Genomic DNA, 72,089 nt, shown 5'->3' on the forward strand with positions numbered 1-72,089 from the left:
AAATATTGAAAATAAACCCCTGATCTTTTATGAATCTCTTAGCTAACTTTTAGTTATAGATTTGAATTGATATACCCGTGTTCAAAGGGAAGTTTCTTGCTTTTTTCTCTTGGTCCAAATGAGGAAACCCTCTGACTTTACCTATGTGTAGGTTTAGTTTTAATATAAAAGTGAATTTCAGGGAAAATAAATGTACAAAGTAGAAAAAATTACAGCCAGGCGTATTTGATAAGCCACAGAAATGATTTCTTCCTGTTTGCTTCCTGTATTTTTCTTATGAAGATGAAACGTTCCTTAAATTCTATATTTTATTTTTACAGTTTGAATAATTAGCATATTATCTGTCTCAAAGGAATGTTATAATCAAGGTTAGCCTTACAGAAGAGGTTAGCAAGTGGTATTTCAAAGACAGGATTTGGAGGAGAAAGGCGGCTTGTATATTCAATGCAACTAGGCCATTTTCAGATCTCTAAATTAGTGTTTGACAAACTTTAACATACATGCTAATTATCTGAGGATTTCTCAAAATGCAGATTCCAATTCAGAAGATCTGGGTTCTGCATTTTAAAGAAGTTTCCTGTTACTGTCTGTAGACCACAATTTGTATAGCAATAGTCTTCCCTTTTTTAAATCGTGATACGTGTGGCTCTGACTTAAAATAAAAATTTAGAGCAAAAGATAAGCAGGAGTATAGAACAAAATCATGGCCCTGATCCTGGAAACCTGAGATGCCGACTACAGTGGTTCTTGCTTTTCGTGTGCCATGTTAGATGCCCAGCACTGACCTCATACAGGAGCAGTAATTCTGCAGGCATGGGGTGGTCTGCAATCATTTACATTGTCTAGCTGCAAACCTTCTTTGATTCCACAATGTGTAGGAGATACCATAATGTTATGTTTTAAGAATTTAAATAGCTTAAAATTTTTTCTTCGGTATAGATAAATCCATTTCATAGAGAAGTGTGTGAGATCTAGGGAAACAACATGGCATAGCAAACAAAACTTTGATATGGAATCAAGATTCATCTGGATTCTGACTCCAGCTCTGCCACTCATTTATTTATGTAACCTTAAGAATTTTATTTAACATTATTCATTATTGGTAAAATGCAGATAAATATCTACCTCCTAGGTTCGTTGTCTTGCTTAAGTTCTGTCATTTTTGATTTGCTTGGCTTTTATCACTGAGCATCTACAATTTTGGTATATTTTATTTAGAGTAGACTATAAACACCCTAAGATCTGAGACCATATCATATCATATCATATATATTTTAATTCATTATTTTATACCCCTATCACCTTGAACCATGTCATATACACTGGTGATTTTCAAGAAAATATTCTCTGATAAACTACTTTTGAAAGTCGTATGGCATCCATATACACACCTAATAGACTTCTTTACTCTCCCAGCAACACTTCTCTTTAACCCAGCAATCACCAGTCATGTCAAGCATTATACAATTCTTCAAACTCAAGTTTTCCCAGAACAGAGAAAATGTCCTTCTCAAGTCTATTTTCTTCTTGTACCTTAGTTATCCATTCATATGTTCTCTCCTCAGAGAGGCCTTTTCTGATTATCTTATCTAAATTATTTTCCCACCATGAATTATTTGCTATTTTATTTTAGTATCTTGAATATTCTCCTCAAAATGCTAATTTTAATAATTAGTAAATAGCAAGAGTATATACATATTTTTTTTCAATGTCTATTTCTATTTTATATGCCAGTATACCCGTAGAACCCAATATGATGCATCGCACATGCTTGTACTCTATAAATATTTGCCCCATGAACAAATGTGGCTAAGGTTTTTCTAGATTGAATGACTGGGGAATGCTCTTAACTAATGTAGACGTTTGAGAAAACATAGCTTTCTTTAGTTGAAAATAATTAGATTAATTTGAATAGATGTACATTGAGATAAAGTGAGTAATTAAGAAAGATGACTTCTAGACTTCTAAAAAGTTAGAGTCCATAGCACTGGAGAGAAAAAATGGGAATGGAGGTCGCAATCTGGATAACAGAATTTGTGCTTTTATGGAACTATTATTTGAGCAAAACAAGTTGATGTGATTTTTCAACCAGAGTATCTTCTCAGCCTTACACTATTTATTTAGCATTTACTTATTCATTTGACTGCTTGGGTTTCTCAACTTTAATTCTATGAGCTTCATGAGGAGTTACAACGACAAGTTTTTAGGTCATATTGCAAAAGAAGCAGAGAACCGCAGATCTTGACTTTGGGGGCATTGTAATAAAGATGTACAAGTGCTAAAGGAAGATTTTCAAGAGGTCAAAAAGCATGACTTGTGCAAATATAAAGACAGCACGTGGCAAAGATTTTGTTCAACTCATAATTAATGAAGGAACCAGTAAAATGTTGAAACTGGTTCAAAAACTATTTGAGGAGTTAGATATAAAGTAACACTATGATACACTTGCAGATTACATACAAAACTGGCTTATTAATGTCTTCCAGGGAATTATACATTTGGGGTTTCCTGTTCCACCAGACAGGAATTATTTGCATATCTCTAGATAACAATGTACAAGTTGACTTCTGCTCCTAAAGAATTATAAAACAGTCAGTCAATACAAAGTCAAATAATCTGATTTAGAATTCCGTCAAAAAGAATAAAATAATAGGAATAAATTTAACCAAGAAGGTGAAAGACCTGCAAATTGGGAACTACAGACATGAATGGAAGAAATTGAAGAAAACACAAATAAATGGGAAGATATTCCATACTCAGAGATTAGAAGAATTAATATTCTTAAAATGTCTATAGTATCCAAAGCAATCTACAGATTCAATGCAATCCCTATCAAAAAGTCAATGGGACATTTTTCACACAACAAGAAATCTTAAAATTTATATGGAAAAAAAACTTGAGTAGCCAAGGCAGCCTTGAGGAGAAGAAAAAGCTGGAGACATTGTGCTTCCTGATTTCAAAATATATTACAAAGCTATAGTAACTGAAACAGTATGGTGTTGGCATAAATTCAGACACATAGATCAATGGAACAGAATAGAGAACTCAAAAATAAACCCACACATAGATGGGCAGTTAATATACTACAAAGGAGCCAAGAATATATAATGGGGCAAAGACAGTCTCTTCAGTAAATGGTGTTTGGGAACATTGGACAGCCACATGAAAAAGAATGCAACTAGACCACTATCTTACACCATACACAAAAAATTAACTCAAAATGGATTAAAGGCTTGAATGTAAGATTGAAATCATCAAGAAAACTATCAAGAAAATGAAAAGGCAGTCTACTGAATGGGAGAAGATATTTCCAACTCATTTATCTGATAAGCGGCTAATATCTAAAATATATAAAGAACTCATATAACTTAATACAAAAAAAATTCAGTTAACCAATAGGCAGATCTGAATAGACATTTTTCCAAAGAAGATATACAGATGGCTAACAGGTACATGAAAAGATGCTCTACACTATTAATCATCAGGGAAGTGCAAATCAAAACCACATTTAAGATATTACCTCAAACCTGTTAGAATGACTATTATCAAAAAGTCTAGTTATAAGTGTTGGCAAGGATGGGGAGAAAAGGGGATTCTCCTGTACTGTTGGTGGGAATGCAAATTGACAGCCACTATGGATAACAGTATGGAGGTTCCTCAGAAATTGAAAACTGGGCTTCCCTGGTGGCGCAGTGGTTGAGAGTCCACTGCACAGCCTGTGCTCCACAACGGGAGAGGCCACAACAGTGAGAGGCCCGTGTACCGCAAAAAAAAAAAAAAATGGAAAACTAGAACTACTATATGATCCAGAAATCCCACTTCTAGGTATTTATCCAAAGAAAACAAAAACACTAATTCAAAAAAAATATGCATCCCCATGTTCATTGCATCATTATTTACAATAGCCAAGCTATGGAAACAATCTAATTGTCCACCAGTGGGTGAATGGATAAAGAAATTGTGAGATATATATATATATATATATATATATATATATCAATGGAATATATTAATGGAATATTGTTTAACCACAAAAAAAGAATGAAATCTTGCCATTGCAACAACATGGAGGGATTTTAAGGGCATTATGCTAAGTGAAAAGTCAGGCAGAAAACCAAATACTGCATGATCTCTCTTATATGTGGGATCTATATCTGTATCTGTAACTATAGCTATATAAAGTAAGCTCATAGATACAAAGAACAGATTGGTAGTTGTCAAAGGAGAGAAGTGGAGGGTGGGAGAAATGGGTGAGCTGTTTTTGTTTTTGTTAAACTGAGTTTATTTAAAGTGAGATGACTTAGGAACTCATTAGGAATGCAGATCTCAGACTGCACCTCAGACTTACCAAATCCATATTTTGTAAGATCCCCAGGTGATTCATAGGTATATTAAAGTTTGAGACTCACTGATATAGTAAAAAGAAAAAATGACAACAACAAAAAACTTCATTGGATCCTGGTTAGGAAAAAAATTTAAAAAACAGATAAAAGAGACATCACAATCCAAAAAACAAAAAATCCTAGAATGGGTTATGTTTTCCTATATGTTGTACTAGCTAAGATGTTGTTCAAGTAAAAGGCAACAAGCAGATGTTTTCAACAATAAATAACTCCAGGGAGACAATACCCGTGTCTTCTTGAAAAAAGTGGCTTGACAATGAAATCCTGCCAAATAAGAGTTGAATAATAATCAGGGACATGGGAAGAAAGAACTATGTTTAAAAGATGAATGTATACAAATAGAGCAGAGTAAGAGGGTAAGAAATTCTGTGGTGGGGTACTTAATGAAGTCTATGCTGACATGGTGACACATAGAGCAGAAACCTTCATGAACTGAGGGAGTATGCTATAGACATATCTGGGCAATGAGTTTTCAAGTCAGCTTTTAAAGAAAATGTTACAGACATCAGGAAAAGCTTCCATCCTTGCTATCTGTACCTTATGAAAAATAAATGAAATAAAAAGTCAAGCTCAGCACAGCACCAGCATAGCACATAAGGGTATATGTGTGCATATATGTGCATTGCCTATTTTCGATTTGGGGGATAATTTTTCTGACATGGTAAGGAGAAGAGTAAGTGTCACAAATAGAAATAAACTCCGTGGGGCTTCCCTGGTGGCACAGTGGTTGAGAGTCCGCCTGCCGATGCAGGGGACATGGGTTCGTGCCCCAGTGCGGGAAGATCCCACATGCTGCGGAGCGGCTGGGCCCGTGAGCCATGGCCGCTGAGCCTGCACGTCCGGAGCCAGTGCTCCGCAACGGGAGAGGCCACAACAGTGAGAGGCCCGCGTACAGCAAAAAAAGAAAAAAAAAAAAAAGAAACTCCGTGTGTGTGTGTGAAAAAGAGAGATGTTAATAATGATCATTTGCTGCTAACACTACCACCAAACCACTATAGTATGACCTACAATTTAGATTTTTGGAATTCGGTATTTCTATAACTTCAAGAAAATAAGCAAACCAGACATAATGGACCAAAGCACTGGAAAAAAAGAAAATTGAAAGCAAATGGAATGTGTCTTTACACTTAAACTCTAGGTAATAAACATAATGTAGATTTTTCCCCAAATAGACCTAAGATCGAGTATTTATGAAGAAATTTTGTGAAATCTATCTAGAGGCTCCAGCATACCCTTATTTAATTTTCCTTTAAGATGAAAAATACTTCAAAATAGAATCACCTACATTAAAACACTGTTGATAATCCAATGTCTTTTTTGTTGTTATTTCAGTTATTGCTCTTTCGGCAGCTGAACTAGGTTGTTTCTTTAATGAGAAATTGTTGACAGTCTCATAGGGTGATGCAGCATATATTACTTAACATAGTATGTCTAGAATAATAGGTGCCATTTAGTGAGTTCTTGACACAGTGACAGAGTTCTAATGCAGTGTATGTCTAATGTATACAATAAGAACTTTGAGGTAGATAATATTTTACAGATAGAAATCCAAGGTTTATAGAGAATTAAGTAATTGGCAGAAGACCCCATAATCATTAAATGGTGGGACCAGTATCTAGCCCAGTCTAATTGAAGCTGTGGTCCAGTCTTTAACCATGACCTTTTTTATCCTTAAAATGTAGTTGAAAAAAAAAAAAAAAATGTAGTTGACCCTTGAACAAAATGGGCTTGAGCTGCATGGGTTTACTTATAGACAGATTGCTTTCAATAAATATGTATAGTACAACACGATCCAAGGTTGGTTGAATTTGCAGTTGCTGAACTGTGGATACGGAAGGCCATCTTTGGGACTTGAGCATTCTCTGATTTTGGTATCTGCAGCGGGTCCCGGAATGCCCATGTATAATGAGGGAAGGTTTTCTATGGGTACTTTGTCTTCAGGGACTTCTAAGAATCAGTGGGTTTTTTTTACGGACTACGTGATTTTTCCATAGGAATTTAGTAATAGTAATAACAATATTAATATAGCTACTACTTATTAAGCATTAACTGTTATCTAATAGTTTTATCCCATGTAATTTTAAACAAATTTCCCGTGGCAAGCATTATTATTCTAACCTTATGCTTTGGGAAATTGAAGTTCAAACAAATGTCCAGAATTGCCAATTATGTGGCCAGATCAGTCTGACTCTCCAGTCCTAATCTACCTCTGTTGTGAGCACTGCTGTTGCTCAACATTTAAGCGTATCCATTTCAAAGACATAACTCTGGGATAAGTTTCAAAAGAGCCCCTTTCTCTAGATCCCAGAAGCATGCTCTAATTTTTGTCCTTGTCCTTGAGATGGGAATGTAGGGATTGTTACTGACTGCTTGACAATATTTCTGCTCTCCTCCTTGAAGTCACCTTCATGGCCGCTCAGTCTAGCCTAACCATATTTGTAGATATGGATGGTACTCTTGATATAGGAGGGGAACTGATTTTCTCTCCAGCTTTTCTCTATTAGTCTTCTTGTTTATATTCTTCTTATTATTATTTATATTTATCCTATACTTATAATTCCAATTTAGACCATCAATATTCTTATATCCCCTCCTACTAAGAAGAAAATCTTCTAAGATTGGCTCAGAAGACATTTGAACAGTGCACCAAAATATGGTATTCAAAAGTCTGTTTCCAGAAGGATGGATAAATGGATACATACATGGTAAAACGAATACCATAAAGAATCTATATGTTAAATAAAGAATTCTTATGAGTGCATGCTGCAAAAATTTTCAACTTTTCTATGTTTGAATACTTATATCATAAAAAGGCTGGGAAAAAATATCTACCTTCTATGAACTTGCAGCTAATTTATTCTGTGTTGTCATCCTCTCTCTGATAGAATAGAAGCTCCATGAGGGCAGGTGTCTTTGTCTCATTTGTTCAGAGATGTGTCCCAAATGCCTAAAACAGGGCCTGGAACATGGTAGCCCCTTAATAAATATTTGCTTAGTGAAAGGGTTTACTGAGAAAAACTGTAATGAAGACTTAATGATTGTTTGTGGTAAAATGACCACGCACTGGTATTAAAGTCTTTTAACAAGAAGGTAGCACAGAGGGATAAAAGGATAAGCCCATCTCCTAAATTTTCAGCTGAGTATTTATCACCAAATAAAAAACAATCAAATAGATGAAAAATTTATAATTTTTTAAGCTTTGTTTTGGGACACTATGTAATGTAATCATTGCATTGGGGGTGGGGGAGGAAAAGAGTAAAGACTATCCAAAATGTCAAGATCCTTCAAATAGGTCTCCTCTCTGTGCATGGATTTAATAAGAATCTGAGATTCAATCTTATAATTTAATTATTTCTCCTTCTGAGGTTTCCCATAGAGAGAGTGTGCAGAACTGAACCAAACCATTCATAGACCCATAGACCACCAGTGAGTATGGAAAACTTCAGTACTCCCCTACGGTGAAGGAGAAATCCACCATACCAGGAGGGAGCACAGAAGTATTTGAGTTTCCAATGGGAATGCAAATCTAAGAAAGATAGCTAGTAAAGGCAGTTATTGTTTTTTTCTCTTCAATAGATTATCTCACCCCCAGAGGTGAAAATATTCCAGTCTCAGGAAGATGCAGCCTGTAAACTGGGAATTGCTGAGAAGTGAATACCTTTCCTACTTCCATAGAATGTGCAGTGAGAACAACTTCTCATCTGGATCCTCTAACAGGAGCCAGACAACCACCAGGGAGAGATAGATTAGGTCACATTAGCCAGTTTTTTCGGAAGTTGCAAATAAGTGGAAAGAGACATCTTGTATGGACATGTGCGAGGGGTGGTGGTATAGCCCACCTCTTCCTCAGTGTTGCTTTCTTTAGGCATGTCAGCAGTATTCCCAGAAGTGTATGCAGGTTTGTGCTCCCTCTGATACTTTCATTACCATTATTGGTGTCTATTGACTAGACTGCAAACTAGAATAATTTTCAAACATATTATTGTGGAAATTTCCAAGCAAACACAAAAATATTGAGATTGATATAAGAAAATCTCATGGAGAAAAACCATTGTCCATATGTACAGGCTGCTAAGTTAACCATAATTTCCATTTTATTAAATATTAAATAAAATCAGTCACCCATTCTTATCACCTGTCTTTCATCTGAAAATTGAACCAAACTTCTTCTACTTTCCTTTCTCTACATTATTTTCCTTTAATCTACATGTTCATGATCCTGTGCTTTACATCCTGGAATCTGTCCTGATAAGCTGGCCAATTTCATTGTCCTCAAATACTACCTCGGCCTACAAAAACAAAATTCACTGAGTAAATTTGAAGATCTATTTGGCTTTATTCAATGATTCATGAATGGGGCAGCATCCCACCTGACATATAGAAAGGAGCTCCAAGGAGCTGTATAAAATGGCAGACTTTTATAGGCAGAAGGAGGCAGAGCAAGGAAGTTATTTTAGCAAAGAATGGATTGTTTCAGGCAAGGTCACCTTCCTTTGTGGGGAAGGGGGGGTCTGTCAGACAGATTACCTCACTAGTGCTCGCAGGTAATTTCAGATTCACATTCTTGGGAGGGCCCAAAACTGCAAATTAGGTCATGTATTAAGCCTTGGTTTGCTGATGTTGGACTTGGCACAGGTGACTCCATTTTGGCCTGTTATTTATTTTTCTTTTCTTTTTTTTTTAATATAATTAAACCACTTTCTGAATTTCAAAGTCTCTAAACTATCAAACAAGATTTCCTTCTTCACCTGGATTGATTTTCTTACTACCTTATTAACATACTAATATCCATTTATGCTCAGACATGTTTCTGTAACATGAAAATTTCTTTCACTCTCACCTCACATACCCACATTGAAACCATGCAAAAATCCACCCCGCTTCCATGTAGTCCAAGCAGACATTCCTGATCATAGTGACCTCACTCTGAATTCCTAAGTATTGTCTATGCTAAATATGGTAATATAATGTGATACTATAGTTTGTATTTGTCCTAATGTTTTAATATGTGTTCACTTCATATTTTCTGTGGAGGCATCAGGTCTGTGAGTTCATGGCAGATGTCTTATATTTCTTCTAAAACTATGAATCCTAATTATGGCTCCCATCAGACTCACATGGGAACTTTATACAAAACAAAACAAAGAAAAACAGAACTTCCCAATATACTATCAGATTTACTCAACATGGAGCCTGAGAATGTATATATTTCATAGTTTTCCAGGTAATTCATTATACCTATTCCAGTATTGATTCAAGGACCAACATTTGGGATTCTCTGTTGCAGAGAACATGGTTAGACTGGGCATATAAAAATATCTAGTCCAGACATATTATCAATAATTTACTGAATTCACAGGTTTTGTGGTCAAACATTAGCAATCTTTATAATATTACCTGAATGTGCTTATAGGAACTACAGAGTTAAGTTGACTTGTTAAACTAGTGCAAAACACTCAAACATATTTATCTAAATTATAATATCATCATCATCAGTATAATTCTTTGATGATAACTCAGAGAAAGTCATATGATCCAGTTATTTTAAATTCTTCTTCTATTTAATATGTCTTGTTTAGTAAGAATCCATAGAACATACTGTCATTAATTCACTATATAGTTTTTAAACATCATCTATAATCTAGCTCTAAAATTAAATATGTGGATTACAGTTCTGTTTGGCATGCATAGTGTTTATTTTTTAATTTGAATAAGTTCATGTTTGTAAATATGGAATTTTTATATAAAATATGTTGATTTCTAGATTCTCTTAAAAATGAAAAGGTATGAAAATACTTAGCATTTTCACATGACAGCAATTGGCTGAGGCTGAGTAATATGTGTCCTCTTTGAATATGGCAGAAAATTGGCAAGCTTTCCCCAGACCTCTCATTCCCTGTTTTCTTACACACTTATGTTACTTGTCTGGTCATTTGAACATGCACCTCCTGCTCTTATGTATTATAAAATATACAAGGAATTTTAATAAACTGGAGTAATAATAGCTTCACTAGATTTTCAAAATTGACCAGAACGTGAGCAGGAAATCACAATGTATGATTTTTGTATAATTTTGCTATCTAGCAGAATACCAGTTAAAGTATATCTATACCTAAATATATCTCTTTAAAGCAGTAAGAGAAAGAAAGAATTCAACTCCTTTATCCATGCCAGTCCCCAGAGGAGAATGACATTGCAAGATATCAATTAGACCATGGTAACCAGTAGGTAGAATCAATATATTCCAAAGGGTCACACACTTACATGCTGCCCTTTTCTTTCTCTTGCTTCTTTTATGAATTTGGTTAAGTAAATTGAGAGAGGGAGTCTTGTTTGGGTTTTGGGACAATTGGTGAATCATGATCATCAGGCCTTGACCGGGCTAATAATAAAATTAAAATATCTCTATCATTTTGCTATGATTTTTTAAGTGTATAGCCCTAGCAGTAACTTCCATTTAGGAGGATTGATTGGAAGAATAGGGCTTAGGCCTTCTTGCATCATCCATCCAAATGCCATAAAATGTTATCTTAATCTATCATGTTCCTTCCCAACTTGTAGGATTCAGTAAGAAGTACTACCTATCTATATACCCATTCGTGGCACCAAAATCTTGAGTATAATAATCAAAAAGTTGCTTCCGATGAGCCTATAAGGTCATGACAGTTGCTATAAAATGGAACTTTATGAGGTTGACAAAATTATATATTGAAAAAAATGGACCCTAAACTCTCCTTCAATTTATATATATATATATAGAGAGAGAGAGTCATTCATTTTTGTTTTGTTATAAATTCTCACTTTCTCATCACTAAAGATCATCTAAGACAAAAAAAAAGAGTATGTCAGGGTAAAATCTAAGTGATCTTTTGTTTTATGCCATTCCGTGGCATCTGGGCTGCAATACCTGCTTCTTGCATTAAGAACCTTATTACTAATTGAGAAAATGCCCTAGGCTTTGCTTATGCACTTGCTCAAAGAACAATCTTTTATTATTAGGTCTTTAATAGATTGATTTCTATGCCACATTTCCTTTCTTTTAATATTCTGTGCAAAATTGTGACTTCCTCCATTACAAATAAGAGAAAATTGAGAACTGTTTTGGCTCTCTGTCTCTTTTTCTCCCAAGACACATCACTGTTTGCTACTCTATTCTCTTTGCCATTTATCAGAATTCTCCTCTGAGCTGTGGCAAAGGGAGGGTCATTTAAACATCATTCTTTGGGAAGAATGAACTGCTGTTTGGGCACTGTCAGGGCACTGTCCTTGTAAAACATTATAAATCTCATGAGCAGTAATTTAAGAGAGCTCATGGATATTATCACACCCAATGCTGTGAGGGGTAACAGTGTTCAGTAAGTGCTTATTAAATGAATCAGTGAATGCATGAACGTGGTTCCTTGAAATGACAGAGTTTTGTTTACATATCTAAAGTAGGATCTGATTCAATAAGAAAACATTGATGTTCAAACACTGGTATGTATTTAAAACAATACCTTAATTACAAAAAACATAAAATTCCGCATAGAGATTTGTTTAGCAGTGCTAGAATACTCCTTAGTGTTGCTAGAATTTTAGAGTCTGTTTCATTCCTTTCTAGAAATTTGACCTCAGGACAATGTAGGAAAGAGTTTGCTCAAAGTTGTTTGTTTTTACTGTTGTTTCACATTAACTTAAAAAATATAGAATAATAAGATGATTTTAAGAAATATGACTTAATTTATAAGAATTTAGGTTTTATTCTATTTGTATGATAATGTAGGGCCTATCATTAATGACATTTCTCTAAACATTCCCCAGACTTGAGACTAATTTTGGTAGTCAAAGTTAAATAATTTTTTAATTGATATTTAAAGATGGGGGGGGGGAAACTATTTTGTACCTTTACCCATTGATAATCTCTGATAACATTTAATGCATATTCTTATAGAAATTTACTTTTTCCAATTTAAGCTATATTTCAATATTTCTGCTTCTTATTTCACATAAAAAGAAATAGTCTAATGTTTGCATGACATAAAGATGCAGAGCTATAAGGGGTCAAGTTCTTGTGCTATAGATGCATTAGCCTTCCTCAATTTTGTCTGGTTGCAGTCTCTGATAATTTGGGAGCTCTGTTCGATGATCGGTTTGGAGATATGTTCCATTAAGAAGCACCTAGTGTGAGAATCAGAATAAACTTCAAAGTCACTTTCAACCCCGCATTTTACAGAGAATAAATGAGTGTCAGAGAAGTTAAATGATTTGTGCAATATGATCTAACTAGTTAGTTTTAGAGTTGAGAATAGACTAGATCGTAAATGATTTTGATCTTATGATTATCTTATACTTAGAATTGAATTATAAATAATTGTTCCAAAAATCACTCATGTTTAGTTTTTATTTGATAGATGTTTGGCATTTATTGCAACATCAATGAAAATTCTGTGAATAGACAGAGTCAAAAGAGAAATAAATCTAATGCATTTTTTTTTCTTAAGAAGTACAGTTGAATGTTAAAGAAAGATTACTGTCATTAGCTAATTTTGCAACTGTATAGGCCAAAGAAATCTATAACAACAGAACTTTGAAGCATGAATGATGTGGAAGAGTTATGGATATTAATTCAGTCTTTCTATGTGGTGTTCAGTGAAATATTAAGCTTTAGAGTCTGTGTGGGAGTGTATCTAAATATAGTTGTTATTTTGCATTTTTATTCTGCAGTTTCTCAGACATATTCATGGCAGAGAGGAGGGAAAAAACACGTCAGCCATAAAGCCATGATTCTCAGAATGCTGAGAGGTCATTTCTTCACAGCCAAAGCACAGTATAGCTAGAAACAAACACTCTGCTTGGTTCTGTTCTGATTTGGTCTTCCCAGCTCTCCTATCTTTTCTGGGCTGATCTGGGTAGTTTCAAAAGTATATTTTTCCAGAGGTACCAACTTTCATGAAAAGTTCTTACACAGACAGTAACTAATTAGTTTGACTGTAAATTGCGAATTGGTCCATTCTCTATCAGTCCTGTCAACAACCTGAGATGCTGATAGGATGATAGAGATCGATATTAAAAGCTTTAGATTCAACATTGGAAACCTTTGACCCCAAAATTTATGCTTGACCCAAGAGTAAGTTCTGTTTGGCAGATACACTGTTTTAAAGTTTTAAAATTTTTACTGTTTTTAGGCAAATCTGTGTATTCTTTAGTTCATCATTCCTCATTGTCTTTCACAACACATTGGTTTTATTTGCCTGATACAACCACTGCTTAGATGAACCACATCTCTCCAAAGTTGTATAGCATAGAATCATAGAATTTCAAATATGGGAATAATTTGAGGTCATCCAAATTAAGCCTTGCTTTTTTTAGATAAATAAATGGGCCGAGAGCAATGAAGTGGTTTATAGAAGATGAGACATGAGTAAGAGAAAAGAGGAAACTAACATTTGTAGTGAGCCTGAAATATTCCAGATAGAGAGCTGGACACAACTCATATCATCACATTTAATTCTGATATTTATCGATGAAAAAAAATGACACTTATGTTATATTTACACAGTTAAGGAAAAAAAGGAAAAAAAAATGCAGACTTGAGAGTCAAATAGTGGTCAGTCTGACCTAAAACACATAGTCTTCCAAACAGATCCAAACTTCTGCTTCAGTTCTCATTGAGCTTTCAACCATATCCTGTTGCCAATCAGTTAGGCAGATGATTTGGAATAACTAATTATGCTTGCAGTCTTAAAAATGCACCCATCTGGTAAACTTGCCACATGTTTGCCTTGGATATTTTTGCTTAAAATGCAGGAACATTCCAGAAGGAATCCCAAACTGAAATGTATCTCCTTTCCTGTGTTCTTATCCTGTTTTCAAATATGCCATCTAAAGGTAGTAAAATATAATGATAAAAAGGTAGATATATCATTTTCATCTGGATTAGATTTCTCTGTGGCACTTATTAGCTTCTGGATTCAGGAGGTTATAGGGCTCCACTATTTGAAGGCTACATGGGAAGTTCCTCATTGCCTCATCTTCTTGATCATCTCAGCACATCTGGCTTCCTGGTGTACTTGGGTCCTATCGACCTAAGATAAGTCTGAAGAATACCAACGTCACTTGCTAACTCACAGCAGCTACAGTTTATGCTTATACAAGTTTTCTCAGCGTTCATACAGAACCATAACAATTCCTGAGGCTTTTTTTACCTAGGCCTCACACCATTTGATGATAGACAGCTTAACACAAAAAGAGGAGAGCAAATTTTAAAGACCTCTCTCTCTTTGTGTGTCTATGTATGTTAGGAGGTTGTCAGGCAGAATGCTTAGCAAATGATTTATTGAACTTAAGACAAAAATGAAAGTCTACCAGCCAGTCATACTAGTCACCTTTGGAATGGATATTAGACTGACTTGTAATTTCCCTAAAGATATGTCTAGAAGGTTCATCAGAATCACTTATGAATCATACTTATTATTTAATACAATGGAGGAAAGATTTATTATCTATTGGGTTTTGAAATATATCCAGTAAAAATTGATGCTAGTTGGACTAGACTTGTGAAAGGAGCTATTAATGGGAGACGAACTGGTCAGTAGAACCACACATACGAAGTGTATTATGAGGGTCTCAGGAGACAGATCAACCTGGATCACAGAACTCAAATATACAGCAGGAAATGTTTTTTAAATAAAAAGCACTGGGGAGCTTGTTAGCTTAAATATAAATTTAAAACTCTTGACTGAAACTACTGAACATTCATAAATCCTTTTGGAAATGATAGCTTCACATCATTCTTTTCAGCTACACAGATGCAGAAGAGGGATACTTGTTCACAGATATGCATAATTATTTTGACATGTCATTGGTATTTTACTTCATGTAGTGTATATATATTTAATCCATAATGATGTATAAATCAAACTGTGATTTTAGTACAAGGAGTTTTAGAATACTTATTTTTGTAATATAAATAAGTGCACATACATACACACACACACACACACACACACACACACACACACACACACACACCCCCCAAGTGATCCAAGCTGCTTTGTAAATTAAGGCTTTTAATGAGAGGCATTGATATCAGCCTCATTAGTAGGTAAATGTGGCACCTATGTAGTACCAGGTTGGCCTATATCCTTTGTCCTATTCTGGCATTCATCTGATCTCTCTTATTCATAGTCATTAGCAACTGAGTTAGTGTTTTTCCTCTGGAGTCTGTGTCAGGCTTGGTGGAAAGCTGCTACTTGCTTCTGTTCTATAGAGTAAGAAGCTAAAGGAGAAATCCAAGAGGTGGGCTTGAGGAAACGTCAAATTTGTATCTGGGTAGATTTTCTAGGTGATTTCTCCTTCTCATGGAATTGGCAGAAAAGGCAATCTGGGTAAAGCTTAATTGGTTAGAAAACTGTGACACTGGGTAAATTAGATGATTAAAAGTGAATGGTGGAAGAGAGAGCTTAGAAAAATTTTTGAATTCATAAAGGGGTAGGCATGCAGCTTTTGGAGAAATATCTCCATCCTCAGAGTATCATGGAGGGAGCTGTTAAAGCCACTGGCTTGGCATGATGATTTATTCACAGTAGGGTAGGTCATTAGAAAGGTGAAGCATGCCACTAGATTAAGAATGGCAGATAGGTTTTGTCTTAGCTGCCAAGTTTAGTTGATTTGTAGTGGCTGCCTGGAGAGATGTGGACAAAAGGACTCTAAGACCTTATCTAAACCCAGCAGTTGAGTGTCCTGTGATTGATTAGTGATGTCTGCATGGGCACAGAAATGTGAGTTATTGACATAGACCAGGTAATGTTTCTTTCATCCTTGTACCATGTATACTTCTGGAATTGGATAGTTGAATTGGATCCACATCTGAGTAATGGAAGTTTAGCTCATCATTCAAACACCTCAATCAGTGACTGATAAAACTCCAGAATTTTTACAACTCTAACAATTGGTCGGTCCAAATATTTCAAGATGATACAATAGGTTTCTTAAACATGAATTGGTGGTACAGGTGTGTGGTATTTAAGAGCACCAGGAACCTGATATTCAGCATTTTTCTTTAGTATGTACACAAAACCCAAGTTTGAAAATGTGGGCCTGGAATTTAGGGTCAGATTCAGATCAAAGAATACTAACATGAGGCAGATGTGTATTCTTTGAAAAGAATATATCAGTTATGAGAACATGAATATGCTGTGGGTAATAGTCCTATGAACTGGGCTTCAGCACATAGGCACAGATAGCTCCTCAGCAGAATTCCAAAAAGGCAAATGAGTATGATTTGTCGATTGTCAGTTTAGAGCACTAGGTAGGACAGCAAAGGTCTGCAATGGGGCATCACAGTAGGGTCAGCCTAACAGGAAGGAGGACAAAACAATAAGCCTTGCTGTATTGGGGATTAAGCATGAGGAATGGACTTTGTGTCTGCTCTAAACAGTAGCACCAAAGCCTGGATTGGCCTGATGACTGGGATATAAATGAACCACTGAATAGGGAAATCAGGAGGCCTTGATATAAGAATATTTGATAAAGTCAGGACAGGGGAATAAAGCGAGAGCGTGGCGAACTTGATTTTCTTATATGTGAAGTTAGATAGTTGGCGTTTCAGTGTTTATCCATGTAACAGGTTTTCCCTCTTAAAATTCAGTGTTTGCTGGGAAATGTATTAGATTGTGAGCAGACATACCTTACTATGAATGAGTCTGTTAGATGCTTTCCTATGTATAGACTTTTTGCAAATGGCAAGAAAGCTCCTAGAAGCTGGGAAGAAAGACATAAAAGGACAAGCTTGGGCAAAATGAAAGCTGGAAGTAGGAGGATCCACGAAGACAGGGAAATAGATCTTTTATTTTTTTAATTTATATTTTTTTTTTTTTTTTTTTTTTACTATTTTTTTCTTTTTTTTTTTTTTTTTTTTTACTATTTTTTAACACCTTTATTGGAATGTAATTGCTTTACATTGTTGTGTTAGTTTCTGCTGTATAACCAAGTGGATATATAACCATATATAACCATATATCCTCATATCCCCTCCCTGTTGCGTCTCCCTCCCACCCTCCCTATCCCACCCCCTAGGTGGCCACAAAGCTCCGAGCTGGTCTCCCTGTGCTATGCAGCTGCTTCCCACTAGCTATCTATTTTACATTTGGTAGTGTATATATGTCCATGCCACTCTCTCACTTCATCCCAGCTTACCCATCCCCCTCCCTGTGCCCTCAAGTCCCTTCTCTACTTCTGTGTCTTTATTCCTGTCCTGCCCCTAGGTTCTTCAGAACCATTTTTTTTTTTAGATTCCATATATATGTGTTAGCATATGGTGTTTTTTTCTCTTTCTGACTTACTTTACTCTGTATGACAGACTCTAGGTCCATCCACCTCACTACAAATAATTCAGTTTCGTTTGATTTTATGGCTGAGTAATATTCCATTGTATATATGTGCCACATCTTCTTTATCCATTCATCTGTCAATGGACACTTAGGTTGCTTCCATGTCCCGGCTATTGTAAATAGAGCTGCAATGAACATTGTGGTACATGACTCTTTTTGAATTATGGTTTTCTCAGGGTATATGCCCAGTAGTGGGACTGCTGGGTCGTATGGTAGTTCTATTTTAGTTTTTTAAGGAACCTCCATACTGTTCTCCATAGTGGCTGAACCAATTTACATTCCCACCAACAGTGCAAGAGGGTTCCCTTTTCTCCACACCCTCTCCAGCATTTATTGTTTGTAGAGTTTTTGATGATGGCCATTCTGACTGGTGTGAAGTGATACCTCATTTTAGTTTTGATTTGCATCTCTCTAATGATTAGTGATGTTGAACATCCTTTCATGTGTTTGTTGGTGATCTGTATATCTTATTTGGAGAAATGTCTATTTAGGTTTTCTGCCCATTTTTGGATTGGGTTGTTTGCTTTTTTGATATTGAGCTGCATGAGCTGCTTGATACTTTGGAGATTAATCCATTGTCAGTTGCTTCATTTGCAAATATTTTTTCCCATTCTGAGGGTTGTCTTTTCATCTTGTTTATGGCTTCCTTTACTGTGCAAAAGCTTTTAAGTTTCGTTAAGTCCTATTTGTTTATTTTTGTGTTTATTTCCACTTCCCTAGGAGGTGGGTTAAAAAGGGTCTTGCTGTGATTTATGTCATAGAATGTTCTGCCTATGTTTTCCTCTAAGAGTTTGATAGTGTCTGGCCTTACATTTAGGTCTTTAATCCATTTTGAGTTTATCTTTGTGTATGGTATTAGAGAGTGTTCTATTTTCATTCTTTTATATGTAGCTGTCCAGTTTTCCCAGCACCACTTATTGAAGAGGGTGTCTTTTCTCCATTGTATAGTCTTGCCTTCTTACCAAAGATAAGATGACCATATGTGCATGGGTTAATCTCTGGGCTTTCTGTCATGTCCCATTGATCTATATGTTTATTTTTGTGCCAGTACCGTACTGTCTTGATTACTGTAGCCTTGTAATATACTCTGAAGTCAGAGAGTCTGATTCCTCCAGCTCTGTTTTTCTTAAGATTGCTTTGGATATTCAGGGTCTTTTGTGTTTCCATACAAACTGAAAATTTTTTTTCTAGTTCTGTGAAGATGCCATTGGTAGTTTGATATGGATTGCATTGAATCTGTAGATTGCTTGGGTAGTAGAGTCATTTTCACGTTGTTGATTCTTCCAATCCAAGAACATGGTATATCTCTCCATCTGTATGTATCATCTTTAATTTCTTTCATCACTGTCTTTTGGTTTTCTGCACACAGGTCTTTTGTCTCCTTAGGTAGTTTTATTCCTAGGTATTTTATTCTTTTTGTTGCAATGTTAAATGGAATTTTTTCCTTAATTTCTCTTTCAGATTTTTCATCATTAGTGTATAGGAATGCAAGAGATTTCTGTGCATTAATTTTGTATCCTTCTACTTTACCAAATTGATTGATTAGCTCTAGTAGTTTTCTGGTAGCGTCTTTAGGATTCTCTATGTATAGTATCATGTCATCTGCAAACAGTGACCGTTTTACTTCTTTTCCGTTTTGGATTCCTTTTATTTCTTTTTCTTCTCTGATTGCTGTGGCTAAAACTTCCAAAAGTCTGTTGAGTAACAGTGGTGAGAGTGGGCAACCTTGTCTTGTTCCTGATCTTAGTGGAAATGGTTTCAGTTTTTCAACATTGAGAATGATGTTGGCTGTGGGTTTGTCATATATGGCCTTTATTATGTTGAGGTAAGTTCCATATATGCCTGCTTTCTGGTGAGTTTTTATCATAAATGGGTGTTGAATTTTGTTGAAAGCTTTTCTGCATCTATTGAGATTATCATATGGTTTTTATCTTTCAGTTGGTTAATATGGTATATCACATGATTGGTTTGTGTATATTGAAGAATCCTTACATTCCTAGGATAAACCCCACTTGATTATGATCCTTGTAATGTGCTGTTGGATTCTGTTTGCTAGTATTTTGTTGAGGAATTTTGCATCTATGTTCATCAGTGGTCTTGGCTTATAGTTTTCTTTCTTTGTGGCATCTTTGGTCTTGGTATCAGGGTGATGGTGGCCTCGTGGAATGAGTTTGGGAGTGTTCCTCCCTCTGCTATATTTTGGAAGGTTTGAGAAGGATAGATGTTAGCTCTTCTCTAAATGTTTGATAGAATTCACCTGTGAAACCATCTGGTCCTGGGCTTTGCTTGTTGGAAGATTTTTAATCACACTCTCAATTTCAGTACTTGTGATTTGTCTGTTTATATTTTCTATTTCTTCATGCTTCAGTCTCAGAAGGTTGTGCTTTTCTGATTATTTGTCCATTTCTTCCAGGTTGTCCATTTTATTGGCATATACTTGCTTGTAGTAATCTCTCATGATTCTTTGTATTTCTGCAGTGTCAGTTGTTACTTCTCCTTTTTCATTGGTAATTCTGTTGATTTTAATCTTTTCCCTGTTTTTCTTGATGGGTCTCGCTAGTGGTTTATCAATTTTGTTTATCTTCTGAAAGAACCAGCTTTTAGCTTTACTGATCTTCGCTATCGTTTCCTTCATTTCTTTTACATTTATTTCCGATCTGATTTCTATGATTTCTTTCCTTCTGCTAACTTTGGGGTTTTCTTTTTCTTCTTTCTCTAAATGCTTTAGGTGTAAGGTAAGATTGTTTATTTGAGATTTCTTGTTTCTTGATGTAGGATTGTATTACTATAAACTTCCCTCTAAGAACTGGTTTTGCTGCATCCTATACGTGTTGGGTCGTCGTATTTTCGTTGTCATTTGTTTCTAAGTATTTTTTGATTTCCTCTTTGGGTTCTTCAGTGATCTCTTGGTTATTTAGTAGTGTATTGTTTAGCCTCCATGTGTTTGTATTTTTTACTTTTTTTCCCCTGTAATTGATATCTAGTCTCATAGCATTGTGGTTGGAAGAGATACTTGATCCGATTTCAATTTTCTTAAATTTACCAGGGCTTGATTTGTGACCCATGATATGATCTATCCTAAAGAATGTTCCATGAGCACTTGAGAAGAAAGTGTATTTGGTTGTTTTTGGATGGAATGTCCTATAAATATCAATTAAGTCCATCTTGTTTAATGTGTCATTTAAAGTTTCCGTTTCCTTATCTATTCTCATTTTGGTTGATATGTGCATTGGTGAAAGTGGGGTGCTAAACTCTCCTTCTATTATTGTGTTACTATTGATTTCCCCTTTTATGGCTGTTAGTATTTGCCTTATGTATTGAAGTGCTCCTATGTTGGGTGCATAAATATTTACAATTGTTATATCTTCTTCTTGGATTGATCCCTTGATCATTTTGTAGTGTCCTTCTTTGTCTCATATAATAGTCTTTATTTTAAAGTCTATTTTGTCTGATATGAGAATTGCTACTCCAGCTTTCTTTTGATTTCCATTTGCATGGAATACCTTTTTCCATTCCCTCACTTTCAGTCTGTATGTGTCCCTAGGTCTGAAGTGGGTCTCTTGTAGACAGCATATATACAGGTCTTGTTGTTGTATCCATTCAGCCACTCTATGTCTTTTGGTTGGAGCATTTAATCTATTTACATTTAAGGTAATTATTGATATGTATGTTCCTATTGCCATTTTCTTAATTGTTTTGGGTTTGTTATTGTAAGTCTTTTCCTTGTCTTGTGTTTCCTGCGTAAAGAAGTTCCTTTAGCAGTTGTTGTAAAGCTGGTTTGGTGGTGCTGAATTCTCTTAGCTTTTGCTTGTCTGTAAAGGTTTTAATTTCTCTATAGAATTTGAATGAAATCCTTGCTGGGTAAAGTAATCTTGGTTGTAGGTTTTTCCCTTTCATCACTTTAAGTATCTCCTTGCCACTCCCTTCTGGCTTGCAGAGTTTCTACTGAAAGATCAGCTGTTAACCTTATGGGAATTCCCTTGTGTATTATTTGTTGCTTTTCCCTTGCGACTTTTCATATTTTTTTCTTTGTATTTAATTTTTGATAGTTTGATTAATATGTGCTTTGGCATGTTTCTCCCTGGATTTATCCTGTATGGGACTCTCCACTTCCTGGACTTGATTGACTGTTTCCTTTCCCATATTAGGGACGTTTTGAACTATAATCTCTTCAGTTATTTTATCAGTCCCTTTTTTTTTTTTTCTTCTTCTTCTGGGACCCCCACAATTCGAATATTGGTGCATTTAATGTTGTCTCAAAAGTCTCTGAGACTGTCCTCATTCTTTTCATTCTTTTTTCTTTTTTGTGCTCTGTGGTAGTTATTTCCACTATTTTACCTTCCAGGTCACTTATCCGTTCTTGTGCCTCAGTTATTCTGCTGTTGATTCCTTCTAGATAATTTTTCATTTCATTTATTGTGTTGTTCATCATTGTTTGCTCTTTAGTTCTTCTAGGTCCTTGTTAAACATTTCTTGTTTTTTCTCTATTCTATTTCCAAGATTTTGTATCATCTTCACTATTATTACTCTGAATTCTTTTTCAGGTAGACTGCCTATTTCCTCTTCATTTGTCTGGTCTCTTGGTTTTGACCTTGATCCTTCATCTGCTGCATATTTCTCTGTCATTTCACTTTGCTTAACTTACTGTGTTTGGGGTCTCCTTTTTGCAGGTTACAAGTTCGTAGTTCCCGTTGTTTTTGGTATCTGCCCCCATTGGGTAAAGTTGGTTCAGTGGGTTGTGTAGGCTTCCTGGTGGAGGGGACTTGTGCCTGTGTTCTGGTGGATGAGCCTGGATCTTGTCTTTCTGGGGGGCAGGACCACATCTGATGTTGTGTTTTGATGTGTCTGTGAACTTATTATGACTTTAGGCAGCCTCTCTGGTAATGGGTGGTGTTGTGTTCCTGTCTTGCTAGCTGCTTGGCATGGGGTGTCCAGCACTGGAGCTTGCTGTTTGTTGAATGGAGCTGGGTCTTAACATTGAGGTGGAGATCTCTGGGAGAGCTCTCACCCGTTGATATTACATGGGACCAGGAGGTCTCTGCTGGTCCAATGTCCTGAACTTGGCTCTCCCTCCTCAGAGGCTCAGGCCTGACACCCAGCCAGAGCACCAAGACCCTGTCAGCCACACAGCCAGGTACATGGGGAGTTTCTTGCCTTTTGGGAATTCTGAGCTCTTCTGGCAGCATTCAGTAGGTGTTCTGTAGGTGTTGTCCCACATCTTGATGTATTTTTGATGTATCTGTGAGGAGGAAGGTGATCTCCATGTCTTACTCCTCCACTATATTGAAGGTCCTCCCAGGAAATAGATCTTTGATAAATGAATTCTTGAACAAGGGACTTATTACTGGATGCAGAAAACAGAAAAGTTTTCCAGAATATTTAGTAGAAATGGTGATTGATGAAAGTTATTCCTGGCATGATTCAAGTATCTCTAGGCCTTATTAGGTACCCCAGAGGCTGCTCTTAGGCTATGTTTAAAAGTAGTGCTACAAAGTAGTTCTGGTTCGTCTAGGACTTCCCTGCTTTTAGTAGTGAAGTTCTGTGTTCCAGGAATGCCCTCATTCCCAGACAAATAAGGATGATTGGTCACTCTCAGAGAGGTAGAATGTAGCTCTATTCTGGGGAAGGGGGAAGTAGGGCTTTTAGAAATTTTGGAATATCTGAAGTTGATCTTTGCTTGAAAAGCCTAGCAGCAATATCAGGGTCATCACGTGTCAGTGAAAAAACCACTTTGTCCTATTCTGTCCCATCTATTAGAAGGGGTGTGTGGGGGGAGGAGTGTTTATTTATGTGTAGGGGGAATTCGTTCCATTTTTCAAGGTCCTTTGTCTAGGCAAGCTAAATAGGCAACCTTTCTTTTTGGTTAGCAGCAAAATTAATATTTACAAAATCAGTGTACCAGCCTCCCTCAAGGAGTATCATGACTGAATTTGGTTTGGAGTACAGTAATTTAAGATGCGCGTCTGATACATGTTAATATACTAATACATGTATTAGGGCTACTGTTTTTATTAGAGGTGCAGGAATCATTATTCATCATGCTCATTATTTTGTAAGTATTGAATTAGATTTTTGGGTTTGATTATGATCACACTCTTCCATTTTGTGTAATTGAAATTGTTTTTCAATATAAAAGAAGAATCCTATTAACCACCTCATATTTGACTTTACTTGTTTATATTTGGTAAGTTTCTCACCAGTATCCTGGCTTTGAAAGTTCATCAGAAATTTAAGTGATAAATCCAATTAGCAAAGAAAATCTCTACCAAATGTTGTTTGATAGAAGACAATAAATAATACTGCTTGAATTAGAGTATAAGGAATGAAAACACAAAGCCAAAATTCACTTCAAGTCTTTAGGAAGAGGCACAGTAGCCATTTTGTTTTTCAAAATAGTTGAAGCAAATAATTTGGGAAATGAAATTCTCTAGTGTTTGGCATTTTGAGTTTAATTGTTATCAATGAATCCATATATTACCTGAAAGCTGCTGAAAAATTGAGAGTTATGCACTAAATAAAAATAGATCAAGAATGTGGGGAGCTACATGTGGCATCATCAGTTTACTTTGGGATATCCCAAGTACTTTCAGTGATCAGTTCTCAGATTCTTTGAAATTATTTTAGTTTTGGTTAGTTAGTATATTTAAGTGAGCAGAAAAAGAGTTATATTTTAGTGTGGATGTATGCACTTATGTTTGGCTGTGCCTTTCCTTATTTACTTAGTAGCGGTGGGCAGATGTAGCCATGGACAAGATTAAAAATATGTATTTTGGTGTGAATATTATGTGCTGAGTTTATTGACGTGATGTCTTAGGCCAAAACCACATACTGGGTCAAATGCTAATATGTATCCTAGTGACTTTAAATTGTATACTGAAAACCCAAATTTCTCTATAAGTACCTCAGCGATCAAAAAGTTATGCGGGAAGTGAAGGATCAGAGGTGGAGAGAAAAGACCATGTATGGATCTGTCATATTTCCCTATTTCTATCAGAGAAACACTAGTTTTTATGATGGTAATTACTAACATTTTATTTAGCACAAAGTTGTGTGGTTAAAAAAGAAAAAATAAAGATTTCTACTGTAGAATAATGGGCCTTCAGACACAAGGTATTAGTTTAATCTTGACTTCCTAGCATTGTAGTACTTAAACAAGACATATTTCTCTAATCTTCTAGGAGGTAAATAAAAGTAATAATACATGTCATATTTGAAAATTAATTACTTGCAAAATTTACTGAAAACAGTTTAAACTCTTCTTGCAGTTTACATACATCACCTTACCTGTATTTCCGAACCTCTTATCTAATTGTTTCTAACCACTCTTCAGCCAACGAGACACCCTGCCATTGCCAACATTTTTCATATTCCCCCGTCTTTGAAATCTTCTCAGATGTGTGTCCTGAGAGGGGACTGGCATTTTGTTTTCCCTCCTTCCTATCCACCTTTCAAAATCCTGCACATCTTTTCAATTTGACCTTAAATGTCATCCCTTTTCTGAAGCTTCTCTATCACTCTACACGTGATATTTTCCTCCTCTGATAATCGTGCAGAGTTTATAGGTCTCATGTGGTGTGTTTTTCTCTTTGCTCTGTGTTATTTGCATTTGTATAGTTTACTTTTCTAACCTACAATTGTAAGCAAGTTAAGGACCTTAAGGTAGGGACTTTAAGTAAGGACAAATTTGCATTAAAATGTTTTAGTCTGTCTCCTCTTGAAATTGTCAACAACTCTGAAAGATTTGAGGTTTTTACCTTACTTGCAAATTAGTTATTTAGGCTGTAACTTTCTGGCCAACGACATGAGGTACCTGATTCAGAGACAAGAGAGAGTTTACTCTAAAAATAGAACTACCATACAATCCAGCAATCCCACTACTAGACATATACCCTGAGAAAACCATAATTCAAAAAGAGTCATGTACCACAATGTTCATTGCAGCTCTACTTACAATAGCCAGGACATGGAAGCAACCTAAGTGTCCATCGACAGATGAATGGATAAAGAAGATGTGGCACGTATATACAGTGGAATATTAGCCATAAAAAGAAACGAAAGTGAGTTATATGTAGTGAGGTGGATGGACCCAGAGTCTATCATACAGAGTGAAGTAAGTCAGAAAGAGAAAAACAAATACTGTATGCTAACACAAATATATGGAATCTAAAAAAAAAAAATGGTTCTGAAGAACCTAAGGACAGGACAGGAATAAAGATGCAGATGTGGAGAATGGACTTGAGGACATGGGGAGGGGGAAGGGTAAGCTGGGATGAAGTGAGAGAGTGGCAGGACATATGTACACTACCAAATGTAAAATAGCTAGTGGGAAGCAGCCGCATAGCACAGGGAGATCAGCTTGGTGCTTTGTGACCACCTAGAGGGGTGGGATAGGGAGGGTGGGAGGGAGATGCGAGAGGGAGGAGATATGGGGACATATGTATATGTATAGTTGATTCACTTTGTTATAAAGCAGAAGCTAACACACCATTGTGAAGCAATTATACTCCAATAAAAATGTTAAGAAAAAAAAAAAGAGTTTACTACTCAAAGTAATAGCAGTAGCAAGACCATCAGGATTTTCTTGTACAGGTTCCCTAATTCCAAATTTCCCCAGGAAAAGGTAAAGAGGCTCAGATGTATGGTGAACAGTCAGTTGTAATACAGGAGAGGAACCTTGAGCTTAGGGAACTTTATCTTTTATGTTGAATAGTAAGCATGCCATCCCATCACTCCTAAGGGAGCCACTATCTGTACTAATAGTTTGAAGCAAAGATACTCAGTGCCTCTGCTCATAAGACAAGACAAAGTATGAGAAGCCCAAGGAGGATTGTCTCACAAAAGAAATATTCATTCAGTGAAGTATCTTGTGAGCACCTCATATATGCCATAGTTCTAGGGACCAAGAAAGGTTACAAGGCAACCAGTAAGCCTTTGTTCCCAGAAATCTAACTGGAAAAAATATGAAATGGATGGGAGCTTTGGGATATCACATTAACAGTTCAGTGCATCTTTCCGAATGTAGGAATGATTTTTTCTGTTTAATTTTAGCCTTGTATTATATTTTCCTCTGTGATGGTAACAACCCTCTTGTCTTATTAACTCCTACAGTTACATATTAAGAACACATTATTAGAAAGTGGTATGCAATTTTTAACTACAGCAGTCATGTTTAGCAAGTAGTTAGTACAAATATTACTATACATTTCACTTTAAGTATTTAGATTTTGATCTAGGATATTTGATAAATTTATTTCACTTTATATATGAAAAAATGATTCTCATTATTGAATAAACCAATTAGTGACAAAAATCTGAGGAGCCAACTCTCTCCCCATTTTAGTAGGAAGTTGAACCTGCTTACTACTGCCATAACTGCTACCATTACTACAACTACTAATTTTAAAATTAAAACGTAAAAAAAATTCATTAAAAAGTATTACTAATCGTTATTGCATACTGTCACAAAATAAAAGATTTAATTTTTTTAATCTAAATTATGAACTTAGTATTCCATGTCAGAAACAAAGCATCACAATTCATATTATCAGCAGAAACATTGAAAATATCTTATTTCCCCATCAGTATCTCTCCTTTGTAATGGTGAGACATGGAGCATGACTAATTTGACTGCTTCTGCTTACGGCTGATTGTTAAGGGAGGTGTGATTGCATTTCAGGAAAACAATGCTGCTTCCCCAACAGAAGTATGACATAGTCAGAGGGTTCAAAAGGTAAAAATCAGTTATTTTGTTTAGCCTGTACTGGGCTGTTCTCTGCTCTTTGAAAGTTTTGCAGGAAGTGAATTAATGTAATAGTTTTTACAGTCTGTATAGTATAAAATAGACTCAGATTAAGCTAGCAGACTTGTTATTTGACAGTTTATAAAATATTTTAGTATCTTTTTGGCAGTAGCAGTTTGAATGTTGGCAAATGTACACATTGCTTGCAGTTTCAAAACCTTGTAATGACTATTTTCCACTGTAAGAGCAGAGAGCTAAAATTTGGATAAACCACTTAGACTTGTGAACTCTGACATGCATGGCAACAATGTCTTTGTAAAAGAATTTTGTCAACTATTGGAGCTCCTACTAATAGCACATCCATCTTTCTGCACACCATAAATCTTAAGAAAATTTCTATTACTCTGCAATTTGTCTGGCTTATGCTATTTATTAGCCATTTTATTCTGCTGCTTTAAGAAGTAATGTGATGTTCATTTTATTGCTGGTTCAATAAATTGTTAATTATAATGCAGTGATTGCAGCTGACGTGATTTAAAAGCCACATTAGCACTATAGCATTAAGTTTTAACTATTTTACCCTTCAATTCCCTGTTTATACAACAGTAAAAGGAAAATAGCCTTAGACTAATTTAAAAAATGAAGGTACTTCTATCTATTGATCACATGACACATTAGAAACTTTCTTTTTTTTAATAAAGGTTACACTTTAGTCTTGAAAAAGAGGGGGGAAATGAATGAAGAATACACAGTTGAACACTTAAGAGAAGCGTATGATTCGAAGATAGGTAGAACATGAAGAAGTTAGCTATAGTATATTTGTGTCCTCGTAAGACATTTGGTCCTCCCCAAAACATCCATAAGATATTTGGTCCACTCCAAGAGGTCCTTGACATTTGGTCCTGTCAAAAACATCCATGAGCATATTTTGTCCATTCCAAGTGGTCTTTGACAGGACCAAATGTCAAGGACATTGTGGCCTGAGCCAGATGTCTGCTATCTACTCCAAATGGTCAAACATAAAGCATCATGAGCAGCCCTGTTGCATTTCTCTTCAGGCTCAAACTAACCTAGAATTTTACTGCTTGCCTAAAATAATGAATCACAGCCTCATATTCTACATCTTCAATGATTTGTTAAATCACATTCTCCTAAACATGGAAATTGTGGTATTTGCTATACCACACACATTATGTTCTTCTCAATGTAATTTCAGAGTGTAAATTCTGTCTTTTCATCTAAAGTATGGCTTTTACTCACTAGCTTCAGTTTACTGAAGTCAAGGATTTTGCTCCATGCTTGTTGGCCTCCCCTCTTCCCCACCACCTCACTCAGAATCCTACAAAATCCCAGGTATAATATCAACTCTTCAAATAAATATATTGGTTCCAGAGCCTTTCTCTAAGGCTTTATTTGTGCATTTTGAATCTTGGATGATCTATGATGTATTGACAATATTGAACATGCCATTAATGCCAGTTTGACTTCCTTTGAATTTTGGGGATTCAGTTTGCAAAACAGGGAAAGGAACAAGGAGTTGGATGATTTGAGTGTCTTTGTGCTTCCTCCCTATCCCCCCCTCCGTTGACACTGTATGCACCTGGGCAAATCGATTAACTCTTCTATGATTTGTGTTCAACATTGTGATGTTTTATTCAATAGCCACATACAAAGGAAGTACCATGTGCCAGGCACTCTTCTAGGTGTGAATTGTGGATACCCTCGGAAAGATTACCTTCTAGTTGGGGTGGTAGGCAAGTAGATACCTAGATTCCTTTGATTTTTCTCCCTGCAATAAAACATTGATCCAGACAATTTATAAATCATTATTCTGTGCTTTCTGTAGCATTGGGCTCTCTTTCTTTTTAGTGCCTTGTCATATTATATATATATATATATATATATATATATATATTATAATGTGGATGCAGTCTATGTGTTCTTGCTTAAATAGAGAATTAAATAATTATTTATAGGGCTGTAAAGTATTGGAGATAAAAAAAGGACATTTAAGTCCATTTAGTTTGTAACTCTACTACATTAGGATATTTTGAGATTGCAAATCATACAGCTCTTTTGGCCCTCCCTTCCAAAATTCTGATTCAACATCTTGGGGTGAGACCTTGGAGTCTGTATTATCTGAACTCTCCCTAGGTAAAAGCCATTGACCTAGCTCACCTCTTCCATTTTACTCCATAGAAAAACTGAGGCCCAGGTTAGGGTTTCCTTGTTCAGCATGTGGCAAGCCTTCCCCCTCTGGATCTTAGCGCTTGCTGTCCTCCCTGCGTGGAAAGCTCTTCCCCTAGCTTGCCCGTGGACTGGCTTTTCCTTCTCCCTCAGATCTCACCTCCTCAGAGAGGCTTCCCACAAAGTGCTCCCTTCCACTCACTGCCTTGTAAAAATTTGTCCGAATTGGTAATTACTTTGTTTAATTGTTGGTTAATATCTCTCCCCTACTGCAGTGTACACACTGCTAGGGCATAGCAGGCGGCCGCACGACTGCACATACCTGTGGAAAGAATGAATGTATGCATGCATGCTTGTGTGTTTTGCTCAAAGTGGGATAAATTGTTAACAGTGGTAGAGGTAAGACTATAGACTTAGTGTCCTCACCAACAAGGCCATGATGCCTCCCTTTCGCAGTCTCCTGTTGTCTTTTACAGTTGGATGAGATTTTTTAAGTTGCTTGGTCCTAAGTGTTTATTTTTTAGTTGAGAAAATTGTGCCCCAGGCCACAGGGTTTGAATGTCTTGTATGTATCATTAGTGGCTTAATTAGGAACAAGAACTTAGGTACTTTATCTGTTGATCCAGTGGTCTCTTTTATGTAATTTAGCCTGTGTTTTATATAAATATGTTGTTTTGGCAGAATTATTCAGATTTTCCCAATCACTTTTTTGAATATAAGGATATAGCTTTTGTCCATAGAGAAGATATGTCTAGTAACACTCTGTTTAATCATTTCTGTGCGTATGTGACTGTTGAAAAAAAGTCATCTGTCAACTATTTTTTTTAGCTTTCAGCACATCTGTGGTTACGATCATGCACTTGTGACCTGCAGATATAAAGCAATGGGTGCTTATTCCTCTCTTTCTTTAAAAGAAGAAACTTCCCTGCAGCTCTGGATTGACAAAGTGAAATGGCGTTTCTCTCTCAATAGTGCATTACTCTTTGTAAAATAATCAGTCTCTCTGAAGATTCTGCTAACTATATTACTTAACTGTAGATTCAATCTTAAAATTTCTTTTTCAGTAATCCATTTTGAGAAGTCAACCACCCATCTGATAATTTGAATTTTTTTTTTTTTTTTTTTTTTTTTGCGGTACGCGGGCCTCTCACTGTCGTGGCCTCTCCCGTTGCGGAGCACAGGCTCGGGACGCACAGGCTCAGCGGCCATGGCTCACGGGCCCAGCCGCTCCGCGGCATGTGGGATCTTCCCGGACCGGGGCACGAACCCGTGTCCCCCGCATCGGTAGGCGGCCTCTCAACCACTGCGCCACCAGGGAAGCCCAATAATTTGAATTTTTACGTTGATTTAGGAAGCCCCCCTTTTTACACAGTCTTTTAACAGTATCTTCAATATAAAAGCGATATTTCTTTGTGTTTTTGCACCTCTGCTTAGGTTTTTCTGTTCCTCTTGGTCAAGTTATAATATTTCCAACTTCTTGTCTATGTAGCATTGGGAAAAGGAGGCAAGAAGAGTACGAAGAAGAAAAGAATTTCCTTTCCTTCATCCCTTGCTCACAACCCAAATCTGGGTTTTAGAATCTGTTTATTCATTTATGGTCCCACTTAACCTGGCTAGTATACTCCAGATCATTGCAGCTGGCACATTAAAACAAACCTCCAGGGTTAATATGTGTTAAGATTGTAGACATTTAATTCTAAAATTGGAGATAGTACACAGTGCAGGCAAGAAAGAACACTTCAAAATTCTTTCTTATGCAACCATTTTTTATAAGGTGTTTGAATTATATTAGGACAAAATGTCTTAAATGACCAGAAATCTGCATAGACTCTTTTATTTCATTAATCCATTTAAGGAGTTTTTAGCCATAGTGGTATGTCTCAGGGTGATTTACTCAGATTCCGTATAGGTGGAACCCAATACCCATGTTTTTTAAAAGATTCCCAGTTGACACTAGTCTCATTATTTTAGGGCATCATCCTGCAGCTTTACCAGATTAGAACCTTTGTTTCTCTCTTACATGTAATTTTAAAGAATCTTTAACTCCACAAACCATAGTCCTGTGTGCTACATAAACCCAGATCAAAATACATCCCTTTGGTTTTGTTTTTTAAAAAAAATAGTATTTATTTATTTATTTTTGGTTTGTTTGTTTGTTTATGCCACACCGCCTGGCATGTGGGATCTTAGTTGCCGACCAGGTATTGAACCCGTGCCCCTTGGCAGTTGAAGCGCGGAGTCTTAACCACTGGACTGCCAGGGAAGCCCCAAAATACATCCGTTTGAAATGAGCTTGAGGAAGGGTATGGGCATTATTCAGTTAATGGATGTTCCCAAATTACTATGAACAGGCTTTATTTTTTCTAGCTTCCTGTAGCCACACAAATGGCCATGACTGCTGGGGCGGAAGGCAGGCGTGTGTCAAAGCTATAATAGCCAGTGTCCTGCTGCTGTTCATGTAATCTGTACAGGGTATTCACTATGATTTCTTCTTCTTTCTGGATTCTAATTTTATTTTTTCTGCTTGTGATTTCATCTCCTCTCCTAAGTGTGATATGTGTTATTATTTAACTGATTCTGATCTCCAAGTTCCCTCAAGTGTAATACTTCACCCCTCCTTCAAAATTGCTTACATTATTTTCAGTTACTTAAGATAAATAACTCATTTGTTCTTATATAGGCCTCAGAATCCTAAACCTTGGTGGAAACCTCTTGTTATTATCAGCATTATCATGTTCTAATAGGAGCTATGACCGTATCTGGGGTAAATCAGGAAATACACTGGATACATTATTGGCCTTACATGTTATCTAACTGAAGCCTTATATATATATATTTTTTAGAATGATCATTTCGTTTTGCCTTATAGTTGACTGTGTCAGTTTCACTTGCTAGATTTTTACCTTAAAACCATTCACCATGCATTAGTTTTCTTTGTTTAATTGTAAGGGTTTTTTTCTAAGAAATGCAATTTGAGTTTCAAATTTTGGTTGTTAATAATTGCTATATATCATCTTGATAATTACCCCCAAGCTCTGCATGTCACCTCTGCATATGCTCAGAACCTAACCAGAACATTTCTTAGTTCTTCTGTTTACCTGGTAATAGGATTGTACCAGGATGCTATGGAAATCAGAGGGAAAGTTATTCACTCTTCACTTTTATGACATTTCAACTGAATGTCTCATAGTATCTCTACTTTAATGTGTTTGGCCCTGGAGCTTTGATCTGTAATGTTCCCACTCTGAAATCTTTCTCTGCTTCCATAATTGGCACTAATATTCTCCCAGTTGCTCAAGCCAGAACTATAGTAGTCATTCTCAGTTGTTCCCTAACACCTCATATTCAGTCCACCACACAACTCTGTTTATTCTCCAAAGTATATCTAAATTCCAGGCATTTTTCCTTTTTTCAACATCCATAACCTTTTCTTTGATATCATCATCTCTTACCTGCTAACTAATTCCACTTAATTTCTTGCCCTTTCCTCATTCATAATCCATTTTCTTCCTGGTAACAAGAGTGATGTCTTAAGGTAATAAATAAGATTATGATACTACAATGCTCTGTACAAACTGGCCCCTCATTTCATTGCTCACTTCACGTTGAGTCATTTTCCCCACTTCTCAGTGCACATCAACAACATTTTCCCTTCTTCTGTTCTGAAAACACATTGACACTTTTGCCAGTTTAGATCCTAACACATGCTGTCTCCTCTGCTTGAAATGTTTTCCTTTTTACTCTTTCTACAGGTAGCTGTTTTCAATTGTTTAGGAAGATTTTGACTAATGTGCATAGAATGGATTGTGTTGGCTGGCGGGGGAGGAGAAATGGTGGTGTTCTAGTTAAGGGTGGTATTAGCAGATAAGAAAATCACTGAACAAATTCAGAATAAATTCTAAAGCTAAAGTTGATAGGATTTGATAAGAATTAGTTACGTAAGAGAGAAAGAAAAGTTTAAGGATGTTTCCTAATGTTTTGGCTAACGTTGGTGATAACATTCACTGAGCAAGGAGAACTTGAAGGAAAAGATTTAGGTGATGCTAGTGGTAAAACAAAAGGAGCAAACTCATTGGGAGGAAAATCAACATTGAATTTTGACCTGTTGAATGGGGGAGGTGTGGGTGATGGAGAATTCAAGGGTGAATCCCATGTCTGGCTGCAATAAGATACTGTGTCATGGAGGAAATATTGAGCCAAGGGACACTGGAAGAGGAGCAGTTCTGGGAGAAAGTGATCAATCAAGCAGCAGTGGAAACTTGGCACTGAAGAAAAAGGTTAAGGTTAGGACTATAGGTTGGAGAATGGTCAGCTTATTGATAACTGGAGCCAAGGAAATAGGCAATCTTACCTAGAATGCAGTGAAGCTTAGGATAAAACCAGAAGGGTTGAGTAGAGAGGAGCCTAGCAAACAAGACCTAAAATTAGGATCCAAGAATTACCAGGATAGTATGCTGATGTTGTGGAATAACGATTAAAACAAAAAGAGTTTTGAGAACATAGACTATAAATGGAATGAAGTCTTCCTTAAAGCAATTCCACTGTAGTTAGGTTTGGATAAATCACAATATAAGAGATGTGATGAAAGGGCTTTCTTTCCTATGATACATGGCAGATAACGGTGCTATTTATGGGCCACAGTGTTTAAAATTTGTTTCCTTTAGTGGAAATGCCCTACAGATTCTGAATGGCATCCATATGGAAGCAAGGTATTGTGACTCTTAATAGGTCACAGAAATGTTCATTAAAAAATATTGGCTGTTTAAATGAAGTACCTTAAATAAAAAGACAGATTTGGGGGCCAGCTCTGTGTTAGATACTGGGTTTAGATAATAAATAACTCAAACTTCCTTTTCTTCAAGAGTTCAGTATAATGGGAAAAGCTAGCAGATAGCAACTCCATGAACCAACTAAAAATAAATTGTAATAACTTTTATAATAAAGTTATGAACAAATAGCTATCTAAATATATAGGAAAATAATTCTGTCTATGGTAGGGAAAAGCAATTTTGATAGTGGAAGTAATATTCTAGCTGGCATTCTACACACTGGCATATCTTGTTTTGTTTTAAAGTTTTGTTTAATTTACACAGATGTTCCTAGATTGTTTGGGGTAACAATTTCCTTGAGAATCTGTCAAAACATATACCCTCTCTCCATAGGAAATGGACATTTGCAGCCATTCACAAAAGTTCCAATATATAAGGACTTCCTGGGCCAATTATGATATTACAAAAATAAATGGAGACCTTCAATGTGTGGTTTTAATTTTTCATTAATTCTAGACTTTAAAGTCTAGAACATTGTGTAACGATAAAGTATGGTAGTTGGTCATATTCCTTTATCTACTTATAGAATCTCATCCCTATTGTTGTAACTTAAACATCACTTCAGACTAATATTCCAAAAGGTTCACTTTGATTATATCATGACATTCGTCTATTTTATTGCTATTAATACATGAAGTTTGAAATTCTACATCTTGCTTTTATAGCTCACCATAATTTTCCCCTTCCCTATAATTCAAAGGTTATTAAATTTTGCTTGTCCTTATTCATTATCACCTTCATTATAATTCATCAAACTGTTATTGAGCCTGGCATTCCATGCCAGGCATTGTGCTGCTATTGGAAATTAAGTAGGAAATAAGACAGAAATTGTACCTGGGCTCAGAGAATATATTTTCCAGTTAATGATACACACACAGTATGTTCTTGAGGTAATTATGACAACTTGTTATTCTTCAAATCCCCTTGATTCTACTGTGTGACTCCTGAAATGATTCCTAACATGGACCTTCTCCATGCCCTTCCTTACATGATTTCAAATTCAGAGCCTATTCAAGTTTCCTTTCACAATGTTTTAGGAAGTCTTCTTTAATTATCCTAGGTGGATCTAGGGCTTCTCTTCTTTACATCTTAGAGCTTTTTATACTATCAGATATTAATACCAATAACCACAGGACAAGTCAATATTTTATAATTTTCCCAAAGTTTATAATATTATAATGTGTAATTATAATATTTTGAGAGGTAAGAATGGCATTTTGTACTCCATTACAATAACAATTCTTGGGCATTAAACCAAAATATAAATTAATGAATTTGTGAACATGAGATAGTCATAGCTGTCATTTTCAAAATCTTGGTCCATAAAAATTTCCACTAGAGGGCTTCCCTGGTGGCGCAGTGGTTGAGAATCTGCCTGCTAATACAGGGGACACGGGTTCGAGCCCTGGTCTGGGAGGATCCCACATGCCGCGGAGCAACTGGGCCCGTGAGCCACAACTACTGAGCCTGCGCGTCTGGAGCCTGTGCTCCGCAACAAGAGAGGCCGCGATAGTGAGAGGCCAGTGCACCGCGATGAAGAGTGGCCCCCGCTCACCGCAACTGGCAACAGCTCTCGCACAGAAGCGAAGACCCAACACAGCCAAAAATAATAAATAAATAAGTTTATTTTAAAAGACAGAAATTTCCACTAGAAAATGAGTTGTTTGAGTAGAGACAGCATGGCATCCACTTCCATACTATCCACATTACCTTGTACAGGTGCTAAGTAAATATTGACTGAATGGTTGAATGAATGAATGAACACTTTACTCTTTAAAAGATTATAGACTGTTAATTTCTGCTTAACTAGATTCCACCCGATGCTTCTATGAGAAAAAATATTCTCCTTTTTCGAACTTCTTGTTCCATTCATCATAACTTTTTGATGTTTTTAAAGTAATCCTTCCAAATATGTTTCTTCCTTCTTCCCTTCTTAGTTTATGAAGACCAGAGGAGTGGAATGGTGGAAGCTGTTTCCCTCCCGGTTTTAATTTAAGCCTGAGGCAAAAAAAAAAAAAAAAAAAAAAAAAAAAAAAACACAAAATAACAAAAAACCTCTTGGTCCAGCTGCAGTCCAATCTGGTATCTAATATTTGTAATAAAACACTTACCACACAGTAGTCTATTTTATGGGAAAAGTGAGTCGTGTGTCTACTCCCCTGGATCTTTTTATGCTCCCTCATGCTGCCCTGTTCTGTTCTTGACATTGCATAGGATGAGACATGGAGTGCAAAAGAAGAATCCAGCTATTTCTTTAGAGTGCTAATATGCTTTCTGTAGAAACGTATATCATTATTATAATTCACTTTTTTAATATGTTTGTAAAGGAACGAATTGCTCTATTGTCTTGATGTGTCCTTTTTTGACAAGAAGATTGTGTATTTTTCTTTTCCCTATTTCCCCTGTCAGTAAATTGCCAGCTTGGCATATTTTCAATAGGAAATTTGTTTGGAGAAATATCTGGAAATTTGATGGTTATTGGAATTTCTTCAGTATACAAAATGTGGAAAGGAAGTTTCCAAGAATGGACTGCTATAAGATTCCTGATCCTCCCCTTCTCTATGCTAAAAGGAAAAAGCACAGTCTTGAAGAGGTGCAGCCCTGCCAGGCATGCCATTGTTCTGTTGGGAGAAACTAACTCGTTCAAAAGTAGAAAATAAAATTAGTATTAATTCTGAAAAACCTGTAAAGTTGCCCTTCAGCCCTTGGCTAAGAAACCTATTCCTGAGATAATTAAGTAACATTGTTATTTTTTCTGTTTTCTTCTGCCTTAAGTTAGAAACTAGACACACATGGAGAGTTGAGGGGCAAATGAAACAAGCATGAGATTGGTTAAATGTAGGTAAGGATAATGTATGCCTAAGGATGGTAAAAGTGAAAGGCATCTGTTTATTCATAACAATATATGAGGGGAGCAGTATTAGGTAGAAGCTAAGAGTTCTAGAATCAGACTACCAGGGTTCACATTTTGGTTCTACTTGTTATTGAATTATCATGGACACTTACTTAACCTGTTTGTGCCTCAGTTTCTTCTCCAGTGAAAGGCAATACTACTATCTAACTCATAAGTTTATATTAAGGATTAAATGAGAAGCTCTATGAACAAGAGCTCTATGAAGCTCTTGATGAACAACGTTCATCAAGGCCAATGTGTTGAATGACTCCCAGGGTCACCATGAATATTTTATTTAGGTAGACGATATAATACATAGAATAAAATGTAAATAAGTGTTTCCTGGAACTGTGAAACATGGCAGTCCTAAAAGCACTTAGCAAAATGCCTCACATACAGTTTTGAGAAATTAGGACATAGTTTAAAAGCTAGTAATAGCAATAAGTATTATTCTTACCTACATACTGTGAACCAGAAAATGTACTAGATGTCAGGGATACAGTGATTAATAAGACAAATGCAGTTCCTGTTCTCAGAGGGCTTATAGTTTAGCAGGGAAGACCCATAATTTCAAAAGCAACTGCATAAAATGTAAGCTCTCCAGTAGGAGCTTTGAGAGCAAGTAAGATAAGTCGGGCGTGATATACCTGCTGATAAAATAACTTCTAATTCTGTATTGCTGTATTCTTTAGATATAAATAAGGCTATAATGAACAACATTCATGACAAGTTTAGAGCCATAAAAATATTTTAGTTAAACATATTTATTTTACAAAACGAAGGAGAAAAGGACCAGAAGTGACCTATCCAGTAGTGCACAGTTGACAGAGGCATAACACTGTTCTCTCTGTAGTACCATATAGTAGAAGTAAAATGATTACTTATTGTTTATAATCAATATTTGTAAGCATTTATGATTGGAAATTTCATACTCCTTATACTTCATTGCATTAAAGGCAAAACGTTAAAAAGATTTCCCAATTTTCTAGAAACTAATGCTCTTCTTAGGTAAACAAAGATGACAGAGGGAGAGCTATTCAGAACTATAAGAGTTAAATAGGTCATGGAATAGACACATGCATAATTTGATTACTATGAATTAAAAGTTATGCCCTAAAATATTATATTCTTTTAAAATTACCTTGAGGAAAAGGTAGATAGAATTGGCATATTACTCATAATAGTAAGTCAAACATTAACAGGAACAATAATTAACATCTTATCCTACTTCACTGTAAGAAAGGAAGAGAGCAAGAGTGAGAGAGAGAAAGAAGAAATGTTACCCAGTCCAAGCTCACACTGCTCACTGCATGATAGGCCAATAAATTAAGAGTTGTTGGGGTAAGGAATAGCGACTTTACTCGGAAAGCCAGCAGACCAAGAAGAAGGTGGACTAGTGTCCCAAAGAAACATTTGCCCAGGGTTTGGATGCTAGTTTTTTTTTTATGGAACAAAGAGGGGGAAGTGAGGAGGAGGTAAAGTAAAAAAGGAGAGAAGTTGTCACAAATATTCCTGATTCTGGCCAGACTCCAGAGGAGATGTGTTAATTTCTTTTTCCTGCAGCCATTCACAGGTGGGCCTGGTCAGGATGTTTCCTGTGAGCTAAACAAAGGTATTTTAGCTGAATGCTCAGGCATGGGAGGCAAGATTCCTAGAAATGGGCCGTTTTGTATGCTTTAAGCTATAGGCAACATACCTTTAGTGATTAACTTGTAGCAAAAGCAGCAGAATACAAATATTAAAGTAAAAGAAATAGATCCAATATGGAGTCAAATTTGTTCTTCCTTATTATAGAAGAAGGAGAAAAAAGAATGAGAAGGAGGAGGAGAGAGTGGAGGGGGAGGTTACATATACCATTTAATTCATACGCTTATCAAAATATAGAATTTTTTTATCAACCAGAAAAATGCCTTTTGTGTTTTCTGGTCATTCCATTCCAAGCCCCCAAAAGAGGCAACCAGTTTAACATTTCATCAGTAGGTTAATGTTTTTGTCTTTTCTAAATAGTTCTGACAAGTTTCTAGGTCATCTAGATCATCATATAATAGTTAATCTATTTCTAGGTCATCAAATAAATGAAACCATATTGTATTTGCTCTCTGTCTTCTTTTACTCAGCATAACATTTTTGAGTTTCATCTATGGTGTTTCATGTTTCGTCAATTTATTTCTTTTTTTGCTGAATGTATATCACAAATGTTTTATTTCTTCTGTTGAGGGACATTTGAGTTGTTTCTTGTTTGGGGCCTTTATAAATAAACTACTAGTATGAGCATTCTTTACAATATTTTTGTGAACATGTTTTCCTTTATCTTGGGGAGCCACATAATGGAATTGCTAGGATAAGTGTATGATTTACTTTACAAGATGCCATACAAATTTCCAAAGAGTCTGTTATTTTATGCTCCCAATTCTCACCAACATTTGGTGTGCTGAAACTCTTTTTAATTTTAGCTATTCTAGTGTGAGTGTAATAAAATCTCCTGGTTTTAATTTGCATATCCCTGATGACTAATGTTATTCAGCACTATTTCTTATGACCAATTATATATATATATTATTTTATGAACTGTCTGTTCATGTTTTTGCCTTCTTAATAATATTCTCCCATGTCTCCCCTCCCATCTTTTGTCTTATCACATTATACATTTTCCTTCTTATTTTGTTTTAAACTTCATAGGGTAGTGTTATTTTTGCTCTCAACAGCCAATTAGCTTTGAAAGAACTTAAGAAACTACAGGGGAAAATATTTATCTTTCAACTTAGCTATCTATTTGTGCTTTTCATTTCTTTGTGTTTTCTCAGACTTCTGTCTGGAATTATTTCTCTTCTGTCTAAATCCCTACTTTTAGCATTTCTTACTGTGTTTGTCTGCCAGTGACCCATGGTTTTGTTTTTTGTTTAGATAATTATTCTTATTTGAAGTGTTTATTTTTTTGTCAAATTTAGATGTTTAGAGTAATTTTTTTTCAGCACTGTAAAGTTGCCATTCTGTTATCATCTAGCTTGCATTGTCTCTGAGGAGAAGTCTTTGGTTTTCTTACTGTTGTTCCCCTGTAAGATACGTGTCTTTTATTCACTGTCTGCTTTTATGATTTTTTTTTTTGGATTTCATGTTTTCTTTTAATTGATGTATAGTAAATGTACAATATTATATAAGTTTCAGGTGTACAACATAGTGATTCACAATCTTTAAAGGTTATACTCCATTTATAGTTATTATAAAATATTGGCCATATTCCCTGTGTTGTACAATATATGCTTGTAGCTTATTTATTTTATACATAGTAGTTTGTACCTCCCACTCGCCCCATATTACCCCTCCCCCTTCCCTCCCCTCACTGATAACCACTAGTTTGTTGTCTATATCTGTGAGTGTATTTCTTTTTTGTTATGTTCACTAGTTTGTTTTAATTTTTAGACAAATACTATATCTTATCACTTATATGTGGAATCTAAAAAATAAAACAATCTAGTGAATGTTAAAAAAAGGTTTTTCTTCCTTTTTGTTGATTTTCAAAAATTTCTTTGGTATATTATTCTTTGTGATTATCCCAGTTACGTTCATTAAGATTTTTGGGTTTACAGTTTTTATCATATCTAAAACATTTTCAAGCATTATTTTTTTAAATATGTTTTATTCCTTAACTCTTTTTTTCCTCTCCTCTAGTACTTCAATTACGTGGGTTTTTAACCTGTTTTCATTGCTAATTTATTTCAGCCTCTCTGTTTTCTCCTCCTAAGTTTGGAAAGTTTCTTTTTTCTTTTACTCAAATGTACCCACTTTTTATTCTGCGATCAAACTTGATGTTAAGCTGATCCAATGACATTTTCATTACAGATATTTTAGTGTGAAATTTTAGAATTTCCATTCTATTCCTTGTTACAGTTTATGTTTCTCTATTGCTATTTGTGATTTTTCTCTCTATTGTGTTAGTATTTAACTTTAAATCCTTGCATATATTTATAACAATTATTTTAAAACCCTTATGTTCTAATTTTGTCATCTCTGACATTTACAGTTGGCTTTTATTGATTGATTTTTCTACCTGGTTGTCATACTTTCCTGTCCTTTTTATATCTAGTAACTTTTGATTTGGTGTTGGTTATTATAGATTCTATATTATCATGTCTGGATTGTCTTCCTTAATGAAGTGTTGAATGTTATTACAGCGTATAGTAAACTTACTTGCAGATTAGCCTGATCCTTTTGAAACTTCTTTTTTTTTTTCTTTATTATAGTTCATCCAGACTAGCCTTTCTCTTTGGACTAAATTGCCCTGCTGCTTCTAGGATATGACATTTCTAGGATCTCTACCGAAGATCCAGAGTGCATAAGAAGGTCTCTCCCTTTGGCCTTTGGAACTAAATGTTTCCAAGCATGTGTGAATTCGTTATTTATTCAGCTCGCGATGTCCTAGAAGTTGTTCATTCTATGGTGGCATTTCTTTTACCAGTAATGATTCTTTGGTTGGTCTTGTGGAATTTTACCCTGAGCATGCAAGGCTTAGTAGTTAGCCAAAGTTGTAAGGGCAGCCTCTGCAGATTTCTGGAGTTCCTTTTCTCCAGAGCTCCCTTCTCTGAAGTACACTGCACCACAAAACCCAGCCACCTCAGTAACCTCAAACTCTGATCTCTATGTCTTCTCACCTCCTGGATACTAATGTGCCCTGTTGGCTTTCCTTATTCTCTATTCCATGGGCCAGAAAGTGTCACCACGCAAAAAGCTAGGGCAATTGTGGGGCTCCCCCTAATGATTTCCCTTCTCTAAGAAATCATAATCCTGCACTGCCCCCTAATGAAACTCTTATAATTATTTCATATGTTTTGTCCAATTATGTAGTTTATGGCAGGAGGGCTACTCCTTCATGGCTGAGAGTAGAAAATAAAATAGATTGAGTGCTAATGGTTTTGATTTGACTGTTGGAAAAAAGACATGTTTTCTTTTCCTTCTTCTCTTCCTCCCTTCCTCCCTCCCTTCCTTCCTTCTTTCCTTCTCTGGATTTGAACGTAGTATATTATAGGCCTAGAGGTGTTATTATCCATCCTTCTGCCACATTAAGTTTGAGAATGATACATCACGGAAGAAGTCAGAACCAAAAAATGAAAGGAGTCAATGACCTGATGATTTCATTAAACCCAGTTCTACTTGACTTAGATTATCTCGTCTAATAAGTCGCTGCCTATCTCAGTATATTTTAGTCTGTTCAGTTTACTTGCAACCCAAAGAATCTTGATATATCTTATAAAGGACAATGTTTTTGACTAGTGCCCCATGTAAGATTTTACCACTTCAATTAATATCAATTGAGTAGGTATCATAGGTCAAATGCTTTGATAGTAATTAGAGTAAGTTACAATACTAGGCTAGGTGGATCATTTGATTTGATCCAGTGTGGTAATTTGTATCATTAGGATTTATAATAATAAGTTATTCAACTATTAATAAATAGGCTTTATTTTCTAAAATTGATGGTTATAAACTAATTAGGAAAGCAAAAACTTTGATACAATTTGATATTATATATCCATTTGAGGTAATTTCTAATGTATTTTCTAATCAAATTTTAAATCTTAATATATTATTTTATCTTAGATTAGCATCAGCAAAGGAAATGAACTCTTACATTGAGGTATAAAAATTGACACTTGTAACATCAATTATTATTTGGTTCATTATTAAAAATTTAGCTTGATATGTGTATATGTATATATGTATGTATGTATATACATAATATGTTTAATATATATAATATGTACTTTAACATATGTAGTATGTTTGTATAGAATTTCCACATCAGTTTCCAGAAGTTTCTTGTTAATGGGTAGATAAGAGCTGCAATGCAGATATTGCAAGTAGAAAACAATGAGAATCTAAAAAGTCTTTGGTACAACATGTCTTTGTTCTTGTATAGATGTAGTTTTGAAGAATGCACTTAAAACTACTATATTTAATACTTAGGATCAATCTACCTACAACATGAATCTGATCTAGAAATGGATATAAGCAATGAACTTTTCACGGTAAATATGATACTAGGGGAAAAATTTAGAAATTCTGAGTGCAGGTTTAAGAATCTTAGTTGCCTAGAGTGAGTGTTCAAAAGAATAAAAAAAAAAAGAAAAAAAAGAGAGGCAGGCCAAAGACAGGAACAGACTAGGCCTCACTAGAAATGAAAAATAACTTATTCAGTAGAAACATATTCAATACATCTTCTATGAAAGGCACAAGAAGCAGAAATTGTTTATTGAAATACATATGAATATAAATTGTGTATTAGAAAGCTACCAAAAATTGTTTATGTGGTGAACACTTCATTATCCTTCGATTTTCTGTTGCCTGTTTAGTTATTTACTTCTTACAATTCCTACCTAAGGTGCTTTCTTAGGCACCCACAGATGACATATGCCATTATCTGACACTAAATTTTAACATTGACTTATTATTTACTCCTTTATTAAAAGAATCTACAAAAGAACTTACATTTTTTTGCCCTTTATTTAGAACCAGTAATTAATTGCTCTTTTCCCCTGAAATTATAATGTGAGAGAAAAAGCAACCCATCACAACAGATTTGTAGATTTCTACTATTAGAAAATCAAAAAAAATAGGAAATATGAAAATATGAAAATCAGCCACCTGATAAGTTTAACATGGAAAATAATTGAGAAAACTTCATTACTATAGCGTATTCATTATACAAAAATGCAGACTTACATGAGCATATGTTGAAATGATCACCTTTATGTAAACACCTTATGTTTTTTTATGTCTACCAGAGAATGGGGATAGACGCTTTGTGGGGATAATTAGGCATCAAAAAGTTTTATGGTTTATGCAGTGATTTTCTGTAGGAATTGTGAACTCAACTTGTGTTTCTTTCCTTTAAAACTAGAAGTCTTTAATTTATCCGGTCAGTGGATATTTGAATGCCCACTATACGTAAGATGCTACAAATAAAGCAACATAACGCCTCCCCTCATGGAAATTCAGTCTAGTGTGAGAGATCCTCACTAAAAAAATATGAAGAGACAAAAAGTAATTACAACCTATGGCAAGAGCTATGATAAAAATAAATAAGGTTGAATAATATTTTATTGTATGTATATACTACTCTTTCTTTATCCATTCATTCATCAATGGACACTTAGGTTGCTTCTACCTCTTGGCTAGTGTGAATACAACTGCGGTGGCTGTGGGGAGTACTAATATCTCTTTGAGAGCCTGATTTCAGATCTTTTGGGTAAATATCCAGAAGTGGGAGTGCTGGATCATAAGGTAGTCTATTTCTTAGTTTTTGAGGAACTCACGTATTGTTTAAAAATCCTGCTACATGCAACAACATGGATGAAACTTGAGGACGTTATACTAAATGAAATAATCCAGTCACAGAAAGTGGGATAAATATTGCATTTATTCCACTTGCATGAGGTATCTAAAATAGTCAAACTCATAGAAGCAGAGAGTAGAATGGTGGTTGCCAGAGGCTGGGGGAGGGGGAAATGGGGAGTTGCTAATCAGTGGGTATAAAGTTTCAGTTACGCAAGATGAGTAAGTTCTAGAGATCTACTGTACAACATCGGGCCCATAGATGACAGATAGATCTATGTTAACTGTTCTGATCCCAATAAAAATAATTTTTTAAAAGTTGAAAAAAAATGTTTTAAATAGGGTGTTTGATAATAAGGTGATCAGGGAAGGCCTTGATAATAAAATGATGTTAACTAAGACTTGCCAGGTGTGAAACTATCTGAAGGACAAAAATTGAGGGGAAGATTGTCTGGCAGAGGAGATACCATTTGCAAAGGCCCGTGACTGTGTTTGTGTTAATTTGTGGTCCCTAGAAGCTGACCTTGAGAAGAGGGTTAATGTACAAGTGATTTATTAAGGAAATGCTCCTAGGAGAACCCAGTGTGATAATGACAGGGGCAGGAAAGGAAAAGGAAGAAGCCAAACAAGGGTGGGAGAATTAGGAATTCTCACTTAATGGCTTCTAAAAAGAGTAGGATAGCAGTGATCCTGCGGAAGGGAGCTTGAGAGAGTTAAAGCTCTGAATTTGCTTGTGGCGAATGGGAGAAGAGGTTGACCAAAGGGAAACAGCGAGACTTGCAGGCAACTCTGGAGGTCAGCTGAGTGTGAGACTGCACACATGCAGTGAACCCGTCTCCATGACTGAGTCCTCCCATGAGCTAACCCACAGCTCACTCTTCTCCAGGGTACATGGACACTTCCCCGTCATGTATACCATCATCCTTCCAACTTCCTCTGCTTGAAACTTCCTTGCTGAGTTCCACTTTATTAGAAGCAGGCTTGGTTTCTCATGCCTCCGAAGTCAAATAAACTAACTGAATAAACAGTCTATGTTAGCAGATTAATGAAAGCAGGATAGAAGTATTTCTTCTTCGCCAATGGACTGCTGGAGATAATATATTACAAGTTGTCTACTTTACAGCTGCCTATGTTTAAAACACCCCGAAACTAATACATTAAGGGAAAAGATGCAGTATAGATGGAGATAATCTGTTCTCCATTTTCAGTCAGTGTTAATACTTATTCTCTGAGGAGTTGAGGTTTCTGGTCTGTTGTGTAAGAAATGGCAAAAGCAGAGAAGCACAACGCTACACTTCGGTGGCCACTTTCCCTTAATGAGTTTAATTGCCTCTTACTTATAACAGAGAACATTTTGGAAAAACAGCACTTGTTTCTCTTTGCAGATCATCATGGAAATTCACAAGAGTACAGTGAGCAAGTTAGTCATGAGCAGTTCTGAAGGACATACTGGCACCTATATGATGCCAGACATCTGGAGGCAAATTTTCATATGAAAGGTGGATGGGGCTTTATATTGTGGAAACATAATGCCAAACATCTGGATATTTGGAAATCAACTCATTGCCTAGCTTTGTGAGGTTGATAGAAATATTTTGTCTTCAGTAGATATAGTCACAGACTCTTTACCCTTAAAATGGATATCGTGATTTATTCTGATGTTTTCTCTAATAAATTTTGAAACTGTGCAACACAGACAATAGTGTTAGATCCCTCTTTCTCAAATTTTAAAAGTGCCTTAGAATCAGCTGGAGAACTTGTTCATCCGTATTCTGATTCAGAGCCCCCTGATCCCTGATTCTGCATTTCTAACAGGCTCCCTGGAGATCGTGGTGTTGCTGGTCCTCAGATCACTTACTGAGTTGCAAGTCTCTAGACCTACGCTGTCCAATATGGTATCCACTTGCCACATGTGGCTATTTCAATGAAATTCGTTCAACTAAATAAGATTAGCAAATCCATTCCTCAGTTCCACTAGCCAGCTTTCAAGTGTTCAGTAGCCAGATAGAGACCATGTAAATATAGAACATGTCCACTGTTGCAGAAAGCCCTATCAGAGAGTGCTGCTCTAAAAGTATTTTTCAGTAACTTTTTCCACTCACAAAAACTTGGATTTTGCCTGTAATTATATCCTACTTAAAATCACAGAAGAACTCCTACAAAAGTAGAATTCAAGGTTGAATACAAGAGATCACAGTTCTGAGGTCTAGCACTTTACTTTGAAAACATTTTTCTGAGGGGGGGGTACGCGGGCCTCTCACTGCTGTGGCCCTTCCCGCTGCGGAGCACAGGCTCCGGATGTGCAGGCTCAGCGGCCATGGCTCACGGGCCCAGCCGCTCCGCGGCACGTGGCATCCTCCCGGACCGGGCGCGAACCCGCGTCCTCCGCATCAGCAGGCGGACTCTCAACCACTGCGCCACCAGGGAAGCCCTGAAAACATTTTTAGTAGCCCTGGACACTGAGGTTTGCCTGAATTAGAATAGGTATTTTTTGAAAGTGTTGCAAAATTCAACTAGTATATTTAGATATAATACATCAGAGTGAAAGCTCTGGTATACTTCTGTCCTGATTTATCTTTTGTACTTTTCCTTTGTTTATTTATTTATTTTTTTAATTAATTAATTTACTTTTGGCTGCGTTGGGTCTTCGTTGCTACGTGTGGGCTTTCTCTAGTTGTGGTGAGCAGGGGCTACTCTTCATTGTGGTGCATGGGCTTCTCATTGCGGTGGCTTCTCTTGTTGCAGAGCATGGCCTGTAGGTGTGTGGGCTTCAGTAGTTGCGGCATGCGGGCTCTAGAGCGCAGGCTCAGTTGCTCCGCGGCATGTGGGATCTTCCCGGACAAGGGCTCGAACCTGTGTCCCCTACATTATCAGGTGGATTCTTAACCACTGCACCACCAGGGAAGTCCCTGTACTTTTCCTTTGATTTACATCACTACCACTTGTTCTTTTTTTAATTATTGTTATTGTTGTTTTGCTTCTATTAGGTGCTTGTATACATACCTGTTAATATTGCTCTACTTAGATTCCCAGGCATGAACAGGCCCCCAAATAAACAAAGGCAAACTTATGTAATGAGATAATTAATGAGGTATCTAGATTTTACACATAAAGCCAGATTACAAGTCTCTGGCCTGACTCCTTCCAGCTCTATGAGTATCACAGGGTCTCTCCAAGGCTCAGTTTCTTCATCTGTGGAGGATAGATGATTCACAAAGATTAAATGAAATAACAAATGTAAATGTCTCTCTAATACTGAATCATATGTACCACATCTTTATCCATTCCTCTTGATGGACATTTAGGTTGCTTCCATGTCTGGCTATTGTAAATAGTGCTGCAATGAACATTGGGGTATTATATTACACATACATTAGTGGCCTTTTATTTCTCTGTTCTCTCACTCTCTGCTTCCACAGACAATGTGTTGTAGAGTTTCAGTGCAACTTAACCTCCCGCCTAAGGTAAGCTTTTTAGGTACGAACTCAGTTGGTCTAAATTTTGCTTGTAAGTATATCCACAGAAGAACCCCTGAAAGTGGATTTCAGGGTGGTATATGCTATAGAAGATCACAGTTTTTTGAGATCTGGCACAAATTAAATGGTAGCCCTGATCACCATTTATATAAATGCACACTGATTATCTTTTTTTTGTTTTTTTTTTTTTTGAGGTACGCGGGCCTCTCAGTGTTGTGGCTTCTCCCGTTGCAGAGCACAGGCTCCGGACGCGCAGGCGCAGCGGCCATGGCTCCCGGGCTCAGCTGCTCCGCGGCATGTGGGATTGTGGGATGCCCCCAGACCGGGACACGAACCCGTGTCCCCTGCATCGGCAGGCAGACTCTCAACCACTGCACCACCAGGGAAGCCCACGCTGATTATCTTTTAAACAGATCCTCGTGAACATTATTATCAAAATATAGCAGTCCATGTAGAATGATCAGTTGACAATTCATACTTTCTGAAAATTATTTTCAGTGCCAGCTAAAAGTTTTTCATGAAACGTGAATGAGTTTGAAACATTATTCATTCTTAAGATTCAAACAAGTTTTTGTTGAAATATTAGAAAACTTCTGTTTAAAATGTTATGACCTTTCTCCCTTCCCTCCCAGTTTTGATTTTTGATTTTTGATTTGATTTTTGTGTTATTTGCATTAGCATGAAATCTTTATGTTGGGTGTTTAACATGTGAAGGACACTAATGATCTTAAAATATGACAGGGCTTCCCTGGTGTCGCAGTGGTTGAGAGTCCGCCTGCCGATACAGGGGACACGGGTTCGTGCCCCGGTTTGGGAAGATCCCACATGCCGCGGAGCGGCTAGGCCTGTGAGACATGGCCGCTGAGCCTGCGCGTCTGGAGCCTGTGCTCCGCAACGGGAGAGGACACAACAGTGAGAGAGGCCCGCGTACCGCAAAAAAAAAAAAAGACAGGGATTTTAAATAGATTAATTTGTCTATTTCTCAAGGCTGCTTGAAAGACCCTTTTATAGCTCTTAATTTTCCTTCTAGACTTGCCTCAAGCTTTGATCAGAAGATGAATTTGAATAGAATCCTATCTTATTCTTTTAACCAATACTGGTGAAACTTGGGACATTCAACCCAATACATTTAAATATTACACACAGAGAAAGTGGTATAGGTTTTTACAAAATCTGGAATTTCCTCAAGTATATGTAATCTCTAATCCAAACAGCAGTGAAGTTTGTCTTCCAGGAGGTGGTTTGGTCATTTTAAACCCAAGCGATTAGTGGATTGAGTTAAAATCCAAGCCTGAAGGTGGTGACTGCATTGGTTCCCATGGAACTTAAGTGTGGCCCTTGGTCCGAGAAGCTGGTGATGGATACAAGTCATGTAAGATTCACCATCCCACAAGCAGGAGTTTGAGCCCAGAGATCCTTGAGTGTAATCTGAGACTGAACATAGGTCATAGGATAGATCTCTGTACACAGGACAAAAAGGAGGATGAGGAATCTGAAAGCAGGTTGAGGGAGCACGGGCTTCAGATGAACCCTGATTCTCTGATGTTGGAAATCACTGAAACTGAGGTGCTAGAGATGGAGAATGAACTAGCCTCTTCTTCCAACCTAAGAACACATTTTATTTTCTAAAAAATCATCTTCTTAGCACGTATCACCTTGTTCTTATCTCCATTCCACTGATACTGCTGTGGTTGGTATAGCTCAACTCTGATTCAGCTGCACAAACAGACTTTGGGAGTTGACTTTTCAGTGCCACCTCCTACTATGTTTCAGTACCAGATCTTGGTAAACAGTGCTTCCATGTCTAGTTGTACCTGAGTGAATGTGGTGCTCTCCTGTCCTGTTTCCTAAGAGTGGAGGAGTGATGGCCAGATTCAGGCATTTAAGATAAGACATCGTGCTAAGGGGTGGAGGAGTGAAGTCAGCTTAAATGGGGGAACCAAGGCAGAAGGGCTTGCTTCACAGTGGGTAGACATATTCAGGATCCTTGGTAAGTGAATTTGGGGTGATGGATTGCAAAAGAAATAGGTAGGCAGGCGGGTAGAAAGACAGGCAGATATAAAATCCTGAAGGCTAGCACAGGGCTTTTAGAAATCCTTAAGTAAACTTAGAATCACAACAGTCTCTTAATGACAGGTCCCTGAATTTCTAAGAGGAAAAGGTACACAATTATCGTACAAGTCTGCTTCCCAGTTCGTTTTGAAGTATGGAAGCTGAAGATCCTGCACTAGATTTCCAATTTTCAGAAGGTTGGGTTTGTAGCAGCTGCAGCGGAGTTCCCTGCTTTCTCTAGCTGCTTATTCACTCTTAACAAATTGATTTTTAGTAGTTGAGCAGGGTGAGTAAAAACATAAGGTTAAAAAAAAAATCTAGTGAGCATTTTTTCATGTAATCTAATATTAAAATTCTATAAATTCTCAAGAAAAATTATAGCAACTGTAGAAGTTTAGGCAGCCACCTATTAATGAAAAATGAAGAACTGCATACAATGTAATGTGGTTAATAATTCACACATTTCGAATTAGGGTCTGGCAGAAAAACCTAATGGAACTATATAAATGATGGTTTCATTTATTTTAAATTAAATTATTTTTAGATTTATGTTTTGACATTTTATTGACATTAGATTTTTTTGTCTTAGTTGTTGACATTACATAGTTCTCCTAATGCCCCCCAAAAAGGATCAGAGTGGAGAATTTATTATTAAGAATACATTTTGGAGACCATGACCCTTTTAAAAGTTATATAATCCCTTCATTTTGAAAAAAAAACACTTTTTGAATGGCATTTATGATCTTTACTGCAAAAGTTAGAATTATTTAGATACAAACACATTTCTCCATGCCCCTCACTTGTAGTTGTTAATACAGGATTAGGGTAATCATGTGACTCATTCTTCAAACTTGGACCCTTTGGGAATGATAGAAAATGCATTGCTGGGACAGATGGCATAAACTGGGATGGTCCTGGCAACTGGGCCATATGGGTACCCTCTTTAGTAGATTGTTTGTGAATACACATCAACAGGCTGAATGCTTGAGTATTTAATCTTGTTTGCGGCTCATTTCAGGAGTAAGGGAGAAAGGGAGAAAGTTGTGAAAGGAAAAAGAAGCATTTGAAAAGCGACTAACCTGATTTCTAAAGAAGTGGCTGGCTTGCTCGTTTGTAACAAAGATAAGAAGATAGTGTTTCTCCACATCAGAATAACAAACAGTTCCCATTAAAAGTTCAAGTCTGCACACTTTTTATAGACCTACGAAACTATGATGACTGAGACTTAGAACCAAAGGGTCTGCCTTTTTATATACTCCCCAGGTGCTACTCTGCACACTTAAGTGCTAGCTAAAGTAGAAGACAGGAATTTGTCCAACCGAGAATGTGTCTGAATCAGAATCTGACTCCTTATATCACATAGTCAATCAAGTTAAAAATTTTACTACGGTGCGCAAAGATGTGAACAATGAAAATCCAACTAGATTTAATGTGAAAATTTCCGACATACTTCATTTTTGTTTCTGGATGATGAGTTTAGTAAGTTTGCATGCTTTCTTTTTGCCACTGAAGGGAAGGGGTAAATTGAATGAAGTCTTGCTGTTAAGAAGGATACCCTTCATCCTACTTAGTCTTGTTCTCTCCCCACCTCATCTGGCCCTTAAGCTAGGCTAGCCAAGATCCTGGCTGCTCTGCCTTTAAAAAACCACAGCATCCACTCGACTTCAAGGTAAATTGTCCAGGATTCTTCTTGATTTTTCTCAATCTGATTTTGAGAAGGATTTACTGTCTGAAATAACAGTGAATGCCCAAGATTGATGCCAAAGCATACAGGGAATGTCCAGAGTAGCAAGTAAGAGTTCACTTGGGGATGGATAAAAAGAAAAGCAGGCCAATGACAGAGGTACAAAATTTACATTTAGCCATTGAATGCTTCCACAGTTGCTAGTTAAATCAATAGCTATGTTCTCCCTTCATGGCATTCTTGCAGGCTTCTCCAAAGAACTCTAGGAAGAGTGGGATTATTAGTACTCTTGAGCACAACTGCACAAAATAGAAACACATCGTCTTCACTGTAGCCTCCAGTTCCAGGTATCTGGTTTCTCATGCTGTCCTTTATTACATGTTCTTCTCAGCTCTTTTATTCAAGCCTTTATTAGACAGACACTGTGTTAAAAAAACTGACAGTGATGCAAAGAATTATATGCTGTGGCTGCTCCCTTGAAAGATCTTGCAATCTGGTTCATGCTGTAGGATTAGATACACATAAGCATATTTAGACAGTCCTACACAAGGAATTAACCCTACCTAGCACTGTGATAAAGAAAATCAGTATAAAAAAAAGTGGTCCAAACCAGATAGGATTTTGCTTTGGGGCTTCTAAAGGGTGAGAATTCCTTCCAACTGAGTTGCCTGAAGAAGATCTCAAAGAGGAGAAGAACCACAAACAGCTTTGAAAGACTGGTATAATTTAGAAAGATGAAGTGGAATTTAATTAGGGCATATTTTAGCTGTAATAAGAGTTCTATCCTCAAAGAAAAGAGTTTAAACCTAGTAGAATTTACCACCAGGAGATTATTTGAGAGATCATGCAGCCTTTCGTATCTCCCAAACAGTCTCCCTAGGTGTGAATTTCCTGTGCTTAGATATCGAGTTACCCCTATATGGATTTTGAGATCAAGAGCCTCTTATGATGTATACTCCTTCCTGTGCATCTACTACAGTTAGCATGGCATCTTCCACGTAGCGGGGAAATATTCATAGTCAGAATAGATCTATAATGATCTACTATGAAAAAGTTTCTCAAATGTTAATGTACATATGAACTACATGGAATCTTATAAGAATGCAAATTCTGATAAGTGTAGGGTGGGGCCTACAGGTCTGCATTTCTAACAAGTTGCCGAGTGAACCAGATGCTGCTGGGCCACAGATCACACTTTGAATAGAAAATTCCCACACTGTAATTCAAAACACTGACTCTTTTTTTTTTTTTTTTTTTTTTAAAACACTGACTCTTAATGGTGTTATTATTCAACTTTTCACTAGTTCCCCGTTCCCCAATTAGCATTTAAGTTCATTATGAAAGAGCCCATTCCTTATGTTGGTCCCTTCCTCTCAAAAAGAAAATCATTTAGTCTGGTGTTAAACGATGTAAAATTATCTCACCTATATGAGAAATATCACCTATCAAAAAAGAAACTAATAATTTCAAAAGAGTAAATATGAAAACAAGTTTGACAAATCAACCAGTTATCAGAACTTAGTGCTGCTTTAAATTCTGATAGATTTTTAATTATAATTCATGTGTTCTAATTTCTGTGTTTTCCAGATAATGACCTCTCTTTTTTATTAAGATAAGTCAAATTAGTAATATATCACACACACAAAATGATTGGTTCAAAGCAATTTCACCATGTCTATATATTTTAAAGAGAAGACCCAAGGATCCTCACCCAAAGGTCTATCTATGCTTAGTTTACACTTAATTCTAATGAGATTGGTTTTACTTTCCAAGATCGCATTAATTTAGTCTAATAACTACAAAGAGAGGAGATACTTTTATCTGCTGCAGAAATGGCAATGAAAACTAAAAGCTTTCAATATGATGAGAAGGAAGAGATGGGAAAATAAGCTAAGAAAAGCAGACTCTCAAATCTTTAAAGCTGAGCAGCTCAGTGTGATTTTAGGTAGAGGCACATGGCCCTTCATAGCCCACAGGCCCTGAGGTCTTCATGCTAATGTAGCTCAGTTAAATAATTGGCATTATTAATACGAACCTGGGGCACCAATAAAAGATTGAAATGTATTTCAATATTTTTTCAGAGAAAATAGGAGATTTGTGGTGAAAGTCTGTGGCTTAGTGTTCACATAGTTTAAATTACCATTAAGAAGATAAGTGAATTTTATATTTTGGTGTGATTTTAATTTCAAATGCTTATTTTTGTTTTATGCTTAAAAGATATACATTCCATTATCCAGAATTTGTCATTATGAAAAACATAGGTTTTGATAAAATGCTAGTAAGTACTGGCTAAAGAAATTAAAGCAATTTTTTTTTTTTTCATATTGGACTAGCTCTCTTTTTAAAGGCAGACATCTCTGTTTGTTAGGCAGGATTTATGAATCATTTACGAAAATATCATATGGTTTACAGAACTTAATTTGATATCATTTACACTAAATGGTACATACACCATGTACAATATAAACTAGAAATTTTTCAATGAAGAAAAAGAATCAAACCTTAGGAAAAGAGACAATACAAGTGAAGTGCCTTGAACACTATTATTTCACATTCATTCCTACAGTAATATCAAATTAAAGTACAATTATTCTCATTTTGCAGTTAGCAAGCACATTTCCTCGTAGACCTTTGTCTTTCACTCTTCTTAATGTAAAACTTGATATACCAAAAATACATATTCCTTTTAAGGAATTGCTTTTAAGGATCTATTGCATAAAGCAAATTACAATGATATGCCTAAGAAAATCGAATATTGAGATAATTAAACAGATTCTTAAATATAATTTGGGGAACAGAAGTTGGGAGCAAAATTATGACTTCTGTGTAACACCAATTTTTAAACGAAATCTTCATAACAGCACAGAGTGAAAAGTTTAGCCTTCTTTTAACATATTTTCTGTACTATCAACCCATTTATCCTCAATTCGTACTTTGGTTCTCTCCAGTGTGCTGCATATTCTGAGTCCCAACCCTTCTCCCTGCGGGTGCTCAACATGAATCTAACGATGATACTTACAGTGATTGCCTTGTGGGGGAAAAAGTGTTAATTTGTTCTGACATGCCCAGATCTGAATCTAATGAAATGAAAACGTAGACTAGAGTGGGTTAAGCTCTCTGGTGCTTTCCTTCTCAGAACTAGGGTAGTTCCCTTTTGCGTGATTGAAATCATGCCTGTATCATCCCCTTAATGTCTGTGGTACAGTGCTTAATGGCTTCATCAGGATATATCACTTTCTTTAGCACAGAGCTGCCAGTGGAGCACAAATCATTTAAAGAGAGAAATTGTTAGAGAAAGATAGGCCGCGGTAGCTGAAGAATCACAGATAAAAGTAAAGAACATAGAGAGAAGCCTATAGTATTTGGAAAATTAAGAAAAATTCCGTGAAAGCATGTTAAAAGTTTTAAGGTTGAAATGGGAAACGTAGGGAAATCTTTATATGACTACCTTGGCACCAATTTATAGGTAGCATTTATTACTAACAAAAAACCCTCTATATTTTACTTTATTTATCTTTATTATTATCTGTTAGCACCACTAAATATTATACAAGCCCTGTGCAGCTGGAGATTTTTGTTTGTATCCCTAAAGAATCAGATCTAGATCACAGCAAATACTATTTGATAAGTAAAACGAATAAAGAGAATTCTGAAATCTGTATAAAGAGAAAAAAAGGAAAAAATTATTATGATTAACCCATAAAATAAAAATGCATATCCTAAAAGGATATGTTAAATATTCTATCTTTCCCAGAGCTGCAGGGAATTTGTAATAGATTACTTTTTATTTTTTCCTGAATATTTTCAATGTTTTTATGTCCTGTTTGATAATGCACAAGTTATCCTACCTGTTTGTCACATCCTCATAGAATCTGCCCACATCTGAGATAAAAATCAAGGTCATAAATAAAAACCAAGTGTCAACATTTTTGAAATAATGAAAATAAAAATTTCCAGGACATGTTCAAATGCATTTATGGATGTCTGCAGGGCACTTATCTTTTCATAAACAAATTAGATTAATATAGATTATAATTGAAGGGTTTGGACAGCCAGTTGGCACAAGAGGGAATAGAAGTTGAAGCACAGAGAAAGACTTTGTATAAAAAATAGTAAAGATACACACTTAACTCATAACCAAATAAATTAATCCACTTAAAATGCCCACCCCTCTCACTGCAATTTCTTGCTCCGGAAATTGCTGGGCATCTGCTGTAGATGATGGTCCTTTAGAACAGTAAGTGCTAAATTATTCATTCTGTTTTGAGAGTGATGCTTTTTGGAGCTCCTTTTGGGAAGCCAGCATATGGGGAGTTTGGGGCTGCAGGAAGAGGGTTGAGCATTGGAGCTCTGTACTGCTTGGAATTTTTCTGTTTTCCTTAATGATGTGAGATTCCAAAGTTTGCTTATACAGTGTTTGAGCTGAAAAACAATGGTGTATAAAAATTCACAAGAGAAATATTCCTGACAAGTTTAGAAGGCTATCTTCAGATCCATAAATGCTTAATATATATTGGTTATTTTGTAAATATTTTGTTAAATGTAGTTCTGAGACATATGCCAGATTTTCTAGGGATAATTGATTATTTGTTACCCAAATACAAGCTTATAATATATTCTTAGGTTTGAGATACACATTGAAAAATAAGCAGTAATCAACACCTTCGACATAAAGTTCTATGCACAATAAGAAGCCATTGGTTTTCTCCATAGTTTCTTATTTTAATTAAAGTCAATCAACCTTTATTTTGTACCTCTATGTGTCAGACCAAGAGGGCTCCATATAATTCATTCATAATTCATTCCTTTACTCAATAAATCAACATGATAAATGCTTCTTATTTTTCCAGAGTAGAGTTTACAAAGGTAACTCACAAGTTAACAAGATCCAAGACTCCAAGGAGCTGCCCAGGTAGTGGGAAAACATAGCCTTTATTGTTTATATAAAACTATAGACAAGTGGGTACAGTATGATTGGAAAAGGGCAATAATCTAAATTTGTCAAAAGCACTATTATAGAGAACAAAGAAAGATAAAACTAATTTTACTTGTGAGATATCATGAAGGCTTTCCAAAATAGAAAATCTTTTATACTTCAGTTATCTTGGAGGGATGAATAGGGCTTATCACCTACAAAGAAAAGGGAGCAATATATTTAGTGAAATGGAAGAGCGAATGGTGGCTCTGGTCCGTAGGGTATTCCCAAGACGAAGATGAGAGAGAAACTACATGGAGTCTTCTATATTTCAATTTTACTTGGCAGATTTCGGAAAGGCATTGTAAAAAGAATAAAAATCTAGGAAACATTTCTGATGACTCATTCACAGGAAGTATATCATGGGTGCTGAGGTGATGATTGAAATTGTGACGTGGATGGGTGACAGGAAAATATAAATCAGAGATGGGACTGGGACAAACTGATAATTGAGTGAAAAGGAGACAAAGAGGAGAGTGTTTCTGAAATGTTTTGCTGACTGAGAAAATGGTACTTCCAACAACTGAGATGCAGACTAGAGAGAGAAGAGCAGGTTTGGGGAGTGACAATCTGACCATTACTGCGCTTTACGATATGACAATTTTGAGGTGCCTTCTGACATTTAGAGATGATAGCTGGAAATACGGAGCTAAAGATCATAAGAGATGTGGTGTTAGGAGAGAGATGTTTGTATTGGGGATTTAGGCCTTTACTGGTAATTGAAATCATGGAAATATATGAGATTTTCTGGGAGAAAATGCAGAATGAGTAAAAAACAGGATTAAGAAATTCTAAAAGACTGGTAGAAATTTTCAGGAATATTAACATTAAAGAAGTGGAGATGGGAAAGCATCCAGAGAAGAATGTTAAAATGATAAAGGATATGTGAAAAATAAAGGAAATTTTATTGAGCATCTAGTATTTGTGAATATACATATTCACATTTAATCTAAACATCAATCATTTCTACAGAGCAAAGTTTAATATTCTTATTTTACCCATAAGAAAAGTATGTCTCAGAGTGGATCAGAAATATGGCCAATATCAATTAACCAGAAAATGTTGGAATTGATATTTAAGTGTATCTTGATGATCCCCAAACCCATACTTTAGTATTCCAAATTAGAAGTCAGTTTGACAGTCAGTGAGCTAAAATTGGTGTCAAGGATCAGAATTTTATATCATTTATTTCTAACTCTGGAAACTTTATTTTACCTCTACGTCATTAGATAAAAAACAGGCGATATTGTAAAACCTTTTGAACAATTAAACAACAGATTTCTATAGATATTAAGACAAAAATTGGCCAAAATATTTAAGGTGTCAGTTCAGAAACATTTTTAGATATATCATTCATCTTTCAGTTGATACTTTTCTCACTTATCTCTCTCTTTAGCTTTGGAACCTTCCAGACTTTTCTCCTCCAAATATTTCACCTGAACAAATATAAGATTTTACTAGTAACACATTGGAAAAAAATAATAGAGCTTATAAATCTTCCTAAAGCTTAATTGTATATTCAAAAGAAATGGTAAGAGATATGGGAACATATGTATATGTATAACTGATTCACTTTGTTATAAAGCAGAAACTAACACACCATTGTAAAGCAATTATACCACAATAAAGATGTTTAAAAAAAAAAAGAAATGGTAATAGCAACATTACCTAATGGTGTTTAATACATATATTATAATGTTTTTGCTTTTATTGTAAATCATTAATAGGTGACAATGAAGTTTACCTTATAATGTCTCCATCAGGTATGACTTCTACACAGTCCTACTTTATACATAAGCTCTTTTCATAAAGTTATGATGGATCTCACTTGCAGACAGACATTCTTGTCATAGTTCTTACTAAGTCAAAATTTTTTACATGACAATATTTGTCAAAATTGCCTAAATGAAACTATGTGCAATATTACCAGGTTTTTTCTTCCCCTTGGAGTATATATATATTTACATGCAAAGTATTTTCTTTTTTTATTATTTGAATAAGAGAAAATATTTTTGTGAAGGATAAAGAGTTACTTTGTGACTTTTGTATCCTGTTTTGCTAAAAAATGAACTTGCTTATAACCTAAGTGCTTGTTAGGATTTCAGTTTCTACATCTTCACAAGGATTATTGAGGAAAATAAAGATGCTTATACAATTTGTAAGTGATCCTTGGGATAAAGCAATGGGTGCTTTATAAATGCAGCATAGACTAGGAATAGAATTAATGGCTGGTGAACACAATTGGCATCTTCCTCCAATTTTTTTACTGAGTTATGATGTTACAATCATTCCAATTTCAAATGGCCCTGATTTCAGACACAAAAGGTGATGTCAAGAGACAACTAAGTAGCAGGGCAGGTGAAGTCTTAACAGCTAAAGAGGCTGCTGTGATGCAAATCATTTTAACAAGGGATGGTAAATATTTCTGAAGTCAACAATTGAATTGAAAATACATTGTCAATAAAAGGCAGATAAAATAAACACAGAAATCATATGCAGTCCTAGGAGAATTGTTTTTGAAGAAAATGCTTTTCAAAGTCTTCACAAAGTTGTCAGAAGCTCTTTTAAAAATCAAGTAAATGCATTTGGAGCAATTGTTTGAGACAAGACTGGTTGGTAAACGATTCTGAAACTCCAACCAGCTGTTAATTTTACATAGCTATTCACAAAGTATGCAAGTTTTACAAATAAATAATACTTTCAAAACACTGTAACATGATAGGGTTCTTGTAAAGCGTTATGATTCTCTGCATATTTAAATAGTTGCCCCCTTAACTTTAATGTTTCATTTATGGTGCCTTTTTTTCCATACATTGATCGACATGATCGTATAATGTTCACTGCCTATTGCTAGTGAATAATAGAGTGTTTATTAATAAAAATAGCCATTATGAAAATTTTGGCAGGACACTGAATTGATTGAGAGTTCCTCTTTAAAAAAGAAAAAGAAAAAAAAAAACAGCCCTGGTTTTAAATAGAACATTGAAATTGGATTAGGGAAATCTATCAGATAACCTCAAAAGAGACCAATTTTGGATTCTAAAGAGTAGAGAAGAAAGAGTAAAACAGGGAAAATAATACAACTAAGTCCCTACCTTTTTAGAGCGTAATTTCTGGTAGAGGAGACAGATCAAAATAAAGTAAAGAAAACATGCATCAAAAATTAAGGTAGGGGCTTCCCTGGTGACGCAGTGGTTGAGAGTCTGCCTGCCGATGCAGGGGACACGGGTTCGTGCCCCGGTCCGGGAGTATCCCACATGCCGCGGAGCGGCTGGGCCCGTGAGCCATGGCCGCTGAGCCTGCGCGTCCGGAGCCTGTGCTCCGCAACGGGAGAGGCCACGACAGTGAGAGGCCCGCGTACCGCAAAAAAAAAAATTAAGGTGGATTAAAAATTATGGAAACCAAGAACAGGTTGCTGGTCATCAAGAGTTAGAGATGGTGTGGGGGGATATTGAGGGGGTAGGTGTGACTGTAAGGGGGTATCATAAGGGAGATCTTTGTGGTGATGGAATAGTTCTGTATCTTGATAGCAGTGGTGGTTACATGACTCTGTACTTGTAATAGAGTGGCATAGAACTATGTACACATTGTATCAGTGCCACGGTTTTGATATTTTACTGTAGTTATATAAGACATAACCACTGAAAGAAAGTGGGTAAAGGACACATGGTGACTCTCTGAACCTTTCACAACTCCCTATGAATTTATAATCATTCAAAAGTTAAAAAGTAATGTGGATTAACTGATGGACAGACTGATAGATATTTGATAAAGAAAATATATCGAGATGTTAGCAATTGTAAGGTGGCTGCAAGTTATAATAAATGCTGTGAAGGGAACAAAGACAGAGAATAACAGGGGAATTCAATGCAGACTCCTTTGAAGAAGTGACTTCAAGGTAAAAAGAGAACTAGCCCTGCAAGAGTCCAGCTCATTTTAGATTGTGGGACCAGCACATTCAAATAGGGGAATAATTAATTGTTTCCGACGATAGTAAGAATACAAACATGGTTGGAACTTAGTGAGTGAAGGGTAGATTGGAAAAATAAGCAGATGCCTGATAATATAGGGCAATTGTCAGCAAACTTTTCCTGTAAGGAGCCAAATAGTAAATATTTCAGTCTTAGTGAAGACATAGGGTCTCTGTCGTAACTACTCAATCAACGTATATAGTGGAAGGCAGTCCTAGACAATACATACATAAGTAAGCACAGCTGTGTTCCAATAAAATTTTATTTACAAAATGAGACAGCAAGCTAGATTTGTCCAGGGGACTGTAGTTTGATGACTTCTGATGTAGAGCTGTAAAGTTAGACATTTGAATTTTATTTTGATGCCAAAGAGAACTAATCGAGTGGTTTCAAGCAGGAGAATTAAGGTCACCTTTGATACTTTGTGAAAAATAGAAGGTGGGGATGCAAAATATGAAATAGTAATTTTGAGTGAGGATGAAGGTGATTAAAGGAAATTCATTTGAAAAAGTTTTAGAAAATTTCCATATTTTTCTTAAATGCTCACACATTTCCTATGAATACTGTGTGTACCCTAACGCAGGTACAACATAATAATCCATCAGATGGAGTAGTATACAGGCAGACCTCAGAGATATTGTGGGTTCAGTTCCAGACCACCACAATTAAGTGAATATCACAATAAAGCAAGTCACACAAGTTTTTTGGTTTCCCAGTGCATGTAACAGTTATGTTTATACTGTACCATAGTGTTAATAAGTGTTCAATAGCATTATGTATAAAAATAATGTATATACCTTAAATAAAATAAAGAAATACTTTATTGCTAAAAAATGCTAACCATCATCTGAGCCTTCAGTGAGTCATAATCCTTCGGCTGGTGGAGAGTTTTAAATACGAAAGAATTACCAAAATGTGACACAGGGACAAACAGTGAACAAATGGTGTTGGAAAAAATGACACCAATAGACTTATTCCACTCAGGGTTGCCACTAACCTTCAGTTTGTAAAACAAAACAAAACAAAACAAACCACAATAAGTGAGAAGTACAATAAAACAAGGTCTGCCTGTAGTGGTAATGTGGATGGTGTCTGAAGTAAAACTACCTGTATTCAAAGCGTGGAGCCAGGTACCACCTGTGTCACTACACAGTTCATTGGCCTCTCTGTACCAATTTGTATTATTGAAAACGTCCAGAAAGTGTCTTTGTCCTTTGTCGTTGTAATACATTTTCGAATATGATAACCCTAGAAGCAGGACTTCTGTCAGATATTTGTGTAACTTACATGTTTTTCTTGCCATTTAACAAAATGTTGGCTTTTGGCTTTCCATGACTATGCTTCACTATCTGTGTGTACTCGATCTCTGATATTTTCCTCTTTCACATTTTCTATAATTTTTCTAGGTCAATTATTATTTTTAAAGTCTGAAAAAGCTCTGTGGGAATACATTGAATGTGTGGATGGTTAAAAAAATAATTTCAACACAGAATATACAATTTAAAGAATGATTAGCTAATTGAGTTTCTTTTATGATCACATAGAAATATATACCTAATATAGAAAAATTTTTATATGTTTATTACTAGAACCCCAAATGCATGATAAACCATTCTTTCATTATATTAGGTACAGTAGATTGGCTTTAGACCTGTCCTATTTCTTTCTGATTTGCCTTTCTTGCTATACATTCTTGAAAGATAGAATCTGCATCTCCCAGCCTCTCTCTCGGCTATGGTCTGAATATGATCAGGTCCTTTCAAACAAAGCACTCCCATGAGATTTTATTTGTAACTGAGTACAGTGGGAATATCCATTTGTTTGGCTCATATGATTTGACTCCGGAGCCAACAGCATCATTAGAAGCTTTGTGATCCTTAGGTTACAGCTTAGGTAGCCTGTTCCTGGAGCCACAAGTTGAAGCTGAAATATTTGATTCTCCAGGTTCCTCATCGTGGTAGAATCTCCACTCTCCATGGGGATCACTTTAGTCCCAGTGTTGTGGGAATCATTTCCATACTCTCAGCATATAGCCTGCTCTTCTATTCCTTCTAATTATTTTGTAAATATTCAATTGGCTGGATTTTAAGTGCTTTTCTGAATAAAATACCTGCAGTATCTATGTCATCTGAAAGCGAACTTTGGTTGATATAGTATTTAATGCAGATGTGGTTGCAGATAAAAGCTCCTCAAGGGTAGGGATTTGGAGTTGGTTAGCTGGCCTGGTTGGGTCATGGCATGTGCAACTTACTGCTCACCAGGTCCTACCAACACGGTATCACATAGTAGATTGATATGATGCCTTAGTGAGACATTTCTGTGCCATAGGGTGGGAGGTAAGCCCTATGAAAATTAAGGGGCATGCCACTTTTGTGAGATTTCTTGCATCTAGTGGGCTAGGTCATATTGGAATTCCTGCCACAGAGAGAAAAATAAATTGTTGAACCTCACACATTCTGCCTCTAAGAAAGAAGTATAGCACTTTGTGGATTTGGAAGAGACATTTTGTATCAGCTTTACAGCTGTCATCTTTGAGAAAAGCACAGACTAAGGAAGGTTATCTAACTGACCTAGGCTGCAGTTCAAATAGGTCTGCCCTTTAGCCTTTATGGTATATCAGAACACAGGCCTAGATCAGAAAACACATTTTATGTGTAAGATTGATTGGGCTATGAATGCCCAGATAGCTGGTAAAACATTATTTCTAGGTGTACTGTGAGGATGTTTCCAGAAGAGATTAGCATTTGAATTGGTAGACTGAGTTAAAAAATAAATCACCTTTTTCAATGTGTGTAAATAGCTGCAGGAGATCCATGGTCAATACAACTGATGGAGGAAAATTGAAAAGAATGTTAAGAGAAAGTTTAACAGGGTGTGAAACCATTAAGGATAGTGTGAGCTTTCAGGGCCTGGTCCTCCTGGAGTCAGATCGCTTGGGAATGCCGACCAAAGCCAGGAGTAAACTCCATCAAAGGCTGTATGTGATCTGCATCAGCATACAATATATAGTGTTCTTTCTCCAGTAGCCCAGATTCATGGGTCCAGGAATTAAGGGGTGGAAATAAGAGTGGCCCCACTCACCATTACCGCTAGTGATCCACTAGTACAAGTTTTGCTCTCTGTTGCCTCAAATGTATGGTTTGTTGGCTCAGAAGTCTTAGTGCTGAGAGAGGAGTTCTTCCACCCGGAGACACAGCAATGATTCCATTGAACTGAAAATTAAGACTGCCACCCGGCCACTTTGGGCTTCTCATGCCTCCGAATCAGTAGACTGAGTAAAGAAGTGCACTGTCACTAACGCGGGTGGGCATCATCCAGTCCACTGAGGGCCTGAATGGAACAAAACAGGTAAAGAAAGAGTGAATTCGCTCTCTCTGTTTGAGCTGAGCCATCCACCTTCAGACTCAGACTAAATTACACCACTGATTTTCCTGGTCTCTAGCTTGCAGAATTGTGGGACTTTCATAATCGCATGAACCAATTCCTATAATATAAATCTTCTCTTATCTGTATCTATATCATCTATATCTATGTGATCTGTATCTATCTCCTATTGGTTCTGTTTCTCGAGGGAACTCTTACTGATGCAGTCTCCTAGAGCATGTATCCAGTTCCATACTATAGTTGTTATATCTCGTTGGCTTCGTGTCTAATTCCAGTTACCAAGGTGCCAGGAATCTTCCATAACATTTAGTACTAAGACTACAGTGACCAATCAGTCCTGCTGCTCAGTACTATCCTGGTTTTGTCTGGCATCCTGGTAAGTCCCTCAGTCTTGGGAATACTGGGATAGTCACTCTACTTCACACACATTCGACGCCTAAAAGAGGTCTAGGAAATGTGTGTTAGATATATTGCTTCAAACATGTTTGAACATAAAACTGGTGTTTTTTTCAACATATAGATTAATACATTTTATTCTTCCACCTACCCCAGCATAGCAACCCAAATAATTACCCCAAACATGCCAGAAGGCTACCCACAGAAATTCCCTATATTTACATAGAAGACAAGATGATTTAACCATATGCAACAAATACTCCTTCTTTCCTCCAAAGCATTTCTTGCAGAATCTAACTTTATTGCAAACACACTTTATTTTTATTAACATGGACCTTATCTACATTCTGAAACACAAGCTGGATAAAAAGTGCACTTAGAATTTTGCTATTTTCAAATTAAAAATAAGTTCCCCTAAGATAGTTTTGTCAATTGCTTCTTATAAGAAATATGACACTAAAGACTGTAGTTTTCTTTTTTCTTTTAATTTGTATGTCAGAGTTTTTTTCTAATTATAAAAATAAGCTCATTACTCTGGTCTATTGAATTATCCAGATATCTTACTTTCAAATATTGTACAATCTTATGTTCAGTTTTGAGCTAGTATTGCTGTAGATTTTACAACAAATCTCACAAAAACATGCATTGATAAACAGTACTGGCGATTCCATTCATATGTCACAAGCCATTTGTTGTTTTTCAGTTGCCTGGTTTTATCACTTTTTAATGATTTGTCACGTGTCCTAAAATACCATGAAATTAATCTTATGTAGGTTCACTAAATTAGCCTGTAAATAATGTAACAAATCATTAAATTGAAAAGCAAACTCAGAGCATTTAAAAATAAATCTATCATATTGCATTAAAAACCCTAAAGTGTGAATGGCAGCAAAGTGCAGCAAGAATGGAAGCCATTTCCCATTTTAGAAAGGGAAAATAATAAGCATGAAGTACGTGGACTCCCTGAGATTGAGCAGGGGAAATTTTGTTGTTGTTTAATCTCAAGCCTTAACTTTGGCTTAGAGAATAAGGGATTTTAATTGTTGCATGGGGAAAGCAAGGGCTCACCGATGTCTCCCAGTCCTAGACCATACTCCATCTAACTTCATTCTTGTTCCGAGTTCTGAGAGGCAATTCTCATTGGTATTTTGTTTGAATGGTGATATATGTGTGTATGTATGTTCTACTCCATTGATGCACTTTTTCCCAAGACACCGTAATATCTTTGTGGAAAATTTTGTGTACAACTAAATATTTACTTGACTAGTAGTCTTTGTTTAGGCCAGGGTTTCTCAACCTCGGCAACTAGTGACATTTTGGGTGAGATAATTCGTTGCTGTGAGGGCTGTCCTGTGCACTGTAGGATATCTAGCAGCATCTCTAGCCTCTACCCACTAGATTCTATTAGTACTTTATAATAGTGACAACCAAAAAATCTCCAACATTGCCGTGTTTTTGAGCAAGGGGGGAGGGAGTGGCAAAATCATACCTGGTTCAGCACCACTGCGTTATAACACTTGCAATGCTATATTTTTGAAAATACAGTTGACCCTTAAACAATGTGGGCATTAGGGGTGCTGACCTTCTGCACGTAGTTGAAAATCCATGAATAACTGTACAGTCAGCTCTCCCTTCTGGACTGTGATTCTGCATCTTCAGATTCAACCAGTCACAGATCGTGTAATACTGTAGTACATAATTAGTGGAAAAAACCCACATATAAGTACACTCTTGCAGTTCAAACTCCTGTTGTTCAAGGGTCAACTGTATATGCTATAATTGGATTGATTTACTTTTCTCTATATTTAAAAAAATATTACAGAGTTACCTGTGGGAAGCTGTCATAAATACAACCACATCATCCCTTCAAATTATTTAGAAATGTTAGAAGTGGTCCTCATACAATTTTGATTATTGATCTAGTATCTAGTTTTTATGGTCCAGCTGGTAAAACACAGTATTCAGATGCTATGGACTATAAGAGAGTAATTATTTAGTGTTTACCCTAATTAGGACAGTCTTTCTAGCGTGAATATATTTTGTACCATTAAAGGCAAAACTGTGTGGATTTCCCACAAATCCCTGAATTCCTTAGACTCTGTTGTGAAGTGATCATCTATGAGTTTGTTTAGATACTTAATGATGTATTCTAAATTGTTTTCAACTTATTTTAAGGATTCCACTTTTTCCTGTTTGCAACATATTATAAACTTTTAAGAGAAAGTTAATTTTTTCGTCTAGTTGCTTTCCACAGTCTGTTTCAAAGCCATAAATTTTACCATTCAAAAGTTGCGATGACCTGACTTATTACAGAACTTTGAACTGATTTTTAAAACAATCTGAGCATATGGAGCTGAAAGAAAAGATCATGGTTTCATCCACACCTCCCTCTAAATGTTTGATGTTACATTTATTCATATTTAAAGTGCTATCTGTATATATTGTGGAAAAGGAAGTGGAAATCAAATGTTAGTTTCTTGGTGTAATATCTTCATAATCTCTTGGATGACAAGATAGGTCTGAAAAAGAGAGTTGCAAATTGGATAACTCCTTTACAGTACTCTACAAAGGTTTCATTTTGCCTTATTCTGACCTCAAGAAACAAGGCATCTATAATCTCTGTATCATCTCTGAATATAAATAAAATGAGAAAAAAAATTCTGTACCTAAGAAGTAATCTCAGTTATGGGAATAACTTATTTGACTTGCTTTTTTAAAGATGTAATGAGGCTGGATTTGGTCTTTTGAGAACTCGAGTAATACAGTATATACAGTGAAGTTTTTATAATTTCCATGATATTCAGTATCTTGACTCACATAATTAAACCAACGATTTGTTATCTTACAAAAGTTACCTTCATGTATTCACGTTTAAAACCATTGTTTTAAATCAGATTCATGTAATTATAAAAAAGAATTGGTTAACTACCCTATAGTTGTTAAAGTAAACATGCTTAAATCAAACATTGACACAATTTTATTGACTGAAAAAGCACTAAGATATACAGTGCTTTGAAGTATATTACTAATTACCTGTTGTATCAGGGTGACTGGGAAACATTCACATATTCAGAACTGGTTGCAAAAAAGCCAGTCCACAATAAACCTATAAATTTTCTCAATGAGGAAAAAAAAATATATATATATATACATACGTATAAATATGTAATGTATAAATACATATAATGTGTGTACATATAAAATGCTTATATATTTATATGTAACTATATAGTTTTATATCATGTATATACATACATAAATGTGTGTATCTATTGTTCTGTATCTATCTACATCTATATCATTGATGTGACATATCATTGATGTGGAGGGTATGGGAGAGTGGTCCACAAGAGTAGAGATTCTCATATAGCATTCATCAATCAAGAGTTTTCTTTAACTTTGGTTAACTTTGGTTTTAGAGATCCTCAGAGTAAAAGTTCCCTTGATCGTTATAACTTGAAGAAGCACTGCATGAAATATGTATGTCTATCTATCTATCTATCTATCTAAATATCTATATCTATGTATCCTTTCCTTTCCCCTTTAATTGACAACTTTTAGTGTCTCAGAAAACTGTTGTTTTGCAGAGCAAACTGGGGGAAAGTGATTACTTCTATCCTTGTTAGATTAGAATATCATAATATTTTCTATTAGTTTGTATGGATTAAGATAGTCTTGAATTTGGAATCAAAATACCTGGATTTTAGTTCTCTATTTTCAACACGATTGACTTTCTGAGACTCATAATTTTTTGTAAGGATGTCTAGGAAATGAGATACTATTTGTGAAAACCCTTTATAATCTTAACTGTGCTTTACTGGTGTTCATTCTTTTTATTAGCTATTATCAAGCTCAGTCTAAGAACCTCTAAAATGTTACCTACATCACTCAGATTTCTTAAACGATATAATGACACATTCCTTAATTCCCTTCTGTTAATGCTTTGGCTTCCCTCTTGCAAAATAGCAAGAAATGGTTAAATGTTCTAGTTCCTAAGAGGTTGAACACTTCTACAAACAACAGTCAGAATAGGGAAAAAAGAAAATTAACGGTTTTCGGCTAATGACTCATATTAGACCTCTTTGGTGGTCTAAAGCAATGGATTACATCTTTTATCATTTCTTCCATCTGCCTGTCACAGGACTACTGGGGTGATTGCTAGTTTTGTTGTTAAAAATGTCACCCCCATTTTTTCAGAATCTTTAAAAGTAAACACAGGAAAAGTGGTATATACCTGTCATTTAGATCAAATAAAACAAAGGTTGATGGAAACACATTTCTTGTTTGAAGAGGCTCCCCTGCTGATTTTGTTTATCAGGAAATGGCAAGTTTTTGTTCCTAATGGACTGAAATTTAGATAAAATCTGACCCTGGAAATAAAAGCAGCCATTATGACAAAATAAAATTATATACTTTGGAGGAGAAATTGAATTAGAATGCTGACTTTCTTTGGTTAAATTCTTTTACATAAGGAAATGAGCAAGAGAGAGAAAACTGTTGGATAAAGTGAGCTTTTTAAAAATCAATAATTGCTTCTAATTTACTTTTAAAAACTTTATTCCAGACTTCATAGAGTATCATGAATTATACTGAAATTTGTATATTTCCTTTATACAAGAGTTTAACTAAAGCCAAGAGGGCAAGCTGATTTGCATTTTGGTAGTTCTTTTTAGCGAAGAGAATTCTCAAAAGAACCAGTATTTTGATTTCTTAAGTCTAACCATTCTTTAAAAACTGGAGTCAGCCTCCCACTAGCTAGCTATTTTACATTTGGTAGTGTATATATGTCCATGCCACTAGCACAGGGAGATCAGATTGGTTCTTTGTGTCCACTAGAGGGGTGGGATAGGGAGGGTGGGAGGGAGACACAAGAGGGAGGAGATATGGGGATATATGTATATGTATAGCTGACTCACTTTGTTATAAAGCAGAAACTAACACACCATTGTAAAGCAATTAACTCCAATAAAGATGTTAATAAATAAATAAATATTTTTTAAAACCCCAAAAAACTGGAGTCATTAAAAGATCAAACAGCATTGGCAAAAACAGACTTGAAAAATGAAGAAAATAGTACAGCTCTTATAGGATTACATTTGATTTCAACTAAAATTCACCTGAGAGGACAAAAAAATAGGCTCTGACATTCATATAATTTCAGAAAGAGTTTTCCTTAAAAGTTTGATGCTGAGTCTCTCAGAATCATTGCCTCCTCTTCTTAGTCTGCTTGTTTTGACAAAATGTATTTTAATTTTAGTCATGTTCAGAAGAATAGTTCTGAATTGACAAAATTCAATACAGTGAGACAATTTTTATATTAAAACACTTTACATTTAATACATCTTGAAAAAAATCAAAGTGTATGTCTGCACTTTGAATAGGTATGTTTGTCCCTTAGAAAATAAGTGTATGATAGTTGTCATGAAGAATATAGGAATAATAAAGTCATGGAGTTCTGCAGTTATTGGAGAGCGTAAAAGAGTGTCTAGTCCAAAGCCTTCCTTTTTTGAATAAATAACTAATATTTGGCCACAATAAATTATTTATCTAAGGCTACCTTTATAATTTTGGCACAGATTAGAATAGAGTCAACAGCATGTAGTGGAAAGAAACAGTCTTTGTAGTAGGACAGGTCTGAAAACTAAGCCCACCTCCTCTATTTATTAGCTATGCCAATTTGGACACAATGCTCACCTCCTCGGAGTCTCAGCCTCCTTTTACAGTACAATAGTCCCCACCTTATGTGCAGGGGATACCTTCCAAGACCCCCAGTGGAAGCCTGAAACTTTGGATAGTACCAAACCATATATATACTAGGTTTTTTCCTATTCATGCATACCTAAGGTAAAGTTTAATTCATAAATTAGGCACAATAAGAGTTTAACAACAATAGCTAATAATAAAATAGAACAATTATAACAGTACACTGCAATAAAAGTTATGTGAACGTTGTCTCTCTCTCTCTCAAAATACCTTGTACCAATTTAATGCCTTTTCCATCTTAACTAAGCACTTATGATGCACTGTGGCCATAACTTGTGCGGTTTGAGGTACAATGGCAAAATTTCTTTTTCCCTTCTTCACAATTTCACAGATAGGAGATTTGTTCTTACCAAGGATTTTAGCCACCTCACCATACAGTTTTATTTTCTTATTAGGTCGAGAACTTTCACTTTTTCACTTAGAGGAAGCACCTTATGGCTTTTCTTTGGCATATCTGAATTGCTGGATCTCTATTCTTGTGCTTTCCGGCCAGTATTAAGTAAATTAAGGGTGACTTGAACACAGGCACTGCGATACCACAACAGTGGATCTGAAAACTGAGAGGGCTACTAAGTGACTAATGTGCAGGAAACACTGGCCAAAAAGGTAATTCATGTCCAGGGCGAGAAGGAGTGGGATGGTATGAGATTTCATCACACTACTCAGAATGGCATACCATTTAAAACTTATGAATTTTTTATTTCTGAAATTTTCCATTCAATATTTTTGGATCACAGTTGACCATGGGTACCTCAAACTGTGGAAAGTGAAATAATGGATAAAGGGGGACTACTGTATTTCCCCATGAGTTTGTGTTGAGGATTTGATGAGATAATGTTTTAAAAATTACCTGGAGTGTATTAGATGTTCAATGGAGTCATTAAACAAATATTCATGGAGTAAATAAAATGTATCAGGCTTTGTTCTAGGTGGTGAGGGTGTTGCAAGAAAAAAGTATTAATTTTGCTTTTATTCTTATGGAACTTCTTGTCATTTGGATGATCCAAGACAAAACAATAAAAATAGAAAGACAATTTGAGAACCAGAAAAGTACTGGGAATACTATGGAACTAGATGTAGTGATAGTAAGAATATAGGGGCAGGGAGGCTACTTTCCATGTGGTGGTCAGGAAGATGTCTCTCAGTGGAGATTCATGCATGGGATGCAAATGGTAAAAAGTATTAATTGAATTTGAGTTGAGCGTGGATTGGAATAAGGTACAATGGTAGCCATTAGTATTTTCATAGACTTTAGATCTATACGTTCCCAGAACAGTGTTGTCTATCATTCCATTATGCCCTTATAAAAGAGTACTAATGGAAGTATTTGTGCCTTCAATACTTGTTTCAGATTTGTTTTTTTCTTTTGAGATAAATCAGGCAGTGAAATTAGAAAAACAGCATTCTGATGACCTGTAAATTCACTTCTATTTAATTACTATAGTTAGATGAATAAGATTTGATGTTGTGGGTAGTAAAGTACTTTTGAGTCCTCATCTGAAAAGACATATCCTCTAGGAGGATGGATTACAAAATATATTTACATAAAGTCACTACAAAAAGGTATTTATATAATACACTGAGTATTTCAAAAGCAAGGAGTATTAAAACACCATTCAGTTTCTCCCTTTTTTATTT

Source organism: Phocoena sinus, chromosome 7 (assembly GCF_008692025.1).
Source record: "Phocoena sinus isolate mPhoSin1 chromosome 7, mPhoSin1.pri, whole genome shotgun sequence".
Taxonomy (NCBI): domain Eukaryota; kingdom Metazoa; phylum Chordata; class Mammalia; order Artiodactyla; family Phocoenidae; genus Phocoena; species Phocoena sinus.